This window comes from Canis aureus, chromosome 18 (assembly GCF_053574225.1).
Source record: "Canis aureus isolate CA01 chromosome 18, VMU_Caureus_v.1.0, whole genome shotgun sequence".
Classification (NCBI taxonomy): domain Eukaryota; kingdom Metazoa; phylum Chordata; class Mammalia; order Carnivora; family Canidae; genus Canis; species Canis aureus.
This window is the reverse complement of record NC_135628.1, coordinates 53,447,005-53,518,833: the sequence shown is the minus strand read 5'-3', so window position 1 is coordinate 53,518,833 and position 71,829 is coordinate 53,447,005. Positions and strand designations below refer to the sequence as shown.

At 43.1% G+C, this 71,829-nt stretch overlaps 1 protein-coding gene and 1 long non-coding RNA gene across 3 annotated transcripts; one reads left to right on the top strand and one right to left on the bottom strand.

Moving 5' to 3' along the window:
- Positions 1 to 4,053: 4,053 nt before the first annotated feature.
- Positions 4,054 to 23,294, bottom strand: TSPAN33 (tetraspanin 33). Its single transcript, XM_077857297.1, has 8 exons — positions 23,101 to 23,294; positions 10,192 to 10,249; positions 9,386 to 9,513; positions 8,979 to 9,053; positions 7,598 to 7,693; positions 5,928 to 6,056; positions 5,351 to 5,512; positions 4,054 to 5,140 (listed from the first exon to the last, which is right to left on the bottom strand). Exons 1-8 carry the CDS (start codon positions 23,200 to 23,202, stop codon positions 5,039 to 5,041), a joined length of 852 nt encoding a protein of 283 aa, XP_077713423.1. The 5' UTR covers positions 23,203 to 23,294; the 3' UTR covers positions 4,054 to 5,038.
- A 4,242-nt stretch (positions 23,295 to 27,536) lies between these two features.
- On the top strand, positions 27,537 to 71,545 carry LOC144289060 (uncharacterized). Of its 2 annotated transcripts, XR_013357122.1 has the most exons (4): positions 27,537 to 27,703; positions 63,310 to 63,436; positions 63,542 to 63,661; positions 69,147 to 71,545. It is a non-coding gene; the product is annotated as an uncharacterized LOC144289060 (long non-coding RNA). The 2 variants fall into 2 exon arrangements; XR_013357123.1 differs by lacking the exon at positions 69,147 to 71,545 and having other exon boundaries at positions 63,542 to 63,942.
- The last annotated feature ends 284 nt before the right edge of the window (positions 71,546 to 71,829 follow it).

Here is a 71,829-nt window from a genome sequence, read left to right as displayed (position 1 = left end):
CCCCGCATTAAGTTTCCTTAAGCAAAGAGACTAAGCTTTTTGGGAAGCCTACAGTATCTCAGGGAACCCAAGGCTGGGAACCCAGTGGAGCTGCAGAAAGGTTGTAGGATCATAGTAAAAGCTGCCACCCGGAGCATCCTTCCTCTGCCCCTTTTTTCTCTGCCTCCCCACCCCCCATTTACTTCATTCTTCTTTTTCTGTAAATAGACTTTCTCTGCTACTTAGTTCTTAAAGGGTGAGAAGGCTGAGCCTCAGTTTCCATTTGCTTATCTTTCTTCACCAGACCAGTCAGCTCAGGCTGTGACTAGAATCCCATTCTCAATACCAAATCCCAGGGAAGGAACTCTGGCACTATTTGAGCTAGGTAACTGTTATGGGTTGAATAGTGTTTCTCGTTCCTCTTCTTTAGAAAGGAGAGCCCTAAGTAACCTAAACTCCTCAGTTCCCCAGAATGGGGCCTCATTTGAAGATACGGTCATTGCTGATGTAATTAGTTAAGAAGAGGTCATACAGGAGTAGGATGGCCCCCTATTCCAACATAGTTGGTGTCTTTCTGATAAGAGGAAATTGGGACACAGACATAGAGGGAAGATTGCCATGTGAAGATGGAGACAGAGGTTGCAGTTAAGCTGTCATAAACCAAGGAGTGCCAACCAAGGTGAAGGCTCTGGAGGTTTAACCAGAAGCTGGAAAGGGCAAGAGAAGATCCTCCCCTAGAGGTGCCAGGAGAAGTATGGCCCTACCAACACCTTGATTTTGAACTTCTGGCCTCCAGAACTGTAAGGCAATAAGTTTCCATTGTTTTAAGCCACCCAGGTTGTGGTACTTTGTTACAGTAGCTCTAGGAAAGTAGTACAGTGCCTAAGACTGATCTGGTTAGCTCTGTCTGGGAGACAATGCCTTACAGTACAAATATGGCTCCTTATGACTCACCCCAATGGCTTGAGGGGTAGGGGACCTACTTCCAAAGAAGGAAGAATCATTATGAGCTGGGTAGGTGCACTGAAAAGTTGTCCACTCTAGCTCCCTACAGCTAGGATCAATAGGATCCATTTTTAATTTTTGTTTTGTTTTGTTTTAAAATAATTATTTTACCCTCTGGAATGCAATCTAGTGTACATGACAGATGAATCTGTTACTTCTTTCTCATACCATAATCTATATGTCCTAACATTATTAGTAATTACCCCTTCCTCTCATCACTGTGTTTATTAGTCAGTGAGTACTGATGGTTGAAAATGTGACTGGAGTATCTATGCTATTCCATTCATGTGATTGATTTATCAGGTTCCCAGTATGATAGTGAAAAGCCTCTAGAGGCTTAACCTGCAATATAAATTCTAGAGCATGGTTACTCTTCACTTTATTCCCTTCTCTAAGTGTCTTTTCTATGGCAATTTGGAATATCAAAATACTCTTAATTTATTTTTTGTAGGGAGAGGGTGTGATTTACAAAATGCTTCTGACCTCTTTAGAGTAATGGCCCAAGGGAACGCTTGCGGAGAAGAAGCTTTCTGTGTCCCCTTTTTGAAACTGGTCCCTGACCATGTTTGTTAACATATCTGCTCTTTGGGCTGAGGACATGTCAGAAAATAGCATATTAAAGGACCCACACATTAAACTTTGTTATAAATATGTGCCTGGCACACAGTAAACACTCAATAAATGTTAGGTAACTTTTAGAACCAAGGCCAGACAACGCCCACCTCAAGCTCTTGCCAGTAACCAACATAGCTCATTCCTACCATTCCCCCAGTTAAGATATGCATGAGAGTGGGAAGAAGGTGTAGTAGGCTGAATAATGACCACCCCAAAATGTCCATGTCCTCATTCGTGGAACCTGTGTGTTTATTACCTAATATGGTAAAAGGAACCTTATAGATGTGGTTAAATTAACACTCTTAAAATTGGAAGATTATTCTGGATAACCTGGGTGGGCTCAATATAATCAGAGGGGCATAGGAGAGTTAGAGTCAGAGAATAAAGGAGATGTGACTACAAAAGCAGAGGTTGATGTATTTTGAAGATGAAAACAGGGGCCAGGCAAACAAGTAGCCTCTAGAAGTTATAAGATGGATCCTCTAGAGCCCTCAGAAGGAACTCAGCTCTGATGACACCTTGATTTTTAGCCCAGTGAGACCCATTTCCGATTCTGACTTCCAGAACTGTAAGATAACAAATTTGTATTGTTTTAAACTTGTGGTAATTTGTTACAGCAGCAATAGAAAACAAATTCAGAGGGAATCAGAATTTCATTGAGCATTTGCACTCTTGGACTCAAGTCCTTGTTTAAATAGTAGGGCCCACAGAACTAGCAGTATCTTTCTTGCCACCTCGCCCCAGCCATATTTTCACCATCCTTCAGGCCTTTCTCTCCACTTCTGCCCCTCCAGCCTGATTTCCGACACCCCAAGAATCTTCTTCCATTCACCCACCTTTGAGGCCTAGATTCGATAGATGTTCTAAGATCCTAGTGTTAATCCTACCGTATGTTAGAGACTAGAGTTATTAGAAACAGAAACCCAGGGAGTAAATGAAAATGAAACATGAAATAACAATGAGAAACCATTTTAAAAATTGGGGTATTTTCTCTCCCAGCATCAGGCCAAGGAGAAAGAATGCTAAAGAGAAACTGAGAACCAGAGACAATGAGAAATGGATCTAGCTAGGAACGATGAACTGCAATATAAGCTTCTGAACTTTTGCTAAAGACCTTTAAGGCCTGAGACTTGGGCAGAAATTCCTGACCCTTTTGTCCCAAGTCCAGAGCGCTAGATGCTGAAAGACCTAAGTAGAAGGGTAGTTTGGAGTTGAAGCAGTCTGGATTTGGATCCTGGTTCTGCGGACCACCGCTCCTGTTCTCATTACAAGAGGCCCCAAAGAAGCCCCTTGCCAGGTGAGCTCCTTAATGCCGGTGAACCGGGAAAGTGCGTCACCCCAACTCCTAACCCAAACCACTGTTCGCGTCACCAATAAAAGAAACAGTATAAAATGCTTTATAAAATGTGTCCTCGACACAGAGGAAGCGCGCTTTTTGACCCTTCTCGCAGAATAAAAGGCCCTTACTTTTAATTTTTTATTTGTGACGATTTTTTCTTTCCGTTGTGTTACTAGCTGGAGCTAAACATTGGCCGGGGCCCCAGGCGGCCGCTGGAAAGGCGCCCTCCCAGGAGCAGAAGGCTCGTCCGGAGACGGGGGGCGGGGAGACAACTCGCGACTCGGGCCCTCCCGCGCCGGGAGCGATTCATTCCTTCGAGCCTTTTTCTCCCGCCAGGCCCGCGGCCCCCGACGGCCGAGCGCGGCGAGGGGACTCCGGGGAACGCTCACAGCGGGGCGCGGCCCGCCGCCCCGGACCGGCCGCCGGCAACCGAGCTCGCAGCTCCTCCCGGCGGGGGGCGGGGGCGCCAGCTCCGGCCGCCGCGGAGGCGGGGACCACCCACCGCGCCGCGCGGCCCCGCCCCGCCCCGCCCCGCCCCCGCCGCGCCCGCCCCCGCCTCCAGGCTCGACGCCCTCGCACGCTTCTCGGGGCGTGACGGAGCCCCGCGCCCCGCCGGAAATTTCTTCTGAGTACTCCCCAGGTACTGCGGGCGGCGGTTCGGGCTCCTTCGCATAAACACGGAGGAGGGGGCCGGGGGCCCCAGAGAGACGAAGGCGAAGAGACGGCCTTCCGCCTCCGCCTCCGCCCCGCCCCGGTGGAGTGTGCTAGACTCTGACTTCCAGCTGCATCCTCACCTACCCCCATTCTAAAAGTTTTGGGCGGCCAATTTTAATTCAGTTTAGTTTGGGGGAAAAAATTAACGTCAGGTTTTGGGATAAAAGTACGCCGTTCCCAGATCGGAACTAGGAACCTTTCGCCCTAATTGAGACCAGAGGGGGCGCGGTTGTGCGAGGGGAGTAGCGCATCTGGTTGAGGGAAACGGGCGAGGGACGGGGCCCCGGAGGTACTTGGTGTTTAGGGGAGTCTCCAATCCCCACCTGGAGGGAGGGCCCACCCGCTGCGCCTTTCTACCCCTCCCGTTCGAGTTGCCAGAATGGAAAATTCGTGGAGTCCAATTTAGCGCAGGTCAACAAACTTTTATTGCCACTTCTGGCTCCCTGGCCCCAGCAAGATCCCTGTTTCTTACACTGTAGAAATACTGAGCTCTGGTGCGGCGTGATGGGGGCGGGGGTGTTATCCTTGCCTCCACAGTACACTGCCAAGGCTAAAGAAACCCCCCTTGCTGGAGAGGGAGGGCCAGAGGGGAGGAATTCACGGGCACAAGTGGCTCAGTCCCACCTCTGCTAGCTGCACAGTATAAAGACCATGGTTTCAAATCTGTTAAAAAAGGGGTGGAGTGGGGTAGAGGGATGAATTTGGCAGCTCTTGTACCCTTGCCCTTGCTGCCATGTTTCCATGGAAATGAGGGAGGGGCAGGATGTAGCTCACTTTGACTACCTGGGAGGATGGCAGGGCAGCATTTAGTAAACACATCGCCTTCCACTCCTACCCAACACATACAACTGTCCCCAGTCGACCCCAGCTCACTGCCTGTTCCATTCCCTTCCCTTCTGGAGCTGGTAGCATACCAACTGGACTCCAGGTAGGACTATTAGAGTCCACTCTCGCCAGGTCTTGCTGGCAACAGATGGAATCAGAGGATGTCCAGCAGGCTCACTAGCAGCCCAGGGAGAATGCTGGTTGTAGCGCCTCGGTGAAAAGCAGCACCTAGTACCCCCAAGACTCTCTGCAACTACTGTTCCCCAAACATCTCTGCCCAGAAACAGTTTAAAAAAAAAAAACATAAAGCCAAACGTATAAGGTTAAAAATAACTCTAACAATGCTGACGGGCTAGGATGAGGAGAGGAGGAGGTGTGCCCTTCCTAGGCTGGAGCCACCTGTGCACCCTGCCTTCTGCCCAGCTGGAGTTGGCTTCTTTCCACTGGGCTGTCGCTGGGGGACTGGAATCCAGATCTCCATTTGGTGCTGAAAGCTATACCCATTGCTTTTGGTAGATGAGGCTCGCCTGTTGCCATAGTGAGGAGGTGCAGGATGGAATCTTAGTACCATGGGTCAGCTCGGTGCTGCTGGTTGTACAGCTGTAGCTTGATCTGATCTTTGATTTGATTCACGAGGATCTGGGACAGCAGGATTCCTACCAGCTGGGAGAGGCGAGATGGATTGAGCTCTCAGCAAGGAGGGATGTCTTTGTTTTCCCTGACTCAACCTTCCCAGTATGGTCAGCACCATCCCGTCCCCTGCTTCTTTGCAATGTCAGTGCCTGATACCCTAGCTGATCCCCAGGTGCCCTCCCCAAAACAAAGGAGTCTTTGCAGAATTGTAGGACCCACAGGTCTTACAGGGTAAGTTACCTGGGGGATGGCCAGGCCCAGTGCTATACCACCAAGAAAGAAGAGGTTGCTGTGTATCCAGTTGACCAATTTGTCAATACAGCCATTGGTATAGATGACTTTACTAGCTTCCAAGTAGTCAAGGGCCTGCATACCTTGGCCACACATGGTGTTGATCACTGCCTGGGGAAAGAGTTGAAAAGCCAAATGGAACTCCCATTCCCAAACTTTTTATTTTGGGCCCTAGCTGATGGGCTTCCCACCCTTTCTAAACTCCTAAATTGTTAGGGAATATAAGTGGAGGATCCTAACTTGGAAGTTGCTAAGTGCAAGCTTCCTTTCCTCTGGGAGATCTGAGCTCAGTTCTTGCTTTAGAGACTTACACCTTCTGAATCCCCACGTGAACTGCAGGAGTGAAAAGTTAACAGAGACATGAGATTGGGGTGGAGAAAAACATCTGACAGCTGTCCTACAAAATTGGCTGGTTAAACTAGGGAATGGGGATTCCCCACTGTGGGTACCCCCACTGTGGGTATCCTAATCGGGAAGTTAACTGAGATTGCTGCCGAGGAGGAAATGAGATGGGACACAGGCTCACCTGATTTGGGGTAGGCAAGCAACAGGAATAAGGCACAGAGCAGCGCTCACGGCTGGGATTGTCTTCTGAACAGTTGAAGTACATGTTCAGGGACCAGTCCTTATAGGAAATCCCTCCACAGCAGCTGAACTGCAACAAAGCCCACCACAGAGGTTAAGGATCACCCACTCCTCACACTGAGGTGACCAGGGGAATTCTTAAAGCAGCCAAAAGTCTGTGGCCAGCTTCCATTTATAAATTCAGGTTGTTTTTAATCACAACCTTACACCTTGAGCTCATGTTTCTCAGTGGCCGTTACCTTTATATATCTTGTTATAATGACCATAGTTGTATATATATTTTGTTTTTCACATTCAACATGAGCTTCTTGAGAGCAGTTTCTTCATAGTATAGAGGCTGCAAAATGAGGTGTTCACAAACAGTAGCTGAAATAATTAAAGGATCAGCCTTGAAAATATTTGTCTTAATACAGAGAAAATAGAAGAGATTCTTTAATATTATGGGCCCACAGTTCTCCATGAAAGCAGGTAGGATCCAAGTAAGTTGCACCAAGGGAAGGGGAACTCGGTACTGGTCTCAAAAGCACTTTTATTTAAAATTCAACTTTTGATTCGTAGCAGCATGATTCACAACAGCTAAAAGGTGGAAGTTACCCAAGTATGCGTCAAAAGATGAGTGAATTAACAAAATGTGATATATACATACAATGGAATGTTAGCCTTAAAAAGGAAGGAAACTTTGACATACCCTACAACATGGATGAAATCTGAAGACATGCAAAGTGAAATAAGCCACAGAAGGACAAATACTGTATGATTCCACTTATATGAGGTCTCTCGAGTAGTCCAGTTCATAGACAGAAGGTAGATGGTAGTTGTCAGAGGTTGGGGCAGGGGGAAGTTGAGAGTTAGTGTTTAATGGGTAGAGTTTCTTTGGAGGAAGATGAAAAAGTTCTGGAGATGGATGGTGGTGATAGATGTAAACAACGCGAACGTACTTAGTGCCACAGATTTGTATACTTAAAAAGGTTATGGTAAATTTTATGTTATGTGTATTCTAGCACAATTTTTAAAAGTGTAACTTTTGAATAGGTAATATTTAAATATTTAAAAGTCTGCCCGTTTTCTTATCCCCCTATAAGTAACCACTTAGTAATCCCTCTGTGGGAAACCACGTAGTTTCTATATGTCCTTGTAGATTCCTTTTGCAAATATGAATACATATTCTTTCCTCCTTTGTTTACACCTATGGTAGATTACTATAGATACTACTGTTCTGTCCTCTTTTTTCTTTTTAAAAATTTTATTTTTATTTATTCATGAAAGACACAGAGAGAGAGAGAAAGGCAGAGACACAGGCAGAGGGAGAAGCAGGTTCCATGCAGGGAAACTGACGTGGGGCTTGATCCTGGGTCTCCAGGATCAGGCCCTGGGCTAAAGGCGGCACTAAACCACTGAGCCACCAGGCTGTCCCTGTTCTGTTCTCTTAAAAGTACTTTTAAAGCACTCTGCTATGTATGGTTTCTTGCCAAACCTTCTTCCAAAATCCATTACCTGGCAGGTAATGAAGAAGCCTTAGGCCTGAAGGGTGAGGTATCTCTTGGGATGGCATTAACTTTTGCCTACAGCCTCTCAGACCACAGCTGACCTCCCCCCACTCCTAGGCCATACCTTTTTCTGGCCAAAATCAATGAGGTTCTGTAGATCCAAGTCATCTCGGTAGTGCACAATGGCATTATTGATGATCTCACTTACTTTCCCTCGTGCCTGCCAGAGACATAAGTACAGAATCAGAACACAGGACTAATTCCTAACCTGCTCCTCCATTCAGTAATAACAGTAGACAGTGGGCAGCCTTCTTAATTTAAGTCAGTCTTGAAATCAGAACCAGGTCCTAGGTTGATGGCTTATTCTGAAGCTCATCTATCCCTGGGCCCTCAGGTACCAGTAGGCAAGAGGAACACAGGGCCTACTGTTGCCTCTTCTCAGAGCCATATTTTGAGATAACAAATCCAAGATTTATTTACCTCTGAACACTATTACCATAAAATACTTACTGATGGAAAGCAGAGAATCTAATACATGCATATTTTAGTAGAAAAGTGCTCACAAAGCTGAGACACTGCCCTCTAGTGGACCTAATGGAACTGCATCTCTTTACAGCCCAAACAGATCATTTTAGTATTTTACTAAACCAGGACTAGGACATTCTAAATGAACTCAGTGGCTCCCCATTTCCTAGTTTCCATCATGCTTTTTTCCCTTCTTGCTCTGCTACTTTTATCTTTTTTTTTTTAGTAATTTTTTAAAAAGATTTTATTTATTTATTTATTTATTTATTCATGAGAAACACAGAGAGAGATAGAGAGAGAGAGAGAGAGAGAGAGAGGCAGAGGGAGAAGCAGGCTCCATGCAAGGAGCCTGATGTGGGACTTGATCCCAGGTCCCCAGGATCACACCCTGGGCCGCAGGCGGCGCCAAACCGCTGTGCCACCAGGGCTGCCCCTGCTACTTTTCTCAAAGTTTCTTATCTTTAGCCCAATATGACCTCTGGCAATTATTTGCCCTTTGAGAAAGGAAGTCTGGTTTTTAACCAAAAGGACTGTCACTAAAAAGCAGATCACTTCCAGATATGGTGAGCACTGCTCAAAATCTCATTTACTTTCCCCCTTCCCTCCTTCTGTTTATCACAATAAGCAATCTTTAGAATAAATAAAAGTTTCTTCATATTGTCTATGGTCTACTTGATAATTGTGTTTTACCCAATAATTTGCCATTCAAGTTTGCAGATTATTTTAACATTGTGTTATAGAATTTACTTTCCTATTGGCCTCTCAGACTGTCAGAGGAAAACAGCTCACAATCTGGAAATTCTCTTTACCTATGGTGACTTTAAAGGCCATTCGTTCATCCCTAAGGAGAATTTTTCAAAGGTTGATGCTTCTCAGGGGAAGGAGCACTATGGTTAATTAACGGGGCTAAGCACAGGCAGTAACATTCTCTTCCTCCCTCTGGTTCACACCTGAGGAGGGCCCCTGGCTCCCAATGCTACCTTGTCGGAGAAGACGAAGCCCAGGACCCCTGCAGCCAGCTGTAGCAGGAACACGATGGTGAGGCAGAGCGAGAACTGTGGACAGCAGGTAAGAAAATGAGACAGTGATTACTGGGCTGGGCTGTAGCCCCTCCCAGAGCCATGGGGGTACTGGGTACTGGGGGGCTATGGGGTACTTCTCCCAGATGCCCCACCCATGATAAAGGCCTCTGCCTCTGCCATGCTATCTTGAGGGTGGCCACCCTGTGCTGAGTCATCTGGGTCAAGCTCTACAGTGGGAAGCAGACAGCACAGGCTTTGAAGGAAGGGTGGGACAGAGGAAACTGAAAGGTTGTAAGAAAGGCATCAGGAGCCTGGGAGGCATATGGAGGAGGCCAGGGTCTTTCTGGGGGCCCCTGACCACTCACCGTCTGTAGGAGGCAGATGTTCTCACGAAGGGATCCAATACAGCCGCAGAAGGTGAGCAGGAACATGAGAATGCCCACCACAATCAGCAGGATGGCAGGGTCCACTGCCACGCAGGCCAGGGCTGCTTCTGGGGGAGGGGCTGCCTCTCAGTCTGAGCCTGGTGCTGACTGAGAGTGAAACCCAGGGAAGAGGTGGGGGGTGCCCCTCAAACCTGTTCTCTGCTGGGGGAATCTCTGGTATGGTTGGATGGTGGTTATGGGGAGGCAGTACTCCCCTCCCGTGGGGAGAATAAAAAGGGCCCAGATGGGTTTGTGACAGTTAATTTGAGGAACTAACAAAGTAAGAGCCTTTATTCCTAAGCTTAAGAGAGGAGGAACCACTTTCGCTCCAGAAAAGAATTAGAATGGCATTAGGCTCTCAGTTTTGCAGATTCCGTTTCCTGGAGACTCTGTGCAGTAGAACAGGAATGGAGGTTGAGTTACTTCAGGACAGGGTGAGGAGGCGGGGCTGAGGCCTCTGATTACTCTCTGTTCCCAGAGGCCTACCCTCTTTCCTAGACATTTCCTAAGCCTACAATGCAGGCAGATCTTGGAAGATTCATGGGAGCTAAGGGAAATCCTGGTGAACCGGCATAGGTGGCCTGATGCCTTGGAGTAGGGTGCTGTGATAGGGCTAGAAGGCAGCTGTCCTCTTTAGCCCCATTGCTTACATGGGAAAGCATAGTAGAGGGTCAGGGCTGAAGGAGGCAGAGGAGGAAGGTGCTTGGCAAGAGTCCTGGGGGGACAGAGGAGGATCTATAGCTCACCTGCATGCTTCATCAGCCGAGCGTAGACTCCCACAGCCACCATCACCATGGAAATCACCTGTGGACACAGGGAATGAGGCAGACTCTGAGATTTAAGAAACCAGAGAGCCTCCTTTTAGTTACCTTAAGGAAGAGCAGGAGGAAGATGACTTTCCCAGGAGCCAGAGATGAGCATCTCTGTCCTCCCAAGAGATAACAGTTGATAGCATCTGTCTGCTTTGCTTCCAAGAAAAGCTTCCAAGAAAAGCTTTTACCAAGATGATCTCATTTGATCCCTACGATACAGTTTTCTCGTGGGGCAGCTATTTCCCCCATTTTACAGATGAGGAAATTAAGGCAACGCAAGGTTACTAACAATGGTTAAGAATGTGGGCTTTGGAACCAGTCAAACCTGGGCTTCTGCTAGACAAATCTCTGAGCCTCAGAGATTTTATCTGTGCCTTTTGGATCTGAAGATGGGAATTTAAAACAACTACATCTAATAACACTACTGTGAAATTAGATAAGATAATGTATGGAAAGCATTTAACACAATGCCAGACAATAATATTATCTATCATTATTTTTTTTATTATCTATCATTATTAATAGTTAACCTAATAGTCCAGGGTCACAAGTTTTGAATTTGAATCCAATTACATCAAAGGGCAGGGTTGGTTCTTTTTTTTTTTTTTTTTTTTAAGATTTTTTTTTTTTATTCATTTGAGAGAGAGAGTGCATGAACACACAGAGGGGAGTGGGGCAGACGGAGAGGGAGAAGCAGATTCCCCACTGAGCAGGGAGCCTAACATGGGGCTTGGGGCTTGATCTAGGACCCTGGGATCATGACCTGAGCCTAAACCTGATGCCCAACCCACTGAGCCACCCAGGTGTCCCCAAAGGGCAGGTTTTAAAGCTGAAGCAGGCCTGAGTAAATGCATCCTCCTGGGTCTCTAACTCTTTTGGGGATCAAAATGGCGTCAAATGCAAGAATGCACATGCCTATCAATGTGAAAGAATGCATGCATGAATGCATGTGTGTAAAATACCAAACTGCCTTGGCAAAGGAGCCTTTATCTTTATAAACCTGGATTCCAGTGTGGCGCAAAAGGTTTAGATACTTCAAACTTCCTGGCTTCTCCCTGAGAGAATAAACCCATCAGAGACTACCAGCAATCCCCAAAGGGGCCTTTTCTGCACCCCCACCTCCACCCCAGGCCTCCAGGAGTGCAGGGCAGCCCAGTGTGCACATCTCTTGGCTACTCTTTCTTTGTGCCCAATCCCCAGGCTGGTGCTAAGCAGCCGCTGGTTGTCACCATGGCAATAGCTGAGGCCAAGCTCTGGCTGGAGGGAGTTCTCAGCAGCAGGGACTTGACCAACTCAGTGGGGAAGAAGATGGCTGGCTAGACTCCACTGATCTACAAGACAGAGACTAGCTGGAAAGAGCCATCTTGGGGCTTTGGTGGGAGAAGGGACTAGGGCCCCTGAAGAAGTAATAGGGTCAGAGCAATCCCTCGGCAGAAAGACATTTTTCCTTAGTGGCCTCTGCCTTCTGGTGCATTTAGCAGTAAATGGAAACCCTTATCTAAAAGCATATCTTTCAGGACTCTTCTCTGGCTATGTACACAGCCTTGCCCCCCAATCATTTGACACTGCCTCTGACTCAGAGCCAGATGTGTTATCTACTGGCCCTTATGCTCTTTGTCCAGGAGAGAGGGAGCTGCTTGAAGAGCTGTTGAGAGGGGCTGGAGGTGCCAGCTGGCTTGCTGTCTCCCTGGCACAACCAGGTTGAGGGAGCAAGGGGGAGTGGGTGGGAGGCAAGGAAACCATACAACAGAGATCCCCGTCATCCCCAAGGCCTGTAGACTCAGCCCTTTGCCAGAGTGACTGAGCACCTTGGCCTCCCCTTTAAAACTCCTCACGGCCAATTAATGGTTCTGAGTATCCTTTTACTGATGCATTTATTTTTAAACTTTTTAAAAAGATTTATTTATTTATTTATTCATGAGAGACACACAGAGAGAGGCAGAGACATAGGCAGAGGGAAAAGGAAGCTCCCTGCAGGAGCCCAATGTGGGACTCGATCCCGGAACTCCGGGATCACACCCTAAGCTGAAGGCAGACGCTCAACCACTGAGCCATCCAGGCATCCCTTACTGATACATCTAAGGACATATATCTGTTCTTTATTTCTGTTGTTCCCAGGCTCCTCAGTTTTTGCACATGTTAAATTTTCACTAGGATGTATAACTTCCCACAGAGATGGTCTCTGATTAAATCCTAACACAACTAAAACAAGAAAGAGAAAGTAAAGAGATGCCACGTATTACGGTAACTTAATTCCATGTATGGGCCTGTATTACAGCAGTTGCTGTGTCCTTATCTGTGATAGGTAGAACAGTGTCCCCTCAAAGATGTCCTGTCCTAACTCCTGGAACCTGTGAATATGTCACCTTCCATAGCCACAGGGGCTTTGCAAATGTGATTAAGGATCTTGTGATAGGGAGATTATCCTGGCGGGCCTTAGAAGAGGGAGGCAAGAAGGTCAGTCAGAGAAGGAGATAGGTACAACCACGACAACGGAAGCACAGGTTGGAGTGGGGTAGTGCCATGAGCCAAGGAAGATGGGCAGCCTCTAAAAGCTGAAGAAGGCAGAAATAGATGCTCCTCTAGAGCCTCCAGAAGGGACCATCCCTGCTGATACCTTGATTTTACCCAGTGAGACCCATTTTGGAATTCTGACCCCCAGAACCTAAGACAATTAATCTGTGTTGTATTAAGCTATGGATTGTGTGGTAATTGATTACAGCTACAATAGAAAACTAACACACTGTCCAGATTCAATTCATCAGCTGCTATGCACAAGGTACTCTAAGGACTGCAAAGATGAGTGAGATGTGGTCCCTGCCCTTGAGGAGACCTGTAGGTTATATGGGAGAGGGCAAGAACATCTATAGCCCATACTTCCCAAACTTGGGGATCATTAGAATGGGAGGGAAGGCAGGGAGAGAACTTAAAACTGCAAATGCCTAGGCTGCACCCCAAACCACATATTTCAAAATCTCTGATGTTAGAACCCAAGCAAAAGTATTTCTGAATGCTTTCCTGGTGATTCCAATGTGTAGCCAAGTTTGAGAACCACAAGCCTAATGCATACTCAGCCAGGGATGTAGAGCAGCAGGTGCAGGTTACATTAAAATCGAGATTAAGACTTTAGTATTATCATAAATATTTAACGTGGTCATTAATGACACTGGTTACCTGGAGCTTACTAGTGAACTCTAAAATTCAGAATTTCTATCACTGATCTGTGTCTTCATCCTGGATTCACAGCTTGCCCTTTTACACTCCTATTCCTGTCCACATCTCCCACCCTGAATTCCTCAAAGCTCCTGCTGTCCCAAAGTTAATGCTGCTGCTGTTAATAACACAGCATTTCAGAGCTGACTAGAACCTTAGAAATGAGCTCGGCCACTCACCTCTTTTTATAGATGAGGCCCAAAGAGAACAGTGATACTTTACCAAGTGTACATGGGTGCAGAGGAAACATCTGGATGAAACCCAGTTTCCAGTCTCAGTCTGGAACTCTTTTTCCTATACCAGACTTTGGCACAAAATCCTTATAGCACCCCGCAATATTGCCAATGACCTCCTTGACCTCCTTTCATGATGAGGATGGAGATAAAGACACTTCTTAGAATGGCTTTTCATATTCTGGCTAGAATGAAGCCTCACTGGAAATTTTTAAAAGCTAGACACAGTTTTTAAAATAGCTGAGTCTAGTGAAAGGCATGTTCCTGAAGAGCTGTCAATCAAATTATATAAAATAACTTGCATGCACCAATACCTTTATCCTTTTTTTTTTTTTCAATACCTTTATCCTTATAGGAGGTGAGTAATCACCTTATAATGAAAATAGCCATCCCCTGGGCTCCTTGGGAAAATGGTTGAATCCATGACTGGAGCAGGAGATACGCAAGATAAAAGCCTGGAGTATCTCATGGTGCCAGAAAGTAAGGAAATGCTCAAAAACACCTCCCCGTCCCCCTCCCCCCACAACTGATATGGGTATGCCAAAGGACATCAAAATAAGAAAGTATGAAATTATTACCCCAAACATAAAATAAATATCCATGAGTCCATACTGATAAAAAGGACTTAAATTTTAAAAAGGGAGGGCACCTGGGTGGCTTGATGGTTGAGCATCTGCCTTTGGCTCAGGTTGTGATCCTGGGGTCCTGGGATCGAGTCCTGCATTGGGCTCCCTGCAGGGAACCTGCTTCTCCCTCTATGCCTCTGCTTCTCTTTCTGTTTCTCTCATGAATAAATAAATAAAATCTTAAAAAAAAAAAAAACAGGACTTGAATAGATAAATCAGGGAGAAAAGACAAATCTCTGATGATAATTTGTATATAGATGCTGTACTCTCAAGGAGGGGGAAGCACAACTTCCTACTTCCATGTGGGCTGCCCATAGTGACGTCTTTCCAAAGGACACAGTCTGGAAGAGGGGGACACAGGCTAACTTTACAGTGGAGAAACCTGGCAAACACAACCTCAGCCAGGTGAGTCAGGTCAGCACCAACAGGAGTATATCATAGGCATATGATATGATGTTGTGAAAATAATACTTCACTCCTACTTCTTTCCCCTGAAAACACATAGCCCTGATATAACCATGAAAAAAACCATTAGACAAGTTCCAGTACAAGGACACTCTAAAAAATAACTGACCAGTACTCCTCAAAACTGTTAAAGTCATCAAAACTGAGGAAATTATTTTTCTTTCTTTCTTTCTTTCTTTCTTTCTTTCTTTCTTTCTTTCTTTCTTTCTTCTTCTTCTTTCTTTCTTTCTTTCTTTCTTTCTTTCTTTCTTTCTTTCTTTCTTTCTTTCTTTCTTTCTTTCTTTCTTTCTTTCTTTCTTTCTTTCTTTCTTTCTTTCTTTCTTCTTTCCTTCTGTCCTTCCTTCCTTCTTCCTTCCTTCCTTCCTTCCTTCCTTCCTTCCTTCCTTCCTTCCTTCCTTCCTTCTTTCTTTTTCTCTTTTTTAGAGGTGGTAGGCGCAGAGAGACAATCTCAAGCAAGCTCCTCAAACAGCCCGAGCCAATGAGGGGTTCCATCCTGGGAACCCAGAGATCATGACCTCAGCTGAAATCAAGAGTCAGATGCTTAACTGACTGAGCCACCCAGGTGCCCCCAAACCAAGGAAATTCTAAGAAACTGCCACAGCTAACAAAAACCTAAGGAGACATGACAACTAAATGAAATTTGGTATCCTGGATGCATGCTGGAACCCAAAAAGGGTGTTTAGTGAAAACTGAGGAGATCTGAATAAAATATGGACCTCAGTGATAATGATAATACCATTAATTGTCACAAATGTATAATGTATACTCGTGTCACGAATGTCATGCTCATGTCAGATATTAAGAGGAATTGTAGGTGGGGTATATGAGAACTCTGAACTATCTTCTCAATCTTTCTGTAAAACTAAAACTGTTCTAAAAAATATAACCTATTAAAGAATAGCCACTCCCAATTTGTTAAGTTTTAGTTGGTTAGTAAATCCACATTCTTTTAATATCAGTTTTTCCTAAACTGGGATTCACTTGTATGCAATTTCACAAACTTTAATCAGTGGGGTTTGCCTCTATACCAAAGTATAAGGCAATGGATCTTAAAACTGTTCAGATATCAGAGCACCAGGAAGCCACAATGCTCTGTTAGTATAACCTATACAATTTTGACATATTAAATTCTTATCTTGGGATGCCTGGGTAGCTCAGTGGTTGAGCGTCTGCCTTTGGCTCAGGGTGTGATCCCGGGTCCGGGGAGCAGTCACACATCAGGCTCCCTGCATGGAGCATGCTTCTCCCTCTGCCTATGTCTCTGCCTCTGTGTGTGTGTGTGCGTCTCTCAGGAATAAATAAATAAAATCTTTTAAAAAATTTCTTAAACTTTAATATGCAATTGCTGCTATCTAATTTATAGTCCCTAATTACCTTTTCCCAGTTCTCCCAATAGTGTTTTTTTTTTTTTTAATTTTTTATTTATTTATGATAGTCACAGAGAGAGAGAGAGAGAGAGAGAGAGAGAGGCAGAGACATAGGCAGAGGGAGAAGCAGGCTCCATGCACCGGGAGCCCGACGTGGGATTCGATCCCCGGTCTCCAGGATCGTGCCCTGGGCCAAAGGCAGGCGCTAAGCCGCTGCGCCACCCAGGGATCCCCCAACAGTGTTTTTTTTAAACTCTTTTTTTCCTCCTTTTTTTCTGATCCAGGATCATGCATTTAGTGATCTTGAGTGATCAAGTCTCCTTTGGCCTGGAAGAGTTTTGCAGATTTTTTCTTTTTTCTTTTCTTTGTTTTTGGTCTTTCAAGACACTAACTTTTTAAATTAAAAAAAAAAAAATGTTTAGGGCAGCCCCAGTGGCTTAGTGGTTTAGCGCCTGGATGTGATCCTGGACTCCCAGGATCGAGTCCCGCGTCGGGCTCCCTGCATGGAGCCTGCTTCTCCCTCTGCCTGTGTCTCTGCCTCTCTCTCTGTGTGTGTCTCTCAGGAGTATCTTTTTGTTTTAAAGATTTTATTCATTTATTTGACAGAGAGAGAGAGAGAGAGCACAAGCAGGGCGAGTGGGAGAAGCACTCTCAGTCTTCTGCTGAGACTGAAGACAGAAATATTACACAGATAATGTTGTGTCCTGTGAGGAAGCACAACATATTAATTTCTATCATAGAAATAAAGAACAATATACTGAGCAATGACAAAGCTGTTAAACATATGTTTCTACATCTCATAAAACAATAATACAGGCACTACTCTAAATAGTTTCCTAGTTTTCCATAATATTTGGTTGCTCCTTATCCTCTTCAGTTTGCCTTCTGCTAACACTTGCAGACAGATAAGCAGCCACAAATACTAAAGTTCATGGGAGAAAATAGAAAATGCAGAAAATTCTCTGCATTATTTGAGGTCTTTTCTTACAAATTGCAGAAAGACAGCCATGATTTGATGTTTGTGAGAAAAACCCTTATTCTAGCCCCTGGGACACTCATTGCTTTATAGCCATTATAATGCACTAAGGGAGGAAAGGTTATAGGGCTCCAAGATGAAACTCTGAACAAGAGTTCTTCTGGCTCTAGTTCCCAAATGCCAATAATTACAAGGCAAATTAGCTCTTGGAGTCCACTTGGACTGTACCTTAAGACCAAGGTAGTGTGACAAGCCCTGACAAGTAGACCTGGGGAAGGCCCTCAGAGACAACAGTGGGGTCTCTGTTTCTATGATAGATGTGAAACGTCTCTGTGGACTATAAAATATACAAAAACATCATTAATTATCACCTCTCTCAGGCTAACAGTAGAAAAGTGAGCAAATGAGATTTGAGGCTGAAGGAAGTCAGGCCCAAGGTTAGCCAGCCCTCACCTAGACTCAGTCCTTAGCTACTTGCCACTTGTCAGAAGGAGCACTCCTCCTAGCTTTCCAAGCTCATCCCTACCTAACAGGTGACCTCTAGGACATATTTCTAGCAATGGTAATAGCTACCCTTGTTGAGTACTAAGGGTCAGGCACTGGGCTAGACACTTTATACCCACGTTTTCATTGCATTCTGACCACAGTCCCAAGAGGGTGTTAGTATTTCCATTTTACCGAACTGATGTTGGGAGAAGTCAAATAACTTTCCCCAGATCACTCAGACAGTGAGCAGCTAAATGGGACAGGAACCTAAGTTTTCATGTCTCCGGAGACTTGTGACCTGGGCCACATGGCTACCTTCCTCTCTCTGCCTCACAGCAATCCCAGTGCGTGTGCATTCACCTGGGACATCATGTGAGGTGGGAAGAAGCTGCCTGTAGTCCTCTTGGGGGAGTAGCTGGTAATCTCCAAACTGGGCAGGATTCAGGCCGGGTAGGGAGGTGGGGGAGGGGGGGCGGAGTAAGAGAGCACCAGGAGGTGGTGGTGCCAGAAGGGCCCAGAGGGAAGTCCCTGGAACATGGCCCTGGAAGGGGAAGACATGGCATCACCACGCAGGGCCCACCAGCCCCTGAGAGAAAGCCCTGGCCTTATCTGTCTCCATATTCTAAAGTCCAGTTTACATGAAGTGTGTACATTTGTCTCAAAGTCCTCTCCTCTTCTTTGGAATCTATTCCCCTCTTCTTTTGAAGGTGGTAGGAGACAGCTGCGAATAGAATCATTCCCCATAATCCTGGGGAATCAAAACCTTGCCTCTGCCACAGGACATTGGATGGGAGGGTTCTGTACCTCTGGTTTCTCAGTCCTCTCTATCCTCATTTCTGGATAAGCCTGCTAGACCTAACACAGGGCCCCCTCTCTCACTGCCCAGGATCTGCATGCACTAGTTCTCACGTGGCCATCCTGGCACCATTGTTCCTGAGTTTCTGAGGTAGCAACTATCTATGTGAAACTGGCTCTTGGCTTTCTCCCTCTGGACTGGATGGAATTGTCCTATTAAGGAAGGAAATCCAAAGAACTCTTCCCTTTCCATTGTCTGGAGCCAACCCTTTAGCTTCTTCTTAGGCCATGGCTTGTTTTGGTTTCCCAAGGTTATAAATGAGGGACAGAAGTCCACAAGGGCTCATAGTAGTATAAACACTCAAACTATGGCCCTGGAGCTCCTAGCCTGACACAGAGTCTGCTATCAAGACTCTGAGAATTGCTACATGTTTTCTTTTATTCTTTTAAAGGCTTCTTGAAGTTTATGATTTTCTGTTCGGTACAAAGCAAAGAAAGCCGTTGAGGAGATAAGAAAGCGTGTGAGTGACTTGACAGCATAAGATATGCTTCTTGTATTCATTTTTAGTGTGTGTCTTTTTTTTTTTTAATTAAAAGAATATGACTACTTCACTTATTACAGCCTACCTAGCCGACAGGGAAAGGAGGAGAGTGGGGGTGGGGTGGGGGGGAATGGGCTCTGCCTCCTAATGTACTTAGGTGTGAATGTGTGTGTGTGTGTGTGTGTGTGTGTGTGTGTATGCTGGGGGTTATGTCAGGTTGTGGAAATGGCCCCTGCCACTCAGGAGCAGTTTTTTCCAGGCTTGATGCCTGGTCATTTCCTCATGGCTTCTAAGCCAGGTTACAACAGATAGTGGTGGAGGTGCTATGGGGCATTCGCTGTGCCCTGGGGACTCCAACCCTTACAGTGGTCCTGGAGGTGAGAGTGAATTTCTCAAAGAAGATAACTCACTTGAGGCCTGGATCAGTCTAGGAAAGACCCAGATGGGGATCCACGTGTGCTGCAGTGGAAGTGAAAAAATCTGGGTGCTGTAGATAGGTAATTATGCATGGCCCTGAGAGAGATGTTGGAAGGGGATGGCTCACCTGGCTTGAGGGAGGAGTGCTAAGCCACAGGATGCAGTGCAGAAGAGAACACGGTTGGATCCCCTCTCCTCCACTAAGAATGCTCAAGGGTGTTTGGTTATGCTGCATCTTGACAGACTAGTCATCATAAGAGAGGGAGGAGTGGCATCATGCTTTCACCAGGTAGGGGCTGTTCCATCATTTGGCATTCAATAAACATTTAGTAAGTATCCACCCTGCCAAATTCAGCTGGGCACTGAGAAGCAAGAAGTGAATAAGGCAGTGTACCCTCAGGGGCCTGAAGTCTAGAGGAGGAGACATAAACACGTAATTGCAGCACAGGTAAGGGATGTGACAATCAAGGTATATATATATAAGGTGCCATGGGAGCCGTGAGGCATGGCCACCAAGAAAGCCTGGGCTGAGTCACAGGGACTAGAGGTCTGAGTTCTGCTTGACTCTAAACCACCCCAACTGCTGCCCTGAGTGGAAAATGGGCCAGCAAGGAAGGAGATGGCTGCCATGGGCAGCACTGATAATGCTCCTGCCAGTGTATGCCCATGGCTGATAAAGCATGTACCATGGCACTCCCTTTCCCTCTGCATAGAGCTGTCAGACACAGGGAGGGGAGGACAGCAGGCTACTACTTCACTGAAGAATTGTAATACAACTTTTGGGATCTTGGGGCAACTACTCTGGGTCATGGGATACCAATAATCAGTAACCCAGCAGCATGATTATGGGGAGAAAACCAGAACTCCTAGGCAAAAGAAGTGACATTTGAAACATGAACAGGAGGAATGGGTCCTGCTCCTAAAGAAGCCAGCAGCCTTCTGAGTCAGACAAAATGACCCAAGGGCCAGGGCTGTTAGGACAGCAGCAGGGATAGCCAGTGCCACCACCACCACTGAGTGTGACCCCAGACAACACTGGCTATCTTCCCAATGTGTTCCAGCATAGATACAAACACTGCCCATACACAGCTCCCCCAGCAGCTGGCCAGAACATGCACTCTGCCTGGAGAAGGAGAGGGTCACCAGTGCCATCCATGGGTGCCTCCAGGGTAGACGAGGGGAATTTGATTGGGATGGTGAGAGCCTGTTGAAAAGACAGTATAGGAACCAGTCCCTGAAGGGTGGTAGGAAGAAAGAGGATCCCTGAGCTGGGGAATCAGCTCCTCATCTCCAACTCTCCTTGTGTGGAATGTACCTCTGTGGCTCTGGCCTTGGGAGAAAAGTGACCCAAAAAGTCCTGGCCTCTGGGAAGGTCAATGTCCTAGGGACACCAGGACTCAGAGAGATGCATCCTTAGATCCAGCTCCAAGTCCTGAAGAAAGAAAACAGTCCCCAAAGTGATGCATTCATCTTTAAATAGCTCACAGAGGCAGAAAAATTTTCTCCTTTAGAGGAGAAAGATTAAGGACAGAGAGATAGATATATTGGCTTAGGGTCACACAGTAAGTTGATGCCAGAAAAGAACTAGGCCTCTTGTCCTTCATTGTGCTATTTCTGACTTTTTATGAGTCCAAAGTAGGGCCAAAAAGGGGCTCTTTTCTAATTTGGGGTGGTGCCAGCTTGGTTAGCCAGGTCCTCCGACCTTGAATGGATCATTTTTACCAAGGTAAATGGGTCTATGGAACCAAACTCTCTCCCTGGCTGCAACCTACCCAAACAATTTGTCTGGTAAAAGAGGGGGATGGAGTAGGGTGGGGAAATCCTAGAAAATGACCGTGAACGCAAGTGTAACAGATGCACCCAGCTGTTGTCGCTGAGGAACATAGATAAGGGTGAAGTGCCAAAGGCTCCAAAGAAGAAGCAGAGTCTTGGCTGACAGAGAAACTCAAAATGAGGATCTGAGGTCCCTAGGATGCTAATGCTGGCTCTGAGGATGGCATGTCATCTGTCAGGATGGCATGTTACTGGCCTGGCACATTCAGTGAGCATGGAGGAGGGTTCACTGGGACTTGCCCCTAGGCAGGGAGTTTCCCTTAGGTCATCCCCTAGCCCCCACAGAGTGGTGGTGAATTTTTCTTCTGTTCCTCCCTAACCTCCAGCTGAGGCAGAACCTAGACGGTGGGAAGTTGGATTAACTACTAACACCCCAGCTACAGTAGCAGTCATCTGGGCCACAGACTTTCCCGAGAGGCACTGTAGTTCAATAGAAAAACCACCAGATCCAACTTACTATCCAACCTTGGATAAAACCATTAACATCTTTGTGCTTTAGTTTTCTCGTGTATAAAATGTGGGTGCCAGACAAGATGTCTTCTAGATTTTTTTTTCCAGTTCTAAAACTGAGAATTTGTTAGGAATTCAAACTTCATTTTTCCCAGTACAATGGCTGAGCTCTTATCACCACCCTCTGGGATTTCTCTCATTTGTCCCAACAGGCTAGCACTTATGTACTTTGTGTCTGTTCTTCAAACCACAGCCCCTGTGAACCTTTCCAGCAACTGACTTAGATGCTTGGTCTGTTTCCTCTCTTAGGAAACATATTTTACACTCAAGCTTTCTCCCTCCTGCAAGTCTGAACTTCAGGTCTCAGGCTGAAATGAGCAGGGATAATGGGCACCTGCAGCAGCTGCTCTGGCGTGGCTGGAGCTGGACCAGAAGGGAGGATGGGAGAAGGACGTCTCTATGTCCTCAAACCCAGAGGAGCTCAAAGACTCTATAGGACATGAAACAGGGTTGACCTAGCATCTCATGATCTGGTCCAGCTGGATCCTCGGCTCCAGTAGAATGTTTCTGCCATCTCTGATCATACTGGCCTTAATTTTATGGAGGAGGGAACTAGAGCCTACAGAGGTGAAGTATTGCCCAGGTCAACAAGTGCAGGTTCGAGACGGGAATCCAGGTAGTACCCAGTCCAATATTTTTTTCCACTTTTCCACCCTAATGATAAGATTCTGAAAGGACTGCTGGCCTTTTAGCCCAACACAGGGCTAATTTAAAGAAGCTGAAGATGAAGACTTGTCAGGCTCCAGGGCATGCATGCAGTCTGGTCCTGAGAAAGGTGGGACAAAGTCTGGGACAGTGCTGGGAAAGACATCCACATCTGGAGGCCACTGCTGCCCCTCCTCAGCCTTCGAGAGGAGGGAGGCATCAGAGGCCTCCAAAAGGAAAAGATGAAGTCCTTTAATCCATCCTCCCTGAGGTAAAGGGGAGGGCAGGTCTGGGTTTTCCCTCCTTCCTCTTTTTTCTTTGCTTTGGGGCCTCCCAGCCCCCAGGCCCGAAAGTCCCCCAATCATGAACGTACCAGTGGGTCTGCTTTGGGGCAGCAGTAAAACCCTCTACTCCTGAGCAAACCCATTTTTTTTTGCCTGTCACATATCCTCATCCGATGCCCAGAAGATCCCCATTTGTCTTGACCGAATCTCTTGCGTTACCCTACCCCGCCCCCCACCACCCAGCATCCCCCTGCGGACGCGGCGCCAGCATGGTCCCTCCCCAGGAGAAATTACCCCAAAGTGTCATCAACCCAGAAAACTAAGCAGTGCGTTCACGACGCTCGCCTGGAACCTGGCATCCCGGGACGCCCCCTCCCCAGCCGGGGGTAGCCCACTGCACCCTCGAGGGGTGCCCTGCACCCCAGGTGCCCCCGAGACCCGCACGACTCACCCAGAAAAGCATGTTGAAGAAGAAGAGCAGGTATTTCACCAGCGGGCTGACGAAGGTGAACTCCTCCCCGTGGGCGGCCGGCGCCCCGGGTCTCCGGGCCATGGCCCCGCCGCCGTCCCCCCGGGGGCCTATCTCCCCGCGGCGGCCGGCCCACCTGCGCGCCCTGCGCCCGGGGGCATGAGCCGCGCCACCGCGGGAGCCCGGGAGGCGGGGGAGCTGCGCCGCGGAGGGAAGCGCCCGAGCCGTGCGTCCGGGAGCAGCGCGGGCAGGGGAACTGCGCCGCCGCCGGAGCCGCGGGAGCCGCGGGAGCCGCGGGAGTCGCCGGAGCCGCGGCGGGCAGCGTGAGCGGCGGAGACTCGGCGGCGGCGGCAAGACCAGCCCGGCCCGCCCGGCTCCCAGGAAACCGGGCCCGCCCCCGGCCGCCCATTGGCGCGGCTGCCGAAGCCTGACTTCCCATTGGTCGGTCGCTGATGTCACCAAGCGTCCAGCCATCCCTCTCCTCCGAGGGGCGGGGGAGACACCTGTTCTGTGAGGGACAACTTGTTAAAGGGTCAGTGGTTCTGCCGCCTCCCCCGAAAGGGAAGCATCCAGGCAGCAGCTGCTCCGGGGAAGAGGGGTGAGCTGGAATGCACACCGCGTCGCACACCCACGGCCTCCCCCCGGCTGCAGTACACATATGCAAACCCACATACATTAAAATCAACAAGTACGGACGTCGTGTGATCAGCAATGCGCCGAAAGCTGTGGGAATCCGGGAGAATGGAGATAATCCCTCCCCCCGGGGAAGGGGGGCGACAATAAAATCAGGGAGCCAGAACCAACCTACATGTCACAATTAGAAAATACTGAAGGGTAGCGGCAATCCTGTTTAGTAACTATATATTTTAAACGCTTATTTCAGAAGCTCTGTAACCCACTAGTGGAAATTTGGAAACATCCACCAACAATCCCGCCATCCCAATTCTTTACTGTTTCAACACCTCCCCTTCCTATTTCCTTAGAATCTAGGTCTATAGGTAGCCACTGTTTTTAACATGTTGATATGACACAAACAGGTTGAGGGCAGTGTAGGTACTGGACACGGTGCTGGCTACCATAAGTAACACAAACATGAGCGCTGTAGATTGAATGTTTGTGTCTCTCCCCCGTCCATATCCCTAACGCCCCCCTCCCCTGTGATGGTATTAGGAGAAGAGGCCTTTTGGAGGTGCTTAGGTCATGAGAATGGAGCCCTCATGAATGGGATTAGTGTCCTCATAAAAGAGACCTCAGAGGCTTCCTCACCCCCTCCACCATGTGAGGACATAGGGAAAATACAGCCACCTAAGAACCGGGAAGTGACTCTCACCACACACAGAATCTGTGGGAGCCATGATTTTGGACTTCCTGCATCCAGAACTGTGAGAAATAAGTTTCTGTTGTTTGTAAGCTACCTAAGTTGTGGCTTTTTTGTTTGTTTGTTTGTTTGTTTGTTTTGTTATAGCAGCCTAAATGGACTAAGAAAGGTATTCCACCCTCATCAGTTGCATGACCTGGGCAAGCTACTTCATACCCCTGAGCCTCACTTTCTTCAGTGTTAAATGGGGAGAGTCCTGTCCTACAACGTTGATGTGTGAATTAAACAAGATAATGCATGCAAATCACTTAGCACAGGCTGGCACATTGAAGAGTCCACTCAAGGCAGTACTTCATTTGAGCAGAATTTAGAATTCAGTAGGGAAATATGATAACTGCACAAATAACTATAGCACATTTATTTGGTGGAGGGTTAGTGAAGATATCATGGCAAGTGAAATTAAGGGAGGAAGAGACTTAGAATAGAAGAGATGAAGGGGGAGGGTAATCCAGGTGGACAAAAGGGTGAACACAGCCTGGAGGTGCAAAAACACACTGTGTGTTAATGAAAAATAACCAGACTGGTTTGGCTAGAGCATACAGTATGCTTAGGACAGCAGGAGAAGATAGCACTGACCTGGTGCCAATACATGTTGAATTGAATTAGAATCATGGAAGGGTTTGAATGCCAGATTGGGGAGTTAGTGCTTCATTTGTTTGGAAATGGTTGCCTCGGTGGCTCAGTCCGTTAAGCGTCTGCCTTCAGCTCAGGTCATGATCCCAGTGTCCTGGGATGGAGCCCTATGTAAGGCTTCCTGCTCAGCGGAGCATCTGCCTCTCCCTCCCCCCCTGCCACTCCCCCTGCTTGTGCTCTCTTGTTCTCTCTCTGAAATAAATAAACAAACAAACATTTTTAAGAAAATAAAAGGTTGGATTTTTAAAAAGATTTATTTGTTTGTTTATTTGTTTATTTATTTATGAGAGATACACAGAGAGAGAGGCAGCGACACAGGCAGAGGGAGAAGCAGACTCCCTGTGGGGAGCCTGATGTGGGACTCAATCCCAGGAACCTGGGATCACGACTTGATCCAAAGGCAGACGCTCAACCACTGAGCCACCCAGGCGTCCCAAAAGGTTGATTTTTTTTTTAAAGATTTTATTTTTAAGTAATCTCTACACTCCACGTGGGGCTCAAACTTACAACCCTGAGATTAAGAGTCACATGCTTTACTGACTGAGCCAGGCTGGCACCCTCAGAAATAGAAGTTTTGAAGAAGAAAATGATATAAGATCTGTTTTTTGGTGTGTTTTTTATTTTTGTTTTTGTTTTTGTTTTTTTTGTATTTTGTTTTCATTTTGAGTAGGAAAGAGCCTGCAGAGGGGAAGGCTTGTTAGGAGACCCTTATTAATAGTCTAGATAATCAGAACTTAGTATCTTATTTCGAGATGATGGACAGAGTTGATAGGAAAGGGTAGTAATGAAGCCTCTGAGAAGACAGGATCTTTAGGGCTAGCTATGGCGAGAGGTAGGGTTGACAGGAGTTCTAGGATGGGGTCCAAAGAAATGACTAAGGCCAGGTTACTGGGAGATGGGACATTAACAGGTGACTGCTTAGAGATCCATTTTAGTATAAAAAGGGTGGGGTGAGCAGAAGCCACTTTACAAGAAGTTAGGAGTGAATGGGTAAGCAAGGATGGGTACTTTTCTTCAGATGTTAGAGCAGTGAGAACTGAGAAATTTGAAGATTATGGGAGCTTTCAGGAGACCTTAGAATGAAGAGAAAATTCTCTTTCAGCATACAAGGGATCTGACATACATAGGCAAAACAAACCAGTAAAAAAGGAATTGAGGTTGATAATGGATGGGACAGAGTTTTGGAGTTAATGGGTAGAAACAGGATCGGGAATCAATGGGATGGCCACAATGTCCATCAACAATGGACAGGATGGAAGTCAAGGATGGCGCCTGTACAGTAGGAAGCCGTACAGCTGTAGAACAAAGAATGAGGAAACTTTCCATGTAGCGAGAACAATCCCTAAGATACATTATCACGTGAAAAAAGCTAAGTGAGGAACAGTGTATATATTACATTCTGATAAAAAAAAAAAAGACAAATATAAGAAATGACATTTGTGGGCAGCCCAGGTGGCTCAGCGGTTTGGCGCCGCCTTCGGTCCAGGGTGTGATCCTGAAGACCCCAGGGACTGGGTCCCACGTTGGGCTTCCTGCATGGAACCTGCTTCTCCCTCTGCCTGTGTCTCTGCCTCTCTTTCTGTGTGTGTCTCTCATGAATGAATAAAATTTAAAAATCTTTTAAAAAATGATATTTGTATTTGCTTGCATCTACCCAAATAAACTCTGGAAAGATAGAAAAAGATACTAAGAAAAGAGGCTATGTTCTGGAGTGAATAAGAACCAAGATGTGAAGAAAGAGACTTTCACTGTGTGCCATTTTCTTTTTTCTAATTTTTGAAGCGTGGAGTATATAAACTACTCAAAGCATTAAATTAAAAAAAAAGTTGCATCCTCATTTTGGCATGCTATGCAGCCATTTAAAATAATGTAGAAAATAATGAGAAAAGGTCCATGATACAGGCAGTACAAGAAAGCAGATTGCAGAATAAAGTATATAAAGTATCTGGTAACCACAAAAGGACTTTGACTTCTTATTTCAGGTCCTTGGAAGGCATTTTAATCACTTGGAATATATGGTGTGGCCACTTAAATTGAAGTCATAAAGATTATGTAGCAATATGTTACATTTAACAACATAAGTGAAAAATCCTAAGCAACTTATTCACAGTATTTGTGTAAACATTGATAGATACAAACCAAGGAAAATGAAAAAGTAAAATTATTTGCACTGATGTGGTAGGATGTGTAGCAGTTTCTTACTTTAAAATTGTATTCTATATTATTTATGTGATTATGAACAGAATTAAAACATTTGAACAATATTTCGGTAAAGCAAAAAAAAAAAAGTCATGTTGCCAGCTAACATTGGCAAGAGGGTGTGTGAAGGAAGGAAGGGTGACAAGGAGGAAAGGAGTGTGGATCTGGAGCTTTCGGAAGGAGGAGCTTGATGTAGAGAAGTGCAGGAGACTGGAAGGAGGGTGGTTCAGCAGCAGTGAAAGCCCAGCTGGGGTGGGCTTTGTGGTGGTCCCAGTTGGGAATGATTTCCTTAAAAAAACAAAACAAAACAAAAACTTGTGTAGCCTGGAGAGCCCACCGTGAGAACTGCAAATGCTGGGAACTGCAAAAAGGCAAGTAAGTGATTCAGTGATGATTTGAAATATACAGTTGAAAAGCCCATCTGTGGGATCTAAGATTGTAAAAGAATTCACTGCTGGTATGTGAGTCTAGGAGAGTTGGGAGGTTTGTCTACAAACCTCTGTTTAGTGCTTCGAATTTTTTTTCTTGTTATTTTAATTTTTTGTTGATATGTAACATACCTATAAAATGCATTGTTCTCTTATTTATGTGCTCTTCTTTCTGTAGTACATGTTCCTTTTTAAAAAAAGATTCTATTTATTTATTTGACAGAGAAAGAAAGAGAGAGAGCCAGAGAGGAGAAGCAGGGGGAACAGCAGAGGGAAAGGGAGAAGCAGGTTCCCCACCCGGAGCAGGGAGCTGGACGTGGGGCTTGATCCCAGGACCCTGGGATCACCACTGGAGCAAAAGGCAGACACTTAACCGACTGAGCCACCCAGGTGCCCCTGTCATTCATGTCCTTTTAAAATATGAGATCGGGGCAGCCTGGGTGGCTCAAGAGTTTAGAGCACCTTCAGCCCAGTGTGTGATCCTGGAGATCTAGGATCGAGTCCCACATCGGGCTCCCTGAATGGAGCCTGCTTCTCCCTCTGCCTATGTCTCTGTGTCTTTCATGAATAAATAAATAAAATCTTTAAAAAAAATGAGATCAGGGGCACCTGGGTAATACAGTCAGTTAAGCAACTGACTCTTGGTTTCAGCTTAGGACCTGATCTCAGTGTTGTGAGATCAAGCCCCATGTTAGGCTCTGCACTCACTGCAGAATCTGCTTGAGATTCTCTCTCCCTCTCCCTCTGCCCCTCCCACTCATGCTCTCTCTCTCAAAATAAATCTTTTCTAAACATTTAACAAAATAAAATCTGAGATCAATATAAAACTGTATGTCTACAGTAACCACAGTTTTATAAAATAAAAAGTATATTTGTAACTGTGTAGAAGGAAATGCATTATAATATAAATAATAATTATCTCTGCACAGTAGGGTAATGGTTGTTTTTTACTGGTGTTACTTTCATTAGTGAACATGTTTTACTCTTACAGGAAATAAATATTTGGGGTTCTTGTTTTCACTTTTGAATAGAAATGTTTTCAATTGTTTTTAAAAAGATTTTATTTATCCATTCATGAGAGACACAGAGAGAGAGGCAGAGACCTGGGTAGAGTGAGAAGCAGTCTCCTTGTAGGGAGCCTGATGTGGGACTCGATCCCAGGACCCCAGAATCATGCTCCTAGCTGAAGGCATATGCTCAACTGCTGAGCCACCCAGACATCCCAGAAATGTTTTCATATACACTGAAAGATAGAAATAATCCCAAAACATATTTATTCCCACTACCAAATTTTCACTTTTTTCCTTCATCTGTTTTTAATTAAACCTCAGCCATCATAACATTCTACCCTAATTTAGTTTTCATACCTAAAAATAATGATTTTTAAACATAACTATAATAACATTATAATTTCTGATAAATTTAACAATTCCCTAGTATTATTTTGTGCCCAAGTTCATACTCAGATTTCCTTAATTTACTCCCAAATATCTCTTAAAGCTGATTTGTTCAAACCAGGATTTAATCAAGAGCCAGCGATTGCTGGCTCATTTGGTGTTACATGGAGTTCTTTTTAAGAAACCTGACTTAATTGAAACTTCACAAGCAATCACCAATGTTTCACAAAAAAGGTGGCATTTGAAATCTGAGACCTTAAGGGTATGTCAGAATTGACATGGTGAGAGAAAGGAAGAAGTCATTTCAGGAACAGAGATCAAAATGAGAATACGAAAGAGAGAAAGGTGGCAGATGTATTTAAGGAGCAGCAAGTAACCCAGTTTATTTGAATCAAAGGAAAAGGAATAATGGGGGATAGAATTAGCAAAATAATTTGGAGATAGATTGCGGAGAGCCTTGAGGTTGTTTCCAGTCCACTGTGTAGATCATTTGAGAATTTCAGTGAATAACCCATCATTCCATAATCCCTGTGGGACAGTGGCTGTGTTTTAATCACCTGTATATCCCTGACACCTAGCAAAGCATACTTACAGGATGCTCAGAATGCATTTGTTGTTGAAAACATGGCAAAATAATAAAAAGAAAGAAAGAAAGAAGAAAGAGAAAGAGAAAGAAGGAAAGAAAGAAAAAAGAAAAGAAAAAAGAAAAAAAAGAAAGAAAGAAAGAAAGAAAGAAAGAAAGAAAGAAAGAAAGAAAGAAAGAAAGAAAGAAAGAAAGAAAGAAAGAACATGGTGCTACTGAAGAATTTTTAGTTGAAGACTAACATACTAAAATCTCCTTTGGGAAGGTTAGAAATTGGTTGGTAATGATGGTGACTAGAATAAGAATTTAGGGAAGAGAACCAGCTGACTAGATTGGGGCAATTGAAGGTGGGGCTTGGCTAAACTAGATGGAAAAGTAGCATAAGCAAAGATGAGGAGTCAGGAACAAATTGAGGATAGCATAATGACCAGCAAGGAGAATGTGCTTTGGAATGCTCTGAGAAATGAGATTCCAAAAGATAGGGTCAGGGAGTGGTTCAGGAAGTCTAATATTGGTCAATGAGATCTATGTTATAGGCTTAATAAATGACTTCTGATCGTGCTTGAATTCAAGATTTGGGGTTCTTAAAATTGCATCTACCTGTCTTTTTTCATGTAAGAAGAACTTGCATACAATAAAAAAAGACAAAATTGGGCAAGATCATTCTGAACCTAAAAAGAATTAATTATTAAATAAAGCATAAATGAAGGGAATATTAAATCAGAATTCTATTGGGCTGTGTTCATTTCAAATTTGTTAGACAGCTGAAATATGATACTGAGTACAACTGCATAAATGACATGGAAATAGGATTAAAAGTGTTACCAAATTTTGTGTTAATAGAGAACACAGAACATTTGCTCAAAACTGCATAGGAAATTGTGTATTCCTCTTGAAGCTTGATGGTTTATTTCCCTTCCAGAGGAAGATGGACCCTCCTTGATTATATTCAAATTAAGGTTGGTAAGTGTGAGGACTGGCTCACAACTAGGAAAAGAAAAGAAAAGAAGAAAAGAAAAGAGAAAAGAAAAGAAAAGAAAAAAGAAAAGAAAAGAAAAGAAAAAAGAAAAGAAAACCCTCTACATTTACCTGCTGCCCAGAAAATGACTTAGACTTATTTGGATTATATTTGGGGATGGTTCTCAAGGTTTTCTGAACACAGGGATCACCAAGGGAGTTTGAAAAAAGGCAGATTCCCAGGATCTAGCCCCACTAATTCTGAATCTTAGTTGGGAAGGCAAGTTAGGGCAAACAAGCACATGGGAAATTTTTCTTTTTAAACAAGTACCCTGGGAACCCTGGGTGGCGCAGCGGTTTGGCGCCTGCCTTTGGCCCAGGGCGCGATCCTGGAGACCCGGGATCGAATCCCACGTCGGGCTCCTGGTGCATGGAGCCTGCTTCTCCCTCTGCCTGTGTCTCTGCCCCTCTCTCTCTCTCTCTCTCTCTCTCTCTCTGTGTGACTATCATAAATAAATAAAAAAATTTAAATTAAAAAAAAAATAAACAAGTACCCTGTGTAATTCTAATTCAGATCATCTACGGACCATACTTTGATAAACTTCTCTAGGACCCAGTATCTTTTCTTTTGCAAAAGTATAACTTATACAGTTAAAAGATTAGTTGTAGTTTAAAATAATTTTTTAAAAAACATTCTGTTAGGTCTATTTGTTAGATCAGCTGCAAGTAACTTGGAAACACAGCCAACAGTGGCTTAAACAAGTAAGATTTTATTGGTTGGTTGGTTTGGTTTTTATCTCGGGCAACAAGAAGTCAGGGGGTAGACTGTGCAAGGCTGGTCCTTTGCACTCAAATTCAATGATTCAGGGAGCCAATCTCCCATTCTTCTGCTACATTTGTGTTAAGTTGCAACCTTAATTCTCATGACCAGATGGCTACTGCACATCCAAGTATTGTGTCCATGCTCCAGATGGGGGAAGAGAGAAGGAAATCGTGCAAGCCAGACATATCACCCCATTTCACAAAGTGTTCACAGGTGGTCTACCAGCAACTTCTGCTTATTGGCCAGAATTCTATCTTATTAGCCAGAACCAGGTCACATTGCCCTCTTAGCTGCAAAGCGTCTGGGAAGTAGTCACTATAAATGTACTACTCCTTTGAGAGGAAAAAAAGTGGCTGTGATCTTGTGGGGAGACTCAAAACTTCATTCCTGAAGGGTCTGGTCATTTAAGGGTCCCACCTGTATGGGTTATGGGAGTTTCTTTACCTACTATAATCACATAGTGATATGTGATTCTATGTGTCTCAGAGGTATCCTAGGAGACTACCTGCATTCCAGACATATTCCTCCGTACTTCCATTGTATAGTAACTTCTCAATTGATTATTAACATTCTCCTCTACTGAGATTGCTCTTTGTAAGCATTCACATGGAACACAAATATCTTTTCACATTCTGTGATCTAACCACATACCATTTCCCCAGACCTGGTCACCAAATTTCCAATCATGTCACTTCTGTGTCTCTGACCATCCAGCCATATCATTAATTACTATCCATGGGTCAGTTTATTTTATTTTATTTTTTTAAAGATTTATTTATTTATTCATTCAGAGAGAGCGAAGAGAGAGGCAGAGACACAGGCAGAGGGAGAAGCAGGCTCCAATGCAGGAAGCCTGATGTGGGACTCGATCCTGGGTCTCCAGGATCACTCCAGGATCACACCAGGATCACAGGCTGCAGGCGGCGCTAAACTGCTGCGCCACCGGGGCTGCCCTATGGGTCAGTTTATATTTGTACCTCTGGCCACCTCTCTTTTCAGATACAATGAACAAGGTACCCTGCTTGAGTTCTACCCACAGTGGGGAATTACTTTCCTACTACCCTCAGGGCCACCTTGGAGTGAGGCCAGCCTATTATAGAGGACCATTTGTAAATTAACCCTAAATTCTTTATTCCATAGTCAACTGGTCATAGGGAACTCTCCATGAAGCCATAGATGCAGGTGGAAGAGGAGGAGGCAGTGGGGTAGGAATATGGGAGTGAGCATCTATGCTACTTATTCATGCAAACTGCTTTGTATTTGTGAGGTCTTATGAAAAGTAGCAGAGCAGCTTGCATGGCAGCCTGGACCTATTGTGATCCTTTTCTTGTCCTGAGCTGCACTCAAAACTGGCTTTTCAGGTCATTCAATAAATAAAAGTAGCACTCCCAAATGAGGCATATGTTGCCTCCAAAATCTAAAGAGGTCCAGTGTGTCTCCTTCTTAGAGATAGGAGGGACCAGATGGAACAATCTGTTCATTTTTTTTGGAAAGGGTTATCTCAAATGCTCCTAGAACTCTTACTGAGATGGAAGCGTCCTGAATTTCTGTGGGATTTATTTCCATCCTCCTAGCACACATGAGTATTACCAATGTGTCTACATAGTTTCTATTTCCTATTCATTGAATCAAATCAAAGTCATATCATCAATGTAATGGACCAGCATGACATTCTATGGAATGAAAAGGTGATCAAGGTCCCTGCAGATTAGATCATGGCATAGTACTGGATAATTGATATAGCCCTGAAGTAGGACAGTGAGGTGTAAACTGGTCCTGCTGGCTGACAGCACACTGCTTCTGATTGCCTTTACTAATGGGTAAGGAGGAAAAAAGCACTCACCAGGTCAATAGCTGTCTACCAGGTTGCCAGGAAATAGGTTGATTTGCTCTAGCAAAGAAACCACAGCTGAAACAGCAGCTACAATCAAAGTCACCACTTGATTAAGCTGACATTGAACTGCTTTCATTCTCTGAGATGCACTTGTCTTCACTGGCCAGATAAAGAGGTTGAATGGGAATACGTTAGGAATCAGGCCCACTATGCTGCTCAAGTCTTTGATAGCGGCACTAATCTCAGAAATATCGTGTTGCTTTTAGTCTGTTATATTGATAGGAGGAGGCCGCTCCAAAGGCTTCTACTTGGCGTCTCCTTTCAGAGTAGCCCTCATTCCATGTATAAAGAAACTGGTGATTCTGGCAGTTGCCGAGCATGTGTGTGCCAGCTACACATCACAGAACTAAGAAGTCACCCAGGGGGGGATTGTGGGAACCCACTGGGCCCACCGTGAGATAAACCAGAGGCAAAACTCCATTGTTCACCTGACAGCCATAGAGTCCTAGTCTGACTAGTGAACCACAGTGGCATTTTGAGTATTCAGGAATTAGTATCAGTTCAGAGCCAGTGTCTAATTTTCCGGAAAAGGTTTGTTTCTCCTCTCTTAATGTTTCTGGGGAAATGGCTGCAGTTCTATTAGAGAAGGCTAGAAGGAAGATTTATAGTGTGCATTTTATGCGTAGTAGGGTTCCTTCTTCAAGAAAACTTGGGTCCCATCCATGCAAGGGGCTCTGGGTTTGTGAACTTGTTCCATTCTTGGAAGTGGTTGGTTGATATAAATTGGTAAAATAATGCAATTCTTCAGTAGCTATATCACCTCTTCATGGGTTATACTCTGTACCCCATCCTGTGGCTGTGCTGGAACTTGAATCGTATGGGTCTAGAAGCAATGAGAAGCACTAGGGATGAGTCCTTAGGAAGACCTGCACTCTCTTGCAGGGGGAAGGCTATTATGAGTTATTCAGGCAAAGGGACTCTGTTGCCAATTCTTAATGGAATGACATGGAAACAATAAATAAAAGTACGGAAGTATAATTGAATTTTGCATTTCAAGTGTGATCAGTTCTTAAAGATGTGATTTTATTACATAAAAACAGATGGAATTTGTCTCTTTTTGAAAGAGAGGTTGGATATAAATTGGGTTTCATAGTCTACATTCATTCTGTTATGAAATCCACAGATTTGTGACAGCTACTGCTAGGGTAGAAATTACCACGGGCAATTCTGACCACTATTAGTCTTGGATTTTATGTCCCCTTGATTAAAGAAAAGCTGTGGCTTACCTTTTCAGGGTGATATATATGTAATAGGATACTATTCTCTGTGGTACTTTTTGTGGGTACTAACCATGAATGAAAACCTGTGATAATAGATTTAAACCATTTAATCCATGAAAAGAATTCAGATCTTTGCATCCAGAATGAAACTATGCTTATAGGAGTGTCAAACCCAGTATATAAACATGCTGTGGGTACCCATTATATGTCAGGCATTGTGCTAAGTATTAGGGTACAAATAAGATCTACCTAGCCTTAGGCATAAACTGAAGAGCACACAATCTAGCAGCAAACTTAGCTAAATTGTTCAGATTCAAAGCAGAAATTGGACTCTGCTTTATTAATGGAGGTAGAAAATAAATTTGAAGAGGTGCTTGAATGGCTCAGTAGGTAAAGCATCTGCCTTTGGCTCAGGTCATGATCCTGGGATCCTGGGATCACCCTGTGATGGAGCCCAGCACAGACTCTCTGCTCAGCAGGAAGTCTGCCTCTCCCTCTGCCTCTGCCCCTCCCCCACTTGGGCACAACTCTCTGTGTGTCTCTAAATAAATAAATAAATAAATAAATAAGAAAATAAATTTGAAAAGAATCAAGATAATTCTGGAAACAGTATGCCAGCACCTCTTTAAAAAGAAAATAAAAATAAAATTAAATTTAAAAATTAAAGAAGGAAAAAAGGTACTTCAAACCGCTATATAATCATAATATATTCATAAGAAATACAAACAATTAAAAAAAATAAAAAAATCTCGGTAAGCCCTCTGGCTTCCAGAGCTTTATCAGGGCACACACATATACCAATACATATTTTTCCCAAGAATAAGTCTGATGATTAATATTTTCCAGAGACCTAGAGAGCCTCATGGAGAATATCTGGAATTTTTAAAAGAACAAGAGAAAGAATTCCACAATTGCCTTTTGAACTGTCCCGATAATTCTGTTCATTTTACTTAAGAAGTTGTTTTGAGTTTAATTCTTAGTGAGTGTAAAATTGCTTAAAGTTGCCTAGTGGTGGGCAGCCCGGGTGGCTCAGCGGTTTAGTGCCGCCTTCAGTCCAGGTCATGATCCTGGAGACCAGGGATAGAGTCCCACGTTGGGCTCCCTGCATGGAGCCTGCTTTTCTCCCTCTGCCTGTGTCTCTGCCTTTCTCTCTCTCTCTCTCTCTCTCTGTCTCTCATGAATAAATAAATAAATAATTTTTTAAAATTATATATATAAAAAAAGAAGTAGCAGGCGCCTGGGTGGTTCAGACTGTTAAGCATTTGCCTTTGGCTCAAATCATGATCCCAGGGACCTGGGATGGAGTCCCGAGTCTGGCCTGCTTAGTGGGGAGCTTGTCCCTCTCCCTCTGCCCTTCCTCTTGCTCATGCTGTCTCTCAAATAAACAAAATCTTAAAAAAAAAAGTAGCAAAGGCAAAGCAGCCTTCATTCATAAAAGCTTAGTTAAATTAAGAAGTAGTTAGATGGCCTTGTTTGCCTGGCACTGAGGGGACTCCTGGGACATAGGACTTACAATGCTAAAACTGAGCTAGTCTGGGGCAAACCAGCATGATTGGTCATCTGAGACAGAGCCTGGGGTGCTTCAGAACACATACTATTTACATCTTATTACAGCCTAAAATCTGAAAAGTTCTGGATCCTGAAACCCACTTGTCTCCAAGGATTTGAATGAAGGACAGTGGGCCTAGATGTAGATAGATTATTTCTGGAAGAAACATGAGCAACAGGTCAAACCTCCCTCCCCTTGGGAAGAAAACAGGTGGCTGGAAAGCAGGAGTAGAAAGGAAAGTTTTCATTGTATATCCTTTTGCATCCTTTGACTGGGAACCACGTGAATATATTACCTGTGCAAAAAATAAATATAGTAAATTATTGAGGGGAAAAAAGTGGTCAGCATTAATTGAAAGTCACTATGCGTCTGCTATAATGAAGCCCTTTCTGGTTACTTATAATATCAGTGGTTTTCAATATTTCTTGCTCACTTATTCTTTTTGGCCATGTCTATAATATTCTTTCCACACATATCATTTCACTCTCCAGGAACAGCAAGGAATAGTATATGTAGGTAGACCAAGCTCTTTGGAGACCCACTATTTTAAAAGTTTCCAAAGTAGAGATATTGGACCAGATAATGGTTCAGGCTAAGGAAGGGACTCTCCTTGTAAAGGCAATGGGACCTAACAAGTCAGGGGAAAATAATACTTGTAATGGTACTTTTCAAGTGTCAGTCACTGTTCTAAGTATAGGGTGTCTGAAAAGTTAGAGAACATAGTATAAGATGATTTTTAAATCGTATATTTTTTAGCTTTTCAAATAATACATTGATTTCCTTAATCCCAAGATGTATTTTCAGTGAAATGCCTCTAAATCTGAAGCAATAGATAACATTTGTTAATGAAGAAAAAGCTTATTATATATATAATTACATATATAAATACATATAATTATATGTATTTATATATGTAATTTTCCTTATACTTCTAAACTTATTAGACACTTTTAATGTATTTATTGTAGTTTTTAATGATTATAATTGGATTCATTTTTTAAAAAAAGATTTTATTTATTTATTCATGAGAGACACAGAGAAAGAGAGGGGCAGAGACACAGGCAGAAGGAGAAGCGGGCTCCATGTAGGGACCCTGATGCGGGACTCAATCCCCAGACTCCAGGATCACACCCTGGGCCGAAGGCAAGCTCTAAACCGCTGAGCCACCCAGGGATCCCCTGAATTCATTGTTTTATTTTATTATTATTATTATTATTATTGTTGTTGTTGTTGTTGTTATTATTACTATTATTTTAAATAGGCTCCATGCCCAACATGGGGCTTGAACTCATGACTATGAGATCAAGAGTCACTGCTCTACCTACTGAGCCTGCCAGGCTGCCTGGTCTCATTGCTTTAAACTGCAGGTTGTCCAAGGGTTAAAAAAAAAGAGATACAATACTCTATGAAAATGTAACTAACATACTGTTTAAAAACAAGTTTATTTTATAATCCTTGACTTTTCAGACACCCTACATTTTATATATATGAATTCATTTCATCCTTTCTATGTTGACATGAGGTAGGTACTATTTATTATCTATACTTGGCAAATGAGGAAACTGAGGCAGGGTGAGTTGCCTAAATTGCCCGAGGTTAAACAGACAGACAAGCCAGGAAGCTGCAGAGTCCAGGTTTCAACCCAGATAGACCAGCTTTCTATCTGTGCTGCTAACTATTCAACCTTACTGCCTCTTACAAGAAAAGTGTCTGAAGGAGTAGTGACTTGGAACTGAGTCCATGAAGGATCCAAAATCAAATTCTGAAGAAGGGAAAGGAAGCTGATGTTAAATGTGCAATATTTGTAGGTTGCTCTAAAGTCTCCATATAGCTCACTTATGATTACAGATAGATTGCTAATGAAAAATGTTAAAGAAATGATATTCTAGCATTTGCATAACCCCCGTCCTGAGTCTATTTCTAATTGCTGCTATTTTCTGCAAGAGATTTAAGCAATATGCTTAAACTCCACCAGGAGAGAAGGAAACGTACTGCCCAGGAAAACTCCTGCAAAACAGAAAAACTTCAGGACAAACCCACAGGGTCATTTACACATGGCCTCTTTGAACATTAGGTGAATTTCCTTTGTTCCATGGTGTTAAAAATGTTGAAATCGGATGCCTTTAGCTTTGCCCTGCCCTCTTCAATTAGCCATAGTCTCCACCACTCCTAGTTATATACATATTCAGTCAGTTTCAAATATTGCATTAACTTCCTGGTCCTAGTAGGCATATAAGATCACAGTCTCAGGGCTAGAACTAGATGCTGTTCAGGAGGGAGGACACGGGGAGAGAGAGATTTTTTGCTACTGTAGTGATATAGCCAATGAGCAGACAGTGACAAATGATTCAAAGTCATTAGGAGCATGTTGTTAATAGGGGTAAGATTAGCAAGAAGTAAGGCTAACAGGATAGAAGCATATTATAGGTGGAAATAAAAAAAATCCAACATGTTATAGGGATGGTAAAAAGATGATCCTCATGGACACGTAAGTTGACAAAAGGCCCTAGAAGGTTTGGGTGGGGTTTTTTGTTGCTGTTTTATTTTGTTTTCAGCAGAAAGATTACAAACCAGCAAGTGGGTGGAGAAGCTTCAGGTTCTTTTGCACTCACTGAAGAAGTCAAAAGAACTGAGGTATACCAGAACCCAATGAAAAATTCCTATCATACTCCACTTCCACTGGCAATATCATCCTTCTAGATCACAGTGGGTGGAGATAACAACATGCAGAACTCAGTAAGGCAACAGGGAGGAGCATCATGGGCAAAAGTGAAGAGGGGAGATTGTGTGTGCCTTTTCGAGGGAGGAAGAACCAGGGAAGTAGCGAGACCTTGAAAACTGAAACAGATTGTATTGAGGAGGAGCAAGAAATCAATTTGGGGCTGATTGTGCAGGGTTTCAGAAGACAGGGTGAAGAGTGTAGGTTGTGTGAGTGGGAAACAAATACGGTTTGGGATCCGGAGCCCTGGGTGCCTTGGAGATGTTCTGTCTGTAGGATGTCTGGAATTGGAGCATGTGTAAGAGATCAGAACTGCAGCTGTAGATGTAGAAGATGTAGATCAGGGGACTCTCATCAGCACCTCTAGAGGAAAACTGGCCTTTATAGAACAGATTGGATTAGGGAGGTAATTTATTAATCCAATGGTGACTTCAGAAGAATCACGATTCTGTGGAATTGGGACTGGGACTATGGACTGTAAACAAGACAGGTGGGAACATTTCCTACCAGGAGCAGCCTTACACTCATATAGGGGTAGAACACTGTCCATTTTTTTTGTCATTTCAGGGGCTCCATTAAGCTTCCCTTCCCCTATTTCTCAGTTTACTTAAATCTTTTCTCTAGATGAATCTTAATCTAATCTCATTTTATTTTATTTTATTTTATTTTTTTAATCTCATTTTAGATTAAGGCACTGAATTGCTTATTAAAATGCAAATGTTATTGGGAAGGATACCCACCCCAATATCTATACTTCATGCTGTAGACATTATACATTTATGAAAGCATTTATTTTGTATGCCCTCCATTTAAACCCCCCAGAAATCAAAGATGATAGAATTCAGACAGAATCTCATGAGTTTGAAATTCAATCACTCTGATTTGGGGGAGAAACAGTTCAAGCAGTAGATCAATGTTCAATGAGTGGAACTGATTCCCCATCCACTATTTTTCCAAGCCTAGCATCCACCCTCTACTGCTACCAGCATTCTAGATTTCCTTTGGGAAACCCCACCTTCCCTCTCAGCCTGAGTATATAAGGGAGAGGTTTATTCTCGCAGGCTAGAGTTGGGGCGGCTCTGTTCTAGCCAATCAGAACATGGGGACAGATATTTGCTTCAAGTTAGTCCAATCAGAATGAATCCTGGAATTTGGTGGGGGAGAGGAACACGAGAGAAACAGATTCCCTCTCTCTTTGGCTGGAACCCCCTAGCATTACAATTGACCTGCTGCCACTGACAGCCACCATCCAGATGGAAGGAAACACTAATGGGAAGAGGCGGAGCTGAGTGATGGGGTGACACTAAGTCCTGATGACATTGTTTAAGCCCCAAGATCCAATAGTGCCTGAAATCAGCCCTGTCCTTAGACTTTTCAGTTATGTGAATCAATGAATTCATTTGTTCTGCTTAAATCAGATTAAAATGGATTTTTCAGTCACCTTGCAACATGAAAATATTGCTCTAGTCTGAATATTTGCATCCCCCTCCAAACTCATATGGGGAAACCTAATGCCCAATGTGATGGAATTAGGAGGTGAGGCCCTTGGGAAGTGACTAGGTCATGAGGGTAGAACCCTACAAAAGTGACCCCAGAGAACTAGCTCTGCTCTTCAGCCATATGATAGCACAAGAAGACAGCCATCTCAGAATCAGGAAGCAGAGTCTTTTTTTTTTTTTTTTTTAAGATTTTATTTATTTACTTATAAGAGGCACAAAGACATAGGCAGAGGGAGAAGCAGGCTCCCCATGGGCAGCCTGATGCAGGACTCAATACCAGGACCCCGGGATCACGCCCAGAGTCTAAGGCAGATGTTCAACCACTGAGCCACCCAGGCATCCCCAGGAAGCAGATTCTCACCAGACATTGAATCTGCTGGATCCCTTGATCTTGGACATTCCCCGTGAGAAATAAATATCTGTTGTTTATAAGCTACCAAGTCTGTGGTATTTTGTTACAGCAGCCAGACAGCTCCAGACAAGTACTGACTGGCATACCATTGCATCTGGTTGTGCATTGTAATCATTAACAAAGTTCACCTTTCCTTGGGAATTCATCCCTTATGCGAGGCCACCATGATGTAGTCAGATCTAGGATGCTTGTTTTTATACTTAGCTTTCTTTAGGCTTCTTTACCTCTGGTAACTGCCTGATGACCTCTTTTCTGCAGCTCCAGTAGAGGGAAGCACAGTAGGGCTCTTTTAAAGGTGGATCCCAAAGGCTGATTATGCTAATACCTGGCCACAGTTAACTGCAGTAACCACGGTTGGCCTGGGCAGTCCTGAGGCGAATGATCCACCCTTATACTGAAGGCAGTTCTTCCTGCAGTGCTGGAAAGAAGCCACCCAGAATCCAGAAAGAACCTGTCACCAGCTCCTTTACCGAGGAAAGAAATAATCCCAAGAAGTTTGGCTCCCTCAGTTTAGGACAACCAAGAAATGAGTCAGCTTTCTGGGGAAAACTCCTTCCCACAGTCTCTGATTCACCATCTCTAGCAGGCTCCCACCCCACCCCCACACCAGAGAGGCCGATGCATTTCTTTCAAGAGCATAATAATACCTTATATTTGAAAAGCGCTGAAGTGCTGTACCTCTTTCAAAGTACTTGTGCATTCATTATCTCATTAGGATACCAGATTTGCTATTTTTCCCTTCGGATTTGTTTTTTTTTTTTTTAACTAAAATCCAGTGGAGAAATTTTTTATGTGGCTTTCAATGAGTCTTGAGAGGAAAAAATCAGAATGTAATACGAGAGCGACACTTTCCTAGGGCCATAAATATTATCTTTCTATCTTATGCCAGAAATAATAAGGGGCAGAGGCTAGATCCTAGAGGAAAAAACACTGAGTAGGTTCTAGTCCCACATCTGCCACTAAGTAAACTGTGTCACTTGGACATGCTGCTTGATCTCTCTACACTTCAATTTCTTCTTTTGTAAAATGGTGGCATTGAGGCTTCCTGGGGGGATTGGCCTTGATATTTTCTGAAGGCCTTTAAAGCTCTGAGGTTTCATGGCTTGGGGAATTGTAAAGCCTGAAGGGTCTAATTTATAAGCAGTTTGGCACGTTTTAATAAGCCCAGCTGCTATTTTGGGGCATGCAGGGAAGAGCGCCTGCCCTGGGTGCCAGGGGCCACATCATAGTGGAACATAAAGTGGAGCATGGCTGACTCCCCAGAGACTCCAAGGCCCTCTTCCAAAGTGGTAGTTAGTTGACAGTGGTTAGTCGGTTAAATGAAGGGTGAGTGCCTGACCATTCACCGAGTGCTGGCCTCTTGATGGGTCAGGAAACCCTGTGGCCTGTGGGATGAAGCACAAGTAGTTATCAGATTGGTTCTTGGAATAGAAGTGGAACCGTGGCATTTCCCAAGAGATGTGGCCTGTGTAGGGCTTGGCAGAGGGATAGTAGGTCTTCCTTAGCAATACAGACACTGGCCCAAGACATTTTTCTGACTGATTTCAACCTTCTTTGCACAACCTTTTCCCTTAGCAGATGCTTTCTGCCAGTGAAGGTAAATAGATCCCCCACCTTCATGAGCCCCTTCTGTTTGACTATACTCTCTAATATATCCTGGCTCCTCCTTCCATTTCCGATGACTACTTTGAGAACCTAGATGTCAACAGTTTCAGTAGTGCCTGGATTATGTATCCTTTGAGAGCAAGAACTGTGATACCTCAGACTGCCTCCTGCCTTTCTCAGCACAGCTTTGGCTCTGAGGCTTCCTTCAACATGCCCCCTCCCACCCTTCCCCCCCAGTCAAAACAACCAAGTACCACCACTACTAACAGCAACAGAGACCCTCACCATCCATTACATATCTTGTCCTCTTAGGAAATTTTTCTTTGTTCCTAAACAAATTCCTGCTGAAGGGCTGATAGTTGCTAAGACTTATTACCTTCCCATCCCCCCTGCCACTGCTCCAAATATATATTTGCATTTTAGCAGGAACACTGGATCCAGTTTGGCAGAAACAATCCCATTAAAGGAACAAACTTGTTTCAGCATCAGACCTTTGCTAGGAGATATTTTTGTCCTTGAGGAAGTGCCTTTTTTTTGTCCCCTCCAAAAGGAGGGGGGCCAAAATCCATTACCTAGAGGAGGCTGGGTTCTGGTGAGGTCAGAGCTCACCAGGGCAGCCTGGCCAATCAGACCTTCCCCGGAGCCAGTAGTGCCATCCTATTCATAATCAGCTCTGCAATTTTAATACCCGGAACAAAGTCTGCCACATTGCATTTGCCAACCTCCTTGCATTTCACAATATTATTTTGTTGATTCTGGGATCTTCTCTTTTCCTGCTTAAGTCCTGGCCCAGCCTCAGATGTCCCTGGCTCTGCATAGATTGTACTGCCTGATGCTGGGATAGGATGTGGAATCTTGGCACTCTCTGAGAACTCGGATTTGCCTACCCTGTGCCCCTCCACGCACCTTTCCTATGCCCCTTATGGAGTCTCCCACAATCCAACCGCTAGTCCCAGGGCATTGGGGCCTGAGCTGAAAACAGGGCCAGAAAAAGGAGCCACAATTTATAGAGTAAACACACTTGAATGAATACAAAGAGACCAGCTGAGTTTCAGGAGCTTCCAGATCTACATTAAAAAGGGGCAACTTTCTATTCCAGTAGGTTGCCCACTCTGAGTTTTGGTGCCAGGCCAGTACTTTCTGCCATTTACCTTGTCCCACTCGACTCCTCAGAGCAAAGTTGAGAATATCCCTGTGAACAGGAACCAACCCAATTTCCTCAACTTGGAACTCAGCTTGATTCTTTGAGGGGAAGGGTTAGCAGGGATGAACCCAGCTCTAGATTATCTTTAAGTGATCAGACGCTCTAGTTTTTGCTGGCCTATACTGGTGTTGACATGCAAGTGTAAAACGAGGAAGGAGTCTACACTGATGTCTGAAACGTGATGGCCACTCTAAAGGAGTAATGTGAATCAACAAATAATAAAAGCAAGGTTAAAGTCTCTCTTAGGTTTGGAATTCTGAAATAACATTGGAAAACCAGTACCACCTCCTGCACTATCCTTCTCCCTTCCCTCAGCCTGGGGGCTGAGTCTTGGAGCCACGGACAAAGGAAACAATCAGCCCTCTTCCAGTCCCTCATTCACCCTGCCTGGGTCTGCCAGGTCTGTACCTAAACTTGCTTAGAAATGCGTTCACCTTAGACACCTTCTGTTCAGTCATCTTGTCCTTTCTGCTTCCTGATGTTGATTTGGTGGATGACACAGTAAAAACCATGGCAAACCCGTGGGAGAGAAGCATGAGAAACCTATGGTAGGTCCCCATCATAAAGATTGGGAAAATTGTGGAGGCCATAGAAAGATTTATTTATTTATTTATTTTAGAGACAGACAGACAGACAGATAGAGCGAGAGCAAATGTGCATGTGCACATGTGGAGGGGCAAAGGGGCAGGGAGAGAATCTCAAACAGACTCCCCGCTGAGTCTCTCCCTGCTGCCACAGGGCTCCATGCAGGGCTCCACCCCACAGCCCTGAGATCATGACCTGAGCCCAAATCAAGAGTCAGAGGCTTGACTCACCCTGGAGCCTCTTGTGGAGACTATATAAAAGGAATTATCATTGAAAAGAAAGGAGAAAGAGCAAGGCTGGGGCTGACGCTGAAGGAAAAGCTGCTAACCAGTCAAGCACATTCCAAGGTCATCCCTGCAGCTGTGTCTGTGGCTGAGTAAATTCTCATAGCTGAGTGAATCTAATCTAGGTGGACCTTGTCCAGCAACAAAACGGGAGCAGTCAAGTCGACTTTGTTCTTATCTCCACTGCTCTTATAATAAAGAAGTTTATCATCATCTCTAGGCTTCCAAACTCTCCCAGCTTCTTACCCCAGAACCAGATTTGGGCTTATGTGGGCTACAGAGAACCAGATTTGGGCTTATGTGCTCGATTCTTTGACCCACACACTAAGCGGCAAAGTCACAACTACCAGCACCAAAGACTGGGTGACTCCAGGTCAACTCTGCTTTATGCAAAACTGAGATATGGAGATCCAGATTTTAACCAAAATGATTAATCTGGGAGGTGATTATGTATTTGTTTATTTATTTAATTTTTGTTTTTCAGAAGCATCCCTGAAGGGGATCTTTAGATTTTTTCTGGCTCTGGTTTTTGTTTTTTGCTTTGTTTTTTTAGATTATCTTTGGTATAAGATGATAGAATCACTTTACAAAGAAATTTGGAAAAAATTGAAAAAAAAATCATATATGACTATCATCTGTCTCCTGCTAGCATTTGGAAGATTTCTTCCCCATCCTTTCTCCTATACACATTTTTTTCCTTCTAAACATTACAGGTGGGATCCCTGAGTGGCGCAGCGGTTTAGCGCCTGCCTTTGGCCCAGGGCGCGATCCTGGAGACCCGGGATTGAATCCCACGTCGGGCTCCTAGTGCATGGAGCCTGCTTCTCCCTCTGCCTGTGTCTCTGCCTCTCTCTCTCTCTCACTGTGTGCCTATCATAAATAAAATAAAATAAAAATTAAAAAAATAAATAAACATTACAGGTTTGTTTTGTTTTAAATTAAAAAAAAATAAAAGAAGGGACACCTGGGTGGCTCAGTGGTTGAGCATCTCCCTTTGGCTCAGGTTGTGATCCTGGGGTCCTGGGATCAAGTCCCACAACAGGCTCCATGCAGGGAGCCTGCTTCTCCCTCTGCCTATGTCTCTGCCTCTCTCTCTGTATATCTCTCTAAATAAATAAATAAAAATCTTTAAAACAAAAAGTAAGTCCATCTGATAAAAAGGATAAAATAAAAAGTAACAATCTCTCCCTCCACCCTTACCCTTAGTTATCACCATGAAGTCTTATAATCTTTCCAGAAAATAGCTTTTTTTTTTAATTTATTTTTTAAGAGTTTATTCACTGATTTGACAGAGAGAGAGTGGGCACAAGCACAAGCACGGGGAACTGCAAAGGAAGAGACAGAAGCAGGCTTCCCACTGAGCAGAGAGCCCAACTCGGGCTCAATCCCAGGACCCTGGGACCATGACCTGAGCCAAAGACAGACACTTAGCTGACTAAGCCACCCAGGTGCCGCATAACATAGCTTTGCATATCAAGGTGTGTGGCTGGGGAGGGGGGTTTAGCATGTGAGGGGAGACGCTAGGGGCAAGCACTAGATTTGCTTCTATTAAGGGTGTGGACACACCAACATGTGAGTACCCCCTCCCTGGCATCACTATTGTAAAGTATAAAACTTGGGAGCTGCCAGGGATGGTGTTTCTGGCCATGTAACTAAAATAAGTGACAGGAGAGCTGGAGAGAGAGCCCTGGTGCTATTAGAGATTCTGGATCTGGTTCTTTCTAAGACTGAACCATGGCCTTGGCCATCCTACAGTTTAGTTGTTTGTCTTTTCCCAGAGTTCACAACCGATAAATTCCCTTTCTGCTAAAATTTATTTGAATTGGGTATATGTCATCTATCAACAAATTAGCACATTCACATTTTCTTTCTCTGTACAATCTTACTGTCTATAATTGTTAAGGATAATAGCAACAAGCAGCAAAAAGAAAAAAAATGGATAAATTAGAGATCATCAAAATAAAAAAGGTTTATGTTTTAAAAGACATCATCAGGGAATCCCTGTGTGGCTCAGTGGTTTAGCGCCTGCCTTTGTTTGGCCCAGGGTGTGATCCTGGGGTCCCGGGATCGAGTCCTACATCGGGCTCCCTGCATGGAGGCTGCTTCTCCGTCAGCCTGTGTCTCTGCCTCTCTCTCTGTGTGTCTCTCATGAATAAATAAATAAAATATTTAAAAGTAAATAAATAAAAGACATCATCAGGGACACTTAGGTGGCTCAGTTGGTTAAGCCTCTGATTTGGCTCAGGTCATGATCTCAGGGTTGTGGGATCAAGTCCCAGTTTGGGTTCTGCACTCAGCAGGGAGTCTGATAGAGATTCTCTCTCTCCCTCTCCATCTCCCTCAGCCTCTCCCCCACTCTCTCTCTCTCAAATAAATAAATATTTTTTTAAAATACGTCATCGGGACACCTGAGTGGCTCAGTGGTTAAGCGTCTACTTTTGGCTCAGGGCGTGATCCTGGACTCCCAGGATCGAGCCCACATCAGGTTCCCTACATGGAGCCTGCTTCTCCCTCTGCCTATGTCTCTTCCTCTCTCATGAATAAATAAATAAAATATTTTTAAAAATACATCAAGAAAGTGAAAGTGAAAAGAAGATCTACAAATAGCCGATAAGCATGTGGAAAGATATTCAACATCAGCAGCCATCCAGGAAATACAAACCAAAATCACGTGATCTCACTTCACATTCACTGAGATAACAGTATCAAAAAGACAAATAATATGTGTTGGAGAAGATGTAGAGACATTGGAACATTCATATACGGCTGTTGGGAATGTGAAGTCGTACAGTTGCTTTGGAAAATAGTTTGGCAATTCCTCCAAAGTTTGAACAGAGTTACCATATGACCCAGCAATTCCACTCTTAGGTATATTCCCAAAAGAAATGAAAACATGTCCACACAAACGCTTGTACATGCATGTTCATAGCAGCATTATTCATAATGGCCAAAAAGTAGAAACAACTCGAGCTGATGAGCAGACAAGCAAAATGTGGCATATCTATACAGTGAAATATTATTCAGCAATAAAAAGAAATGAAGTACTAAAATGTGCTATAATTTGGATTCATTGAATTCCTTATGCTGGGCAGCCCTGGTGGCTCAGCAGTTTAGCGCTGCCTTCAGCCCAGGGCGTGATCCTGGAGACCCCAGGTCAAGTCCCACATCAGGCTCCCTGCATGGAGCCTGCTGCTTCTTCCTTTGCCTGTGTCTCTGTGCCCCCACCCCGTCTCTCATGAATAAATAAATAAAATCTTAAAAAAAAATTAAAAAAAAGAATTCCTTATGCTAAGTGAAAGAAGCCAATCACAAAGATCACATATTGTATGATTCCATTTGTATGAAATGTCTAGAATACTCAAATCCATTGAAATAAAAAGTACATTTGCCCAGGGATGGGAGCTGGGGAAAAACAGGGAGTGACTGCTAATGGGGGTGATGAAAATGTTCTAAAATTGTAATGATGGTTGCAAAACTCTGTGATTATACTAAAAACCACTGACTTGGACACCTAACTTTTTTTTTCTAAGTAATCTTTACACCCAACATGGGGCTCAAACTCATGACTCCAAGATCAAGAGTTGCATGCTCCACTGACTGAGCCAGCCAGGCACCCCAACTTGGACACTTCAGATGGGTGAATTGTATCATATGTTAATTGTGACCAAAGTTATTTTTAAAAAATAGCCTATTGAGTGGATGTGTCAATGGGATTATTTATATAGTTGTCAGGGACAAACTATTCCTCTCTTATTAATACAGCCCTGTGTTACATATCATTTAACAAATATTTGCTGAGCATCAGATGTGTTGGGAATATAAAAAAGTAGAAGACCATCTCATGGCCCAGCCAAGAAGACAGCACCCACGCATAGAAGGTAAGTGAATGGGCAAAGCAGCACATACTAAATGGTACTGGTTTTAGAGGCAGGCTGGCTGTCATAAGCTATGTATCTAAGGAAGGCTTCACAGAAGAGATGGAAACTATTACATCTTGAAGGATAAATGAGGTTAAATAAAAGTAGAACAGTTATCATTTGTTGAGAACTTACCACAATGGGCACTGTTCTAAATACGGTACAGAGAGGGTAGACTTCCAGAATGGCAGAATAATGAGTTAGGGGGACCTTCTCCCCAGCAAAACAACAACTTGACTACTAAAAATGATGAAACAAAACACAACACAATAATTTAAAATCCCTGGAAATTGTTCTAAGAGCATAGAACAAATGGAAAAATAATATACAAGAAAACTTAAATCTTAAGAAATATCTAAATCTTGGGCACTTGACCCATTATTCCCTTGGGCCTTCTCCCTCAGTTCTTTGTCATGGAAGCTCTACCCAAGAGCTCTATTCTCAGCAAGAAGATTCCTCATGATGAGATGAGCGCTGGGTGTTAGACTATATGTTGGCAAGTTGAATCTAAATAAAATTTTTTAAAAAAGAAGATTCTTCCCAGCTCCCAGTCTGTGGCTACAATTTCATCCTGGGAGAGGCAGACTTCTGGGGTTTCTCCTGCCTCTGCTCCTCTGCTTCAGAAATTCTATTATAGGCATGGCAAGCTGAGAATAATGGGGCTTCATCACTCGACCCCTCCCTCAAGCCAGTTTGTAGAGAGGGGGTTCTTTACTGGGGGGGCGGGAAGAATAGAGAAAATCAGTGGCTTCCATTCCCCTCTCCCTTCTCTCTCAAAGCAAGGCGTCACTCTAGGAAAAGTGGACTCCATCCCTAGTTCTGATGCAGGGGCACAGGGGTTCTGTCCAGAAAGGAAAGCAACACATAAGGATAAAGAGTTTTAGAACTCTGGTTGAGACCCCAGTTTTATTGGAACAGAGCCTGGGGAACTCTGCCTAAAGGTGTTATGGAAATGAACAGAAATCTTGATGTAAAGCAATTAAGAAGCTGCTGGTAGCTCCATGATAGTAGCAAAATGGCAGAGCAATTAGAAATTTAATAGGAACCTAGGGAAAGAGAAAGCCAAGAACCCTCTTGAAGGCATACTCAACTTTAAGGATCAATAATGGTGTACACAGGTGCCTGGCTGCACTCACTCATGGGCAAGCAGAAGAGAGCATGGGGCAGACTTGAAAATGCTTCTCATGCTATACACAAGCCTATTAACACAGGGCCCTTCATGGCACAGGGGCTTAAACACAATCTCTGACCACATGATGACTGAGCAATAAGCTACTCTGACCAGGGGCAACTCCTAGGAAATCAGACTTCAAAGTAAAATCACTCATTCCTGGCAGTTGGGACATGCCCGACATATGGGCATGCCCAAGGCTGCAGCCTCTCAGGAGTGATCCAAGAGAGAACATCCAAACTACTAGGCCCTGAAGAGACATGGGGAAAGCAAAAAAAAAAAAACAAAAAACAAACAACAACAAAAAAACACCTACCTGAACTGTGACTGCAACCTCCAAGCCAAATACACGTCCAACAATAAAATGTAAAAATAAAACTGGCTGGGACGCCTGGGTGGCTCAGCAGTTGAGCATCTGTCTTTGGCTCAGGGTGTGGTCCTAGTCCCAGGATGGAGTCCCGCATTGGGCTTCTTGCAGGGAGCCTGTTTCTCCCTCTGCCTGTGTCTCTGCCTCTCTCTATGTGTCTCTCATTAAGAAATAAAATCTTTCAAAAAAAAAAAAAAAAAAAAAAAAACTGGCTAAGGAGCTTTAAGAACAACCTGTGACCAATAAGTACATTATGCCACTCATGGTAACCTGTAGAGAGCCAAGCTAAAAGATAAAAACAAAGGGTAGATATCTGAGCAGAGGCATCAAAGGCTATACACCATAAAGGAAATAGGCTGCAAAATTAGTTTAGGGAAGTTATTAAACAAATAAACTAATGACAGACTACATAACAATAGCCTGACATTCTGGGTGAGGAATCAGCATCTGTAGTTGCTACAATATATTATCTAAAACGTCTACTTCTCAATAAAAAATTATAAGACATGAAAAAAAAAAAAAACAGGAAAAAGCAGGTAATAGAAACTGCCTGGGGATCCCTGGGTGGCGCAGCGGTTTGGCGCCTGCCTTTGGCCCAGGGTGTGATCCTGGAGACCCGGGATCGAATCCCACGTCAGGCTCCCGGTGCATGGAGCCTGCTTCTCCTTCTGCCTGTGTCTCTGCCTCTCTCTCTCTCACTGCGTGCCTATCATAAATAAATTAAAAAAAAAAAAAAAAAAAAAAAAAGAAACTGCCTGAAGGGCTCAGATGATGCACTTAGCCAACAAAAACTCCAAAGCATTTATTATAGATATGTTCAAAAAGCTAGAGAAAACAATACTTGCTTTTAAAGGAAGATATGATGACAATATCTTATTAAATAGAGAATATTTTTTTTAACATTTAAAAAAATTTTTATTTATTATTTATGATAGTCACACACAGAGAGAGAGAGAGAGGCAGAGACACAGGCAGAGGGAGAAGCAGGCTCCATGCACCGGGAGCCCGACGTGGGATTCGATCCCGGGTCTCCAGGATCGGGCCCTGGGCCAAAGGCAGGCGCCAAACCGCTGCGCCACCCAGGGATCCCAAGAATATATTTTTTAAAGATTTTATTTATTTGTTCATGAGAGACAGAGAGAGAGAGAGGCAGAGACACAGGCAGAGGAAGAAGCAGGCTCCATGCAGGGAGCCCGATGTGGGACTTGATCCCAGGACTCCAAGATCACATCCTGGGCCGAAGGCAGGCGCTAAACTGCTGAGCCACCCAGGGATCCCCAAATAGAGAATATTAATAGAGATAGAAATAACAAGAATCAATGGAAATTCTGGAGTTGAAAAGAACAACCAAAATGAAAAATTCATAAGAGGGACTCAACAGTAGATTTGATCTGTCAGATGTAAGAATCAGTGAACTTGCAGAGCAACAGAAATTATGCAATCATAAGAACAAAGACAAAAAAGAGTGAATAAAAATGAACAGAGCCTCAGAGAAATGTAGTATGTCTTTAAGTGCACCAACATATGTATAATGGCAGTACCAGCAGAGTAGAGACAGAAAAAAAAAACCAAAGAAATAATGAGGGAAAACTTCCCAAATTTGATGAAAAGCACTAATCTACACATTCAAGGTGTGGCCTGGTTTCTTCTTGTTGCTTTTGGTAAAATGCAAAAGGAAAGAGAAATCTAAAAGGACCCATGGAACAAAAAGGAACCAAAGTTTGACAGTTTAGTCCATCCATATCGCAAAAGATAAGAGAACATGCTCTAGAGAGAACACCAAGGGTACTTAGACAACCATTTGCTAAATTAGTCATGTGATTTATGGAGCTGATCAACCATCTAAGATGAAGCCAAGGAATAGAGATGGGTTTTCCAAGAAGACTCCATGGTGAACAATGGGGTCTAATGGCATGGATCTTCTTGAAATCACAGAAGACCAACAAGGTTTTTGAAAAATTCATACCAGCAGAAACACTGCCAGCCTGGACTGAAAGGGACAGGGATGAGATGATGGGGGAAGAATAAATCTGAGGGTAGAGCTATGGAGGCAGAGGCCAGAGAGGGTGGTCTCACACTGGGAAACCCAGAGGGCAGAACATCAAGTCACAGAGGATTTGGCTTTGTTTTTTTTTTTTTTGTTTTTGTTTTTTTTTTTTTTGTTTGTTTGTTTGTTTTTTTAGGGTTTGGCTTTGAATCTTAATGGAATTTGCCTTGTTGGGTTGCAAATTTGCTTTAGACCAATAACCCTTTTGTCCTTTCCATTTTTCTCCCTTTCATTTTTTAAAAAAGATTTGTATTCATTTATTCATAGAGACACACAGAGAGAGGCAGAGACACAGGCAGAGGGAGAAGCAGGCTCCATTCAGGGAGCCTGACGTGGGACTCAATCCTGGGTCCCCAGGATCAGGCCCTGGGCTGAAGGCGGTGCTAAACCACTGAGCCACCCGGGCTGCCCTTTTTCTCCCTTTCAGAAAGAAAATACTCTTCCATGCCTGTGGCACCATTGCATTTTGGAAGCAGATAGCTTATTTTCTAGGTTTTACAGATTTGTGGACTGAGAGGAATTGTGCCCCAGAGAGGACCATATTCAGAGTCTCACTCATTTGTTTAGATAATTTAGATGATGAGTGTGACTTTTTGAGTTGATATTTAGATGACATTTGGGACTTAGAGTTGATGCTGGATGGGTTAAGACTTTTGGAGATCTTGGGATGGAATGAATGTATTTTGCACATGGGATGGATATGAGATTGGATGACCAGAGGGTGGACTGTACTAGATTGAATAGTGTCCCTTCAAAAATTCATGTCCACCAAAAGCCTTAGAATGTGGTTTTATTTGGAAATAGAACCTTTGAAGATGAAATTAGTTAAGATGATATCATACTGGATTGGGATGGGTCCTAAATCCAATGATTAGTGTCCTTATAAGAAGAAGAAAGGACACATAGAAACATGGATACACGGGGAGACAGTAATGTGATTATGGAGGCAGAGATTGGAGTGATGCATCTATAAGCCAAAGAACGCTAAGGATTGCCAGTAGCCACCAGAAGTTAGGAGAGAGGAATGGGATGGTTTTCCCTTGAAAGCCTCTGAAGGAATCAACTCTGCTGATATCTTGATGTTTGATATCTGGTCATCTGAACTATATGAGAAAAATGTCTATTGTTTATTTATTTTTAAAATTTATTTATTTATTTATTTATTCATTCATTCATTCATTCATGAAAGACACAGAGAGAGGCAGAGACACAGGCAGTGGGAGATGCAGGCTCCTCGTGGGGACCCTGATGTGGGACTTGATCCCAGGACTCTGGGATCATGACCCGAGCCAAAGGCAGATGCTCAACTGCTGAGCCACCTAGGTGTCCTGAAAAATGTCTATTGTTTAAAGCCACTCAGTGATAATTGGTTATAGCAGTACTAGGAGATGAGCACAAGTGCTAAGACCATTCAATGAAGAAAAAATTGTCTTTTCAACAAGCAGTGTTGAGACAATTATATATCTACATGCAAAAATTGGACCCCTCACACCATATACAAAAATTAACTCAAAATGGATCAAAGACCTAAATATAAGAGCGAAAATTATGAAACTTTTATAAGAAAACATAGGAGTAAATTTTCATGAGCTTGGACTAGCCAATAATTTCTTAAATATGACACTAGAAGCATAAGCAACAAGAAAAAAATAGATAAAATTATCAAAACTAGATAAATTTAGGGATGCCTAGGTGGCTCAGGTGGTTAAGCCTCTGATTCCTGATTTCAGCTCAGGTCATGATTTCAAAGTTGTGAGATCCCACATCAGGCTCTGCACTGGACATGAAGCCTGCTTAAGATTCTTTCTCTCCCTCTCCCTCTGTCCCTCTCTAAAAACAAAAAACAAAACAACAACAACAAAACACAACTAGATAAATTTATTATATTAAGAATAGATAAATTTAAACCTTTTGTTCTTTAAAGGTACCATCAAGAAAGTGAAAAAACAGTGTACAGAATGAGAGGAAGTATTGTCAAATCACATCTCATAGAGGACTTGCACATAAAATATTTAAAGAACTCCTACAACTCCCCAGTCAAAAGATTAATAATCCAGTTTTAAAAATGGGCAAGGGCTCTGATTAGACAGAAGACAGACAAGTGACCAACAAGCATTAGTCATCAAGAGTCAGGCATCAAAAGGGTGAATTTTGATATTGAGTTATATATTTTTTTTCTAAAAAAGCAATGACATAAAGGAAGATGCATGAAAGTAGACCGTTGGACCTATACCATGAAAAAAAAATGTAATCTATTTGACAAAGGAGGCAGGTGGGAGCAAAGCTTTGCTGAATTTAAGGACATGACACCAGATGGTAATTCAAATCCATAGGAAACAAAGAGAAACGGGAAGGGTAAATTAGAAGGTTAATATAACAAACCCTGTCAATACATACTTTTTTTAAAGATTTTATTTATTCATAAAAAAAAAGGTTTTATTTATTCATGACAGACACAGAGAGAGAGGCAGAGACACAGGCAGAGGGAGAAGCAGGTTCCATGCAGGGAGCCTGCTATGGGACTCCATCCTGGGACTCCAAGATCACACCCTGGGCTGATGGCAGGCGCTAAACTGCAGAGCCATCCAGGGATCCCCTGTCAATACATACTTGTTCTCCTTCTCAATCTCCTTTTTAAAAAAAAAAAAAAAAAAAAAAGACTATTTTTTTTATTCATTCATGACAGACAGAGAGAAAGACAGGCAGAGACATAGGCAGAGGGAGAAGCAGGCTCCACGCAAGGAGCCCACTGTGGGACCTGATCCCGTGATTCGGGGATCATGCCCTGAGCCGAAGGCAGACGCTCAACCACTGTGCCACCCTGGTGTTCCCCAAGCTTCTTTAAAAATAATAATTATAAGAATGTATTGTTGGGTCTGTAACACACATAGAAGTCATATGTCTAACAATAATAAGGTGAAGAAGAGAGAGAAAGGAATGCAGCTATGTAGGGGTAAAGTTTTTCTATTTCATGGGAATTATTTTAAATATAGATCCCGGGTTGGCTGAATCAGAATTTCAGAAGGATGGCCAGGGCCTTCTTGGTCTCTGCAATGCCTTTGTGTGAGTTCAAAGGGCTTTCTTGGTCCATACAGTGCCTTTGTGTGAGTTCAAAAGGCTTTCCTTTCTGCCATCAGATGTAGCTCCATGCCAGGGCCAATGGCTTAACAAGCCGAACATGAACTGGATTGACCACCCACTCACCCTTGTGCATTGAATGATCTGCACAACTGCATGGGGGAGGTGGCCCCAGATATGACCCATGTCTGTATTTTAAGACTGTTCATCTAATAATTCTAATGTACAACCAGGGCCAAGAACTGCTGGGTTAGGGAAGCATTTGAAAAGAATCTGAAGTATCAGGTAACTGATAAAATAGGAGAGACGATTGTTAGTGAGGATTTGAAGGGAGGACTCTCAGGTTTTCTAATCCCAAAGATTGAGAGAATGGTAAGAGAGAGAAGAAGGAAGGAAAACCCTGATTTGGAGGGAATGTGCTCAGTTTTAATCATATTGAACTTGAAGTCATGGCGAGACATTAAAGGAGGAATGCTCAACTGACAATTAGAAGAAAGATGATCCTGGAATTTTAAAACTATATTTAGGAATCATCACAGCATAATGATCATGGAAATAAATACTGTTTATAAAGTCTGCTCACTGCTCTCCCTTGTGCTGGACATTTTATATAAATACGAGCCCAGTAGGCATAAGGGTGACGACACAGTCACTGTCCGTGAGTTATTTATTCCTCATGGCTTTGCCCAGTGGTGGGATGAGTCAGATGAAAGCAGGTTTCAGGAAGTGGAATGAGACTGGAGGGATGGGGAGTGGGGGTGGAGGTGGTTGTGCACCTAACTATGAGGCTTGAAGAGCAGCAGGTAGGGTCACCTGGGTGGTTCAGGGGTTGAGCATCTGCCTTCAACTCAGGTCATGATTCCGGGGTCCTGGGATGGAACTCCCCACAGGGAGCCTGCTTCTCCCTCTGCCTATGTCTCTGCCTCTCTCTTGTGTCTCTTGAGAATAAATAAAATCTTAAAAAAGAAGCTATTTAAAAAGAAAAGAATAGGGATCCCTGGGTGGCACAGCGGTTTGGCGCCTGCCTTTGGCCCAGGGCGCGATCCTGGAGACCCGGGATCGAATCCCACGTCAGGCTCCCGGTGCATGGAGCCTGCTTCTCCCTCTGCCTGTGTCTCTGCCTCTCTCTCTCTCTCTCTCTCTCTCTCTGATGACTATCATGAATAAATAAATAAAATCTTTAAAAGAAAAGAAAAGAAAAGAAAAGAAAAGAAAAGAAAAGAAAAGAAAAGAAAAGAAAGATAGCAGCAGGTAGCCAAGGAGGGACTGCCAGCTGAGGTCTCAGGGCACCTCCTTGATATCTTGAAACAGGTAGGTGCTGGCATCATTATGACAAATGGGTGATAAAAATGTCAGTGGCTTCATAAGTTCCATGACCAGCTGTCATGGGGTCTCACAGGAACAAACCCCTTTTGTACCTCTCATCCCCAGTAGAGCACATCAGGTCTTGACATTCACCAAGACCACAGGTCTAGATGTACTGGCCCTGTTTGTTAAAGTGGCTCACTACCTAGAAACTTGTGGCTGGAATCATGGATAAATTCCTACAGATAAATAGTGATGCATGAAGAAAAAGAGGAAGGTATTAATGGGATTGGAACCAAGAGGTTATTTAGGGAGGAGCATACAGCAAGCCCCACCAATATCACAAGCAACACTTACCTCTACTGTCACACACACACAGCTCCTTGCTGTGAACAGGCCCCAGCCAGGTTCTGGAGTTGGCCAGACTAGTGGGGAAGTGCAGACAGTAAGCCAGCCTACTTTTCTGTCACAACCTCAGGGCTACCATTTCTGTAAAGCATCCAAAGGATGCTACCATCCTTTAGCATCCAAGCTGGTTAATAGAACTGTTATGTTCAATACTTCCTGGAAATTTGCTCATAGGTCAAATCTGGAGCCGGAAGCAGAATTCCATGAAATTTCCTAACCCCTTCCTTAGCCAAAGTGGCCATTGGCCAATGCCTGCCAGGGTCTTTTTTATTTTAAATGGTCTCATGAGGAATCTAGCAGAGTGGATTCTGTGCTCTTTCTGGCTACATGAGGGGCACAAGCCCTTTCAGAGACTCCCAGTAGGACAGGAACACAGAAATCATTTTATGATTTTCATTGTGCAAAAAATATGTGACTTGGAGGGTCAAAAAATTATGCATCCACAGTAGGATGCCATGAAATTGCAAGGTCTTTGGCATAGCGAGGAGGGTGGGGAGAAGACACTGTGGATTTGGCCAGCATTGGGAGAAGATGGTAATGACACTAGCAGGCTCAAAACTGCTGGCTCTACTGGCTGTAAAGGCTGGAATTCACCTCTGGAAGGAGAAACTTTCTTTACAATGGCAAGTTAGCCAAGCAGAGCGAATGGAAAGTGCTTGTAAGCTCTTCCTTTTCGCCTGACTGGGAATCTCAGAGTTTGTGAGTTAGTTACTTAGTAACTGGTAAAGGCAGTCGTTGTGACCCCTGAAGGCCTTTCATAGGATCAGCAATTTAAAGAGCTGCAGCCAGACAGTGAGTCCAAGGTCAAAAGCTGGGAGAAACCAAATCCTGGGCTAAATTGCAGAGCTGCAGGGCAGAGAAAAACCAGTCTAAGGCATATAATGCAGGAGGCAAGTGAATGGAGCAGAAGAGAAGTGAATTGGTGCAGCGTTTAAATTTAGCTTCAGAATGTCTTGATGCAATGGGAATCAAGCCATCAAGGACCCAAGCAGACTGGACATGACGAGTTTTGTGCCTTTGGAGTGTCTATAATCACAGACCCTCAGTGTAGACTATGAGTGGTCATTCCATAATTTCTCTTGTCTTCTACTTGCTACCCAGGCAAAATTACTAATTATAGGGCTCCTTTGCAAAACTTTCCTGTGGCCCTCCTTCCTCTCCTCTGTTCCTGTGAGCAGACTCCATGAGTCTCTGGCTCAGCACTCAAGCACATCTCTTTCTGCACTCATTTCACACCGCTGAAAGCATTTATTTGCACATCCCTAGACTGGCTTATTGAAGGTAGATCCATTTTTTATTCATTTTTGTTTGTGTTAGCAGTGCTTGACTCAGTATTGGGTGCATAGAGAGTGCTAAGTAAATACCTAGTGAACAAAGGACTCAACTCAAGATTGAAGGTGCACATATATTAATCTGGTCCTCCTTCCCTTCTCCAGTCTCATCTGGATGACATTGTGCCATTTGTCCTCAGCTTGAGCTAATACCTTGAACTTCTTTCTCTCTGAAATTCTCAGCCAAGAACATATCCTTTGTGTCCTCATCTTTGTGTTTTTCTCTCCTGCTATCCCATTAGTCTGGAACTCTTTTCTCCTTCTTTGCTTTTGGACATGCAACTTCACCCCTGCCCTTAGACTGCAACTCCTTGAAGGCAGGATGTATTTATACCTCCTTCAGAGCCTGATCTGGTGCCTTGCATTCAGCAGAGGCATAAGCAGTGTTTGCTCAGGGAAGGAATGAGTTACTTTGACTTTGACCTTCTGGCCTCTGTCAGGTAGCTCCTCATTATGTCTTGGTAATTGCCATCTATTTAAGAGGATTTGCTTAGGAGAAATAAGATGAGAAACTAAGTCATGTGAAAATTTAGCGTTAAATGGGACTTTGAGCAGGAGCAGTTTGAAAATTGTTGTATTGATCAAGAGTGGCCAGCTACTTCCCATAGCTCTGTGGCCATTTAGTTAATAGCCTGAAGCCGACTTGGATTTGTGACAGGGAACTCTTGGCTCCCCTTTATTCCATGAAAGCCAAACGGAGGGGAGGAAGAGGGCAGTGTGAAGAGATACCTCCTCCACTCTCTTTTGTCCTCACTCCCTGCCCCAGCCCCAGGACAATGCCAGGTCAACATAAAATCATATGGCTTGGCTTTGCCTATGCCCTACCATATGTCTATTTTCCCTTACTGTCTCATTTAGCCCAGTTTATGGACTAAATGTTTCTGCTCTGTTCCCACCCCTCCAAGGTGGAGGAAAGGGAATCTGATCAATCAGTAACCAGGTTTGGAAAACTCAAATGCTAGCAGAGGCCAAAGGAAACAAACCGAGTTGGTTGGGCAGGGACAGTGACCATGGCCCACTTAAAGGGGTAGCTGTTTCCTTGCTCAGAGACTGTGGTCCCAGGGCTGCCTGACCTTGTGTTTTGCACAGTCACCCTTGTTATAAGCCTTGGCATCATCAGGAAGAATTGGCTGAGACTAGAAAAAATGCAAAAGAGATTATTGGTGTCCTTTCAGGGGACTGCAGGATGTAGTTTCTCAGACTCTTTGGGGATTATCTGATTCTAGAGGAGTCTTTGCACCACTGGTAGATCTAGGGATGAGAGATTATCCTGGATTATCCAGATAGGCCTAATATAATCATAAGGATCCGTTTAAGTGAAAGAGGGAGGTAGGAAGTGAGAGTCAGAGGAGGTATGACAATGGAATCAAGAATCTGGGGTGCTGCAGAGTGAAAAAGTCTCAACTGACCATTAATAGGTATTGACTTTGAAGATGGAAAGAGGTGACTGTGTGCCAAGGAATGGGACTGGCCTCTAAAATGCGGAAAAAGAAAAGAAATGCTTCTCCCCTAGAGCCTCCAGAAGGAACACAGCTGTGAGGACATCTTGAGTTTTGCCAAGTGAAACCCATTTTAGACTTCTGACCTACAACTGTAAGATACTCCATCTAACTGTAAAATAATAAGTGTGTGTTGTTTTAATCTACTAAGTTTGTGCTAATTTGTTACAGAAGCAATAGGAAACTGATACCAGGTTGTTTTACCACTTGTAGGGATAGAAATTAAATTGTGGGAAATTGATAGCCATACAAATCCTTCTTGTCCATAGTACTACAAATGGTTTCTGTTCAAAGAACTGTAAAAATACATTGTTCAGTGTAAAATTCTCATCTGAATTGCTTTTAACATCTTATTGGTTCCTTCATTAATTAATGAATTGAATAAAATCTTTGACACGTGTTAATTTTATATTTCTATAAGTTCATGTTATTAATTAAAAATACTATAGTATAGTTTATATATGATCATGTTATGTTCACATTCTGCAACCCTGTGCCTTTGAATTTAGGCTCTATTAATACTTTTGAATCTACTGTGATCTTACTAATTTTATTTCTATTTTTCAGGCAGTCAATTATCACCAATTTTAAAAAGACATGTGTTAGCAAGGCGTGCAGTTGGGATTCCAGTGGGAAGGTGTTATATTTACCAAGCTCTGGGCTATAATGTGGTAATTCATTCAGACTTGGGAACATGTCAAATAGTGTATTTTTTCTATTGAAAGGCCTGAAGGAATATATTCTACCAAGGCAGTAGATATGTATTTTTTAAAAAAGATTTTATTTATTTACTTGACAGAGAGAGAGAGAGAGAGAGCAAGCAGGGGAGGAGGGGAGGAGAAACACACTCCCTACTGATCAGGGAGCCCAGATGCGGGGCTTGATCTCAGGACTCTGAGATCATGACCTGAGCCTAAGGCAGATGCTTAACCTACTGAGCCACCCAGGTGCCCCCAATAGATATATGTTTTGATACTTTTCTGAGAGTTCATGCTAATATCTCCTAGATGATCTACTGCTGAACGTATTTATCAACATGGACTGAGGCTATCAAAAGCACTATGTGTAGGAGTAACTGGTCAACCTTGGAGAGTGCTGCCAACATGGGACAGGGCAGGGTGGAGGTAGACTAGGAGTGCCAGGCATAGAGGCTCTCTCCATACAACAGATGCAGAGAAACATAGCAACAGTGCTGCTGCTGCTCCAGGATACAGAAGTCAGCCTCAGGATGCCTGGGTGGCTCAGTGGTTGAGCGTCTGCCTTCAGCTCAGGTCATGATCTCGGGATCCTGAGATTGAGTCAACATCAGGCTCCCTGCAAGGAGCCTGCTTCTCCCTCTGCCTATGTCTCTGCCATTCTCTCTGTGTCTCTCATTAATAAATAAATAAAAACTTAAAAAAGGAAGAAGAAGAAGAAGAAGAAGAAGAAGAAGAAGAAGAAGAAGAAGAAGCAGCAGCCAACCTCATAACTGGAGACACTGAGCTCAGAGATGTTAAGCGACTTGCTCAAGGTCTCACAGAGCAAGTTTAACTAAGGGCTAAACCCAGGTCTTTTCCCATCCACAGCCCAGCTTTTTTTTATCTCCTTCCAGATTTCAGGCAGGGACTTTGCTATAGAAAGTGGGTAATGTGGTGTTCTCAGTAGGAACAATATTGCCCCAACGGGTTAAGGTTGTCATGATGATAGCAGAGAACACTATTTCCATGTGCAGGGCATGAGCCAAGGCTGCTAAGTTGTCCTGTAACAAGAATGATAATCCCCGAAATGAAGAATTGTCCTGCCTCCAGTGCAATTTTTAAATGGATCCCCAGATATTCATGTAGGTGGAAAACTGTCCAAAATTATCTGGGCCTAAAACTTAACTCCTTTCTGTATATAAACACAAAATATTTTTTACATGGTTTAGAAATATGATTCTCTCAGGAATAAACTACAAATTAAGGATGATTGTACTTTTTTTCCATTCAGAGTTTTACCTAAATTTGTTCACCAGTTTGGAAAATCACTTCAGGAACAGTGATGTCAGTGTTGTCAGTATGACCACTTGTATTGGTCTTATTTGTGGCTATTTGCATTTAAAGTGAGTCTGCTTTTAGGAATAAGCATCAATTACTTCATTATATTGATTATAATGTTGTCCTGGGCATTAATTATTATTTTATTTGTAATTATAGTAATTATTTGTCATAAATAACAGCTCTTTTATTTCTCCTTTATACTGTATGGGCAACATATTAACTTTTGAAATAACCTATAGATTTAATCCCATTGTAGTAAAGAGTGGGTGATACAAAATATTTGTTATGAAAGATGGGGAGATTAAATAGGTTAAGAACCACTGTAGTGATACCAACATATAGTCAGGAAACAGCCAAATCTTGCTGAAAGATCTTGGTTTTGCCACTTATTTGGAGCATATTACAATTTCCCAGAGGTGGCTTCCTCTTCTGTAAAACAAGCATAACCTCTGCCTTTTACTTCTCAGAGTACTTGTATTAACCAAATGACATCATGTAAGTACTTGTATAAGGAATATTTCTCAGTGTAGCTATGAATAGAACATGCTTATTTGGGATTAAATCAAATACTTAACAATGCTCTTATCATTCCTGGTGGAGTAATGTGAGCTTTAAGTTGTTTGCCTTAAAGCTTTAGCTAGGCACTTGACAAAAGAAGATATCCAAACCAAATGGCTGACAAGCTCTTGAAAAGGTGCTTGACTTCATTAGTCTTCATGGAAATGTAAATGGAAACTACAAGGTAATAATATCATTACCCACCCACCAGGATGACTAAAATGAAAAACAATATCTCAATGTTGTCAAGAATACGAAGCTATGGAAACTCACACATTGCTGATGGGAGTGTAAATTAGTATAACACCATGGAAATGTTTGGCATTATCAATGAAAGCAATCCTATGACCCAGCCATTCCACTCCCAGTTATAAAGCCAATCGAAAGGTGTATATATATTTCCTAAAAGCTATGTACAAGAATGCTCATAGAAACATTCTTATAATAGCCCCAAACTGGAAATACCCTAAGTGTCTACCACTAATAAAAGGACAAATTGTGGTATCTTTCTACAATGGTGTACCACAGCAATGAAGATGAGCCATGTACAAGCACACAGATTAATTTCACAATGCTTAGCAAAGGTCATAGACATGAGTACTTATTGTTTGATTCTGTTTATATAAAATCCAAAAGTAGACAAAATTAATCCTTGGTGTTAAATAAACAGAATAGCAGTTACCTTGGGGGTGAGTTGGGATTGGATGGGGTTATAAGAAGAGTATTAGGGAGTGTTGGAAATATTCTGATTCTTGATCTGGATGCAGGTTACACAGTATGCTCAACTTGTTCAAAGGAACTGAACTGTCCATTTATGGCCTATGCATTTTTCTATTCGTATTATAAATGATTAATTTTTAAAAAGTTAAACAAAAGAATAACTGTTTATCTGGGCCTGTGATGCTTGAATCGCATGCTTTGCTTTCTTTCTTCCTAGGTATCAAGCCCTGGCAAGTTTAAGACTTTGTTGGTGACCACAAAGCAGAACAAAGCTAATGGGCTCCTACAGGGGTCAAGGTCATGAACATAGCTCCAAGGCCCTGTAACCCCAAAATAGGGATGTGTCAGGGCTACCCTATGCAAAATACAAGAAAGGCGTTTACATAAGTTTTTTTTCTTTCAGTTTTTCCTTCTCATTCTCTAAGGGGAAGAGAAGTGATGTGAAAAGGGAGTGAGAATGGATCACATGAGAGGATGTTTGTGAAAACACCCTGTAAGGCATACAAAAAAGTTATTAATAGAGGACAAAGGTAAGTGGGATGACAGGTTTGGGGAGGCAGAAAGGAAAGGTAAAGTAGAAAGAGACAGTGGAGAGTGTGTCTCTGGTGATACCTTACTTTTCTTCTCTTACCCAGCCTTGCAACAGGAGAACTTTGGATCTTTGTGAGCTGTTTCCACCTCTGGAGTTTCTTCTCCTCGCCGGGCGGAGTCCCGCTTTCTGCCGCAAGAGGGCGGTATGGCCACGCTGAGCTGAGGTGTCCACTGCGGGATTGAGTGGATTGGGTTCTGAGATGCTGAGGAGTGGCCTAGAGTTTAATCTTGTTCTGAGAGCCAGACCCCAGCCTGTCCAAATGCTCCTCTGTCTCTGCTACCCCAAGTGATCCATGGGGAAACCGTGGAGCGGGAGGGCAGGCAGGGATTTTGCACGGCGCCATTCATCTCTGGTGTATTCACATCTGGGGCATTAGGGTTGGGAAGTTTGGGAGTGCTTTGTTCTGTGGGCTAGTGGAGAATAAAATGTGCATTGTCTTCACAAGGCCTCGAAGACTAACGCCAAGAATCCAAATATCTCTGGACCGGGGTCGCGGGGGGCTTTCAAAAAGGGAATATTGATTCCCTTTTGAAAAATATTTAAATTTTTAAAAATTTGTTTATGAGAGAAACACAGAGAGAGGCAAAGACATAGGCAGAGGGAGAAGGAGAAGCAGGCTTCCCATGAGGAGCCTGACAGGGGACTCAATCCCAGGACCCCAGCATCACCATCTGAGCCAAAGGCAGATGCTCAACCACTGAGCCACCCAGGTGCCCCTACAATAGACTTTTTAAAACGTTCCCCATCAACATTTTCTCTGACTGTTGAGTGATTTTCCCCTCCATTTTTCCTCTCCCCTTGTTCCATCTCTGAGACTTCACCAACTCTACCTGAACAACACGGGGCAGAGCCAGAGGGGACCTAAGAGATGAATTACTCCCTGGGTCTCTCCAGTTGTGACATGGATCACAAGCATCCAAATCATCTGGGTGCTTGGTTAAAGTGTAGATTCCAGGTGGCCACCGTAGACTTAATGAGATAGAACCACTAGGAGGACAGAAACTTGCATTTTTAAATAGGCACACGTACCATAGTCCCCTTTACTACACACTGGTGGTGATGCACTCTAAATTTTGAGTTCCAGCTTAGTTCGGCTTCCTCAATTCCCTTCAGGGGAATAAACCAAACTCAGACAAAGGTCAAGTAACTTGCTCTATGTTACCCAGATGGTTGAAAGCACCCAAACACTTTAATCAAGACCCTGAACGCTGACTTCACACTTCCACTATCTCCAGAGCCCTAGAGTTTTGAAGAGGTGTTTTTGGGGGTTCTGCAAATATTTGATTGTAAGGTGATCTGCTTAAAAGAAAAAAAATACTGTTGGTATTTGATGCTTTTATTGTATGAATCAGGGTCTTTAAAAAAAGATTTTATTTATTTGAGAGAGAAAGCATGAGCTGGGGGGAAGGTCAGAGGGAGAGGGACAAGTAGGCTCCCTGCTGAGCAGGGAGTGGAGATGGGCCTCCATCCTAGGACTTTGGGATCATGACCTGAACCAAAGGCAGATGCTTAACTGACTAAGCCACCCAGGCACCCCAGGATTTTTTTTAAGAGAGGGAAAGAATTTGAGGGGAGAAGCAGAGGGAGAGGGAGAGAGAGCATCTTAAGCAGGTGCCACACCCAGCACGGACCTCCACAGTGGGGAGGAGGCTCAGTCTCACAATCCTAAAATCATGACCTGAGCCTAAACCAAAAGTCAGTCACTTAACCGACTGAGCTACCCAGGCACCCGTGGATCAAGGTTTTTTAAAATACTGTGTTTACAACTGTCACTCATTATCTCATTTTCATGTTACTAAGATCATCACAAAGGTCTCATTGTTTGTACTGACTGACTTAGATAAAATAAATTATTGAGAGCCACTTTTATCTATTTTATATTTTGGGATTTTGTGTAAATTTTCATTTGACAAAACAATTTTGCCATTCTGTGTAAAATTTATTGGGCACCCATTATACTCCAAAAACACAGTGTTAGTGCTGTGGAAACAAATGAGGATCACCCAAATGAGAAGAAACCAAAGCTATTTATTACTCAAAGCTTTGCCATAGCCAGGAAGTCAGCCACCATCATTTGCATTTAGTAGAGATTCAAAGGCAGGCAGGGGAGTGGAAAAGCTTTATGGTGAGGAAAGAGAAGGCTTCAAATGTGCCCTGATGGGAGATTCTTGGCATGGAAAAGCTGGAGGTAGAGATGGGGCATCTTATATGATTGGTTTGGGAAGCATATTTGGCTTTCTCTGCTTGGTCTGAGCTGGAAGCCAGGGCAAAAATTACAGAAGTTGGCACTCATTGACTTGGTCAAGTCCTGACTGTTCTGGGCCAATTGCTACAGAGGTTGTGACTTGGCTTCCTAGACTAGTTGTTGCAGAGGCTGCCACAGAGTTCTATTGTCATATACGGTCTGCCCATTGTCTGTATTTCCAGTTCCTCAGCATTATACGCATTGTTTCACTTAAGCCCCATTACAGCTCCATGATATTGCTGATGTTATGATCTCAGCTTTATGAATGAGAAGTGGAATTGGAGAGAAGTTAGGTAACTTGCCCAAAGTCAAACAGCTGTGAAGAGAAAGTTGGGTTCTGAACCTAAGAGACTGACCTCAGACCCTTGTATTTTTCATTAACAAGGTCTACTTCTGTCTCTTCTCCATAGGAAAAAAAATGTAGAAATTGACAAACTAAAATTCATTTGAAAATGAATAAGATCTTGGGAAGCCTGGGTGGCTCAGCAGTTGAGTGTCTGCCTTTGGCTCAGGGCGTGATCCCAGAATCCAGGATCAAGTCCCACATCGGGCTCCTTGCAGGAAGCCTGCTTCTCCCTCTGCCTATGTCTCTGCCTCTCTCTCTCTCTGTGTCTCTCATGAATAAATAACTAAAAAAAAAAAAAAAAAAAAGAAAGAAAATGAAAAAGATCTAAAACAGCCAAAACAACTTTGAAAGAGAATAACAAAGTTGGAGAGCTAACATTACTGGATTTCAAGACTTCTTAAAAAAATAAATAAACTTCTTATAAAACAATAGTAATGAAGAGTATGTGCAGTCGACCTTAAGATAGACTATGGAAGCAAATAGAGAAAAAAAATGTATATAATGACAAAAATTGATGCTTGAAAAAGATTTAAAGGCAATTTGATGGAAAAAGGATAATTGCTCCAATGAGTAAGGCTGGAACAATTGGATATTCATATGAAAAAAGTGAACTTCAATCCATACTTCATACCATACACAAAAAGTTAAGTCAAAATAGGTCATAGACCTAAATGTAAAATCTGAAACTATAAAACCACTAGAAGACAATATAGGAGAAAATCTTTATGACCTCTGATTAAACAAAGATTTTGTAGATACGGCACAATCTATAAAAGAAAACTTTGGTAAATTGGACTTTCTTAAAATTAAAACTTCTGTTCTAAAAATAAACACACATACAAACCTTTCTGTTTTTGAAAAGACACTGTGAGAAGAATGAAAAGACAAATCACAGACTGGGAAAAACTACTTGCAAAACACATATCTGATAGAGAACTTGTGTCTAGAGTATATGAAGAACTTTGAAAACTCAACAATGAAACAGACAAATCAATTTTTTTAAAGTGGACAAAGGAGATGAACAGACATTTCACCAAAGAAAATATATGGATGAGGGGTGCCCGGCTGGCTCAGTCAGTAGAGCATGTGGCTCTTGATCTCAGGGTTGTGAGTTTGAGCCCCAGTTGTGTGTAGAAATTACTTAAAAATAAAAAAATATTTTTAAAAAAGAAGAAAATATATGGATGATTAGCACATGAGATGATGCTAAAACAACATTAGTCATTAAGGAAATGCCAACTAAAATCACAATGGGATATTGCTATATACCTGTTAGGGTGACTGATTAAAAAAACATTATATGGGAGGGAGGGTGAAAAGAAGAAGGATCATACAGGGCACCTGGGTGGCTCGGTTGGCTAAGTGTCTGACTCTTGATTTTGGATCAGGTCGTGATCTTGATGTCATGGGATCCAAGCCTCATTGAGTTCCATACTGGGCATGGAGCTTGCTTGGGATTCTCTCTCTCCTTTCTCCCCACTCACTCTTGCTCTCTCTCACTCTCGCTGAAATAAATAAATAAAATCTAAAAAAATAAAAAATAAAAGACTGATCCTACCAAGAGTTGGCAAGGAAATGGGAGAACCAAAACTCCAGAACTCACAAATGTTAGGGGAAATGTGAAAGCACAACCACAGTAGAAAGCCATTTGGTAACCTCTTAAAAAGTTACATACACCTACCATATGATCCAGCCATTCCACATCTGTGTATTTACCTAGGAGAAGAAAAAGCATATTCCAAACAAAGATTTGCATATGAATGTTCATGACAACTTTATTTTTAGTAGCCAAAAACTGGAAACAAACCAAATATCTATCAACAGGTAAATGGATAAACAAACTGAAGTATATTCACACAATGGAGTACTACTCATCAATAGAAAGAAGTGATTTTTTTAACAGACTAAGTGGGATATAACTTACTTACAATAAAATCCACCCACTTAAAGTATACCAGTCAGTGGTTTTTGGTATATTCCAAATTGCACAACCATCACCACAGTCAATTTGAGAACACTTTCTTTTTTTTTTTTTTTTTTAAATTTTTTTTTAAATTTTATTTATTTATTTATGATATTCACACAGAGAGAGAGAGAGAGAGAGAGAGAGAGGCAGAGACATAGGCAGAGGGAGAAGCAGGCTCCATGCACTGGGAGCCCGACGTGGGATTCGATCCCGGGTCTCCAGGATCGCGCCCTGGGCCAAAGGCAGGCGCTAAACCGCTGCGCCACCCAGGGATCCCAAGAGAACACTTTCATCACATTACAAAAACTATTCTCTTTAGCAATTGCCTTCAATTTCCCCCCAGCTCTCACCCTCAGGCAACCACTAATCTACTTCCTATCTCTATACATTTGCCAATTCTGAACATTTCATATTAAAATGGAATCACACAGGGCACCTGGGTGGCTCAGCTAAACCTCTGCCTCCTTGCCTCTGGTTCAGGTCATGATCCCAGGGTCCTGGGATCCAGCCTGCATTGGGCTCCCTGCTCATTAGGGAGTCTCTTTCTCCTTCTGCAGGCCACTCCTGCTTGTGCTCTCTCTCTCTGTCAAATTAAAGAATACATATTATAAATAAATAAATAAAATGGAATCATGAAATATGTGTTTTTTTGTATATGTCTGGCTTCTTTCACTTAGTGTAATGTCAAGATTTACCCATGCTGTAGCATGTATCATTACTTTGTTCTTTTTTATGGCTGAGTAATATTCAGCCATATGGACTATACCACATTTTGTTTATCCATTCATCAAATGAAGGGCATTTGGGTTGTTTCCACATATTGGCTATTGTGAATACTGCTTCTATAAACATTCATGTAGAAGTTGTGAGTATATATGTTTTTACTTCTCTTGGGTAAATTCCTAGGAGTGGAATTGTTGGGTCAAACAGCAAATTTTTTGAGAAATCACAAGACTGTTTTCCAAAGTGGTTGCACCATTTTACATTCCTACCAGTAGATACTTGTGAGTTATAATTTCTCTATATACTCTCCAAAACTTGTTATTATCTGACTTTTTCTTTCCTTTTTTTTTTTTTTTTTTTTTAAGTAGGCTGCATACCCAGTGTGGAGCCCTGCACAGGATTTGAACTCACTACCTTGAGATTGAGGCCTGAACCAAGATCAAGAGTATGATGCCTAATGAACTGAGCCACCCAGGTGCCCCGACTTTTCCATTATAGCCATCCTAATGGATATAAAGTAGTATCTCACTATGGTTTTGATTTGCATTTCCTTGATAACTATTGTTATTGAGCCTCTTTCCATGTGCATTTGTATATCTTCTCTGGAGAAATGTCTGTTCAGATGCTTTGCTCATTTTTTAATTGAGTTATTTGTCTTTTATTAGTGAGTTATAAGAATTCTTTACCTATTGTAGATATGTCTCCTATCAGAGACAAAAACCGTGATACACAACAACATGATGAATCTCAAATAATTATACAAAGTGAAAGAAACCAGACCAAATAATCTAAAGAAATCAGATCGTGGGTGACCAGAGGGAGAGTTTGGAGGAAGGAGCAGAGAAAGAGGATTTATAAAAGGTCACAAGGAAACTGTTGGTGATGATGTTTATTTTCATTATCTTGACTATGGCAGTGTTTTCACAGGTGTATGCATATGTCAAAAATTGTCAAATTATACACTTTAAACATGTGTAATTTATTGTTTGTCAATCATACCGCAATGAAGCTATTTCAAAATTATCCAAAGAACTTTACAATAGTCTGCTGTTTCACCTTTGTCATGTCAGTATTTTTTCACCTGAAAGCTCCCTCTCAATTGTACTCCCTAAAATTTATTTTAATCTTCTATATTCACCAACGTTCTCCAATTTCTCCCATACCACATTGCTCTCTTCCAGGATATGTCCCATTTCCCACCACATTCATTGGTGTGCCTCTCCCTAAGGCTGCCCAGGTCCCAGGATGATGGATGCTTAAGACCCTTGCAGAGCTTAGCCCAATGTCTTGACTCTGGTTTAGTACGGTGATCAGAAGCACAACTTTGAGGCAATAAGCAAGTTCATTTACTTTTATATGCCTTAGTTTCCTCATATATAGAATGGGCATAAAGGTACAGCATAAAGAATATAGTCAATAAAATTGTAATAGTGTAATAGTGACAGATGGTAGCTAAGTTTGTGGCGAGCCTAGTATAATGTATAAACTTGTCAAACCAGGATGTTGTACACATTAAACTAATGTAACATTGTGCATCAACTATACTCAAATAAAAAAATTTAACCAACAAAATGGGCATAAATATAGCGCTTACCTCATAGGGTTGGAGCGATGATGAAATGCGTTAATACGTATATAAGATGTTTGGATCAGTTCCTGGCATGTAGTAAGCCTAGACAGGTGTTTGCACTTATTTATATTTGGGACAAGGGTGGAGATTTGCCAAAAAAATTGGGTGGGCAGTTGTTTCTGGGGAAGTTTTGGGCTGTTTGGGAAATAGCTTCATCGTGGTTTCTTCTTTGTGGGAAAATCTGTTGCTGCTGGCCCTTTCTTTGTTAAAAATTCGGATTGATCTTCCTTTGTCATGTATTTCCCTCTGTGACATATCTAGACATTCAGGATATGGTGAACCTGTTACTAAGGGGAGATACTGCAGGGGCAAGATATTGCACTGAGCCTTGAACATGGGTTATGTGAACCTGGGGAAAGTTATATCGAATGCTCCAAAAGCTAGTATTTTGTTTGGTCAGGTATTTGTCAACTCACTCCTTCCTGATTCATCAGTGCTGTGATAACAAGGTAGAATAGAGAAACAGTTCTCTTCATCAGAACAGACTTATTCTGTGGATCCAGCAGTGTACCCTGAGCCCAGCACACCTCTCTGTAGGATAATAGAAGGATGAAGGACCCCTGCTTCCTTTTTGCTTATTGACCCAGCCTTATGAGAATTCCCCTTATCAAAAAAAAATTTTTTTTAAAGAATTCCCCTTATCTAATAAAGCCTAATCCTTAACTAACATATGTGGAGTGGCATATTAGATTGCATCTTAAATCCTGGGACATAATAGGAGGTGACCCAGAAATGCCCACTTGGCATAACAGAAACACAGTGAGAGTCATACAGTCTATCCTTTTGGTTCAGTTTCTGTTTATTGTTGGCCTGGGAATTAGGATGATTCTTGGGGCAGAGAAGTTCTGACAGGATAATTAGAAGTTGACTGTATAAACATCTCCGTAAATTAAACCAAAGAAGTGTTTTTAGCACGAGCTAAATCTAGACACTAATTGCTTCCTTTGATCAAATCAAAAGGCCTTCTTTCAGTTTTTTAAAAATTTCTAAATTAGGGGATCCCTGGGTGGCTCAGCAGTTTGGCGCCTGCCTTTGGCCCAGGGCATGATCCTGGAGTCCCAGGATCGAGTCCCACATTGGGCTCTCTGCATGAAGCCCGCTTCTCCCTCTGCCTGTGTCTCTGCCTCTCTTTCTGTGTCTCTCATGAATAAATAAATAAAATCTTAAAAATAAAATAAAGTTTCTAAATTATCTTTTCATTGTGGTTAAAAAATGTATTACAGGATCCCTGGGTGGCGCAGCGGTTTGGTGCCTGCCTTTGGCCCAGGGCACGATCCTGGAGACCCGGGATCGAATCCCACGTCGGGCTCCGGGTGCATGGAGCCTGCTTCTCCCTCTGCCTGTGTCTCTGCCTCTCTCTCTCTCACTGTGTGCCTATCATAAATAAATTTAAAAAATTAAAAAAAAAAGTATTACATAAA

Bases quoted from the DNA above. Each gene is read 5' to 3' on its own strand.
- TSPAN33 (XM_077857297.1), bottom strand. From the start codon at position 23,202: ATGGCCCGGAGACCCGGGGCGCCGGCCGCCCACGGGGAGGAGTTCACC. The intron at 7,694-8,978 runs GTAGCATTGGGA...TGTCTCTGGCAG, and splicing joins GCTTCGTCTTCTCCGACAAG to GCACGAGGGAAAGTAAGTGA. The intron at 5,513-5,927 runs GTGAGCCTGTGT...CTCTTTCCCCAG, and splicing joins GCTTGCCTACCCCAAATCAG to GCAGTGATCAACACCATGTG.